Below are 70,160 nucleotides of genomic sequence, written 5' to 3' on the forward strand. Positions count from 1 at the left end.
TTTCAAGGCAGCCAAGTCAGGCTCTGAGGAAACTGAAACAAGAGCAAGTGGGACCTGGCCTTGACTGTGGGACCTGCAAGGGGGGAGGGGAGCGCAGGCAGAGGGGGTGTGGGTGTCCACCCAACAGGAGCTGGAGCCAGACTGAAGGCAGTGAGCTAGCACCTAGCAATCAGAGGGCAAGGCGTGAGCAATACGGCTGTCGAACACACACAATGTGGCCCGTTTGTAGGATGTCCAGGAGGGGTCCTTTCTTGCAGCAGCAGAATTCTACACACCAACTCCAGAGTGTGCTGAAGATGTTGGAGAGGGTGGAGGTGGCGGAAGAAAAGAAAGCCCTGTGGATAGAGGAGAATTGGAAATGGAATGGAAACAGCACATTCTCCTTCAACCAGAGTTCCCTGCAGGGTATTCAGCTCCCATGGGTAAACAGCTGAGTCCCCTGGAGAGGGGACTATGGAAGGTGGATGGGAAATGTCACTCTCTGAGGAGAACTGCCTGACAGCGATGGAGCTCTGCTGCTGCAGAGTGGCCCACTGCCTGGTTCAATTCTGTAAGAGAGAAGACACCTCTCTTGGTAGAGATGATGCACTTTCACACAGCAGATCTCTGGAAGGTGCCCTTGTGTATGTGCATGAACACGCTTGGACCCTATGTGAATGTACATTTGGGCATACATAATGGATGGAAATGCACATGTGCGTGTGTGCAGAGTATAGTCGCGTGCAGCAGTGTGTGTATTTGGGTGTAGGCTTCTCCGGGCCAGAGGCTGCATTTAAGTATTTATGTACATGGGGGAAGAAGACAGGGCATTTGCCTCTTCATATGTTCTCTCTCACTTTTACCTCTTTTGGTACCTACTCCCATTACACCCACACGTTCCAGCTCCCGGGAAGTGTATCTTCCCTTTTAAGAGTTATGGTTCAGGGGACAGAACTCAGGACTTGAAGTCCAGAGGCCTGGTATGTGGCCCCATCTCTGCTACTAGTTAGCCTTATAACTTTGAGCCAACCATTCCTGTTCTCTGAGCCTCATTTGCTTCCTCTGTGAAATGGGGTGCTTAGATAGTCAAGTCTGCACTTAGAATTTAGGATTCCAGATCCCTGTCCCCCTGGTCCGTTCCCCCTGCTCTGACAGTCCTCCCCTTGCTCATCCGTATCCACTGCCATGCCCTGTGGGGGACGGAACACAGAGGACTTGGGATTCCTCAGCTCTGAGGAGCTCCCAGGAAGCTCTGAAGACAGGAAGACAGGTCTCCCTTCCTTCTGTACTCCAGGTTTCTGGTGAGGCAGCTTCAAGTATTCTAGAGCTTCTGGAATACAGTTTGAAAACCATGGATCTAAATAGCCTGATGTTCATTGCCTTGGTTTCTTAGAAAATCCCAAGGGTATTTGGGGTAGCTAAAAAGGCTCTTGAGGGTATTGTTATATCTGACGAGGATGCTGCCTCCTGGGGCAGAGGGCAAGGGCCTACTTCTGGAATGGTGCTCGCCCAGGGGAGCCCAGGCCCTGCTACCTGGAATGTCCCTGCAGCCTGCATATCTGCGGGAGAGGAGACCTTTATGAGGCAATGGGCCTGGCCTATGCACCTTCGTGGGGCTGAGCCTTCCAAGGCCTCCCTGCTGCTCACCCTGTTGTGTTCCTGGGCCTGCCAGTGGGCATTCCCTGATGCACCTGGGCCTTCTCAGAGGCTGCCTGGCTGTCTGACTCCAGCACAGATGCAGGAGGTGACCAGAGGGCCTTCAGAATCAAGCTTTCCCCAGAGTTGCACAATCTAGAACTCTGGCTCCCACTGGCTTGGGGGAGAAGTGACCCAGGGTCAGCATTTTGCTCCTCCATAGAAAGAAACCCATACTCCATAGACTGCCATTCAGTGAATGCCCAGGACATACCCCAAATATGAATTAAATGGGCAAATGCCCATAAGGCAGCAATTTCGCATCCTTTTCATGTCTGGAGCACATAGAAAACAAAAACGTGTGTACAGCTCCCAGAGGAAGTAGAAGAGGATGCTTATGGTTACCAAGGGCTCTGAGGGACAGCACCTCGGCACGCCTCTCATGGCTTCTGGACATATGAGCATGCCCCCTTGGGACGTGCACAGGTAAAGTGTTTAGCAGAGGGCCTAAAGCAGTAGTTCTGAGCCTTGGCTACACACTACAATCCACCGGGGGGCTTTTAAAAAAATACTTTTGGCCAGGCCTCACCACAGACCAACTGTCTACTGATCTTGGTGGTGAGGCCCAGGCATGGGTACATTTTTTTTTAAAAATAAATTTATTTATTTATTTATTTATATTTGGCTGCGTTGGGTCTTCTTTGCTGTGCGCGGGCTTTCTCTAGTTGCGGCGAGCGGGGGCTACTCTTCGTTGTGGTGTGCAGGCTTCTCACTGCGGTGGCTTCTCTTGTTGCAGAGAACGGGCTTCAGGGCACACGGGCTTAGTTGCTCCGTGGCACATAGGATCTTCCCGGACCAGGGCTCAAACCCGTGTCTCCTGAATTGGCAGGTGGATTCTTAACCACTGCGCCACCAGGGGAGCCCCCATGGGTACATTTTTAAAGCTCCCCAGGGATTCTGTAGCACAGGAGGGTTGAGAAGCACTGGCTCAAGACAAGGTGAACATTCAGCAAATGTCAGCTATTCACAATAAAAACTCCTCGGTGTCCTCGAATGTGCTGTTCTCCCTGCCTGCGCAGCTGGGCTGGTGTGGCTGGAGCGGGGTGGGGGCCAGGAGTCACGGAGGGAAGTGCTGCTCAGGAGAGATGAATGCTGGGTAGGGCAGCCTGGCATCCATCTCCCTCAGCCACATCTCAGAAAACTGAATTAAAATCCATCTTTTTCGGCAGCTGCCTGCTTGGCTGGCTGCCTTGTGGAAGCGAGCTGAGGCAGTGAGCACCTCCGGGTAGGGAAAAGCTGTTGAGGAGATGCCCCAGCCTCCCACCCTACGGGAAAGAAGGCAACTCAAGGGGTCCTCTGGAAGGAGACCATTCCCGGGGTGGTCCCTCGGCCCCCCGTCTCCCTCAAGCCAGGCAGGCAGGGTGAGGAGGGGCTGGCTATCTTGGAAGAAGAAGGAAACTCTGGTCCTGTCCTTGGGGAGGCCCAGTCTGGGGGACCGGACCTGGCATAGCTCCTGCTCAGGGAGAACCAAGATTGTATGGAGAGACCAAAGCCATACGCCTGGATGGGCAGAGAACGGTCCGGGGCATGAGAGCCCAGCCTGCTCCAGCATGACGGGGGTAGCCCATTAGGTAGAACTACACTAAATTGGGCACATGGACACAAGCTTTAGTCTCCAGTCTGAAAAGTGTGTCCTTGGGCTAGTCCTGTGGCCCCTCCGGGCTTGGGCACTTCATGCATAGAGAAGGGGACTAGCCAGCCTTCCTGGATCCCAGCTCTGATGATGTTCATTTCTGTGCCTCATCCAGACTGATGCCACTAGGTACGGCTGGGATTAGAAGCCATCTGCAAGGACTGCAACACCTTGGAGAAAATTAGAGAGGTGCCCTGTCCAGGACCAGCTAGAAAAAGCACCCCTTTTGGTGGACTCTGCATGCCTGGCTTGGTGGGAAGTGGGCAGAGCAGGAGCTGGATTGCCACCCCTACCTGCCCCATGCAGGGAATGGACTGCACAGTGGGACCTGGAGCCCTGACGGACCCCTAGCTATGGTCAGCTAGGAGCCTACCCTCTGGCTACGGGTCTTGCAGCAAAGGGAGAAGAGATGAAGGGAAGGGGTGTGAGCAGAGGACCGCGGGTTCATTCCTGTCCACTGGCTGCCCAGGCAGAGAGGAAGAGGTGCCCAACCTGCTCACTGTCCATCCGGGACACAGAACAGAGGGTAGGGGATCCAGAGCCCAGAGAGGGACCTGGAGTATGGAAAAGGGAATAAACCTGGAAATGAAGGCTGACTCAGAGCCAAGGGTCCTCATCCGGCGGCCCGACCACTGACATTCCCAGGGACAGCTGGCCTGGGGCAGGTGACTGATTTCCACCCTTCCTTACACTTCATGCCTCCAGCGGCGTCCGTGCTCCCCTCCTGACTCAGAGATTGCCGCAGCCCCTCCTTCCCCCTCACGGCGTTTCACAGTTTACAGAGCACGTTCACACACAGCATCTCATTTGATCTTCAGATACCCGGGTTGGAGACAGATGAAAGTAGGCTCCCAGGGGTCATGGCAACAATCTAGAAAGGGGTGTACCCAGGTCCGGAGGGAAGTCCTGTCCATCTTGTCTGTCTGACTCTAGCAAGGCACCAGGCCCTCTTCTTTCCAGAGGGGTCTCACCCTATACTGATACAGAGAAGAACTAACATTCTCCTCCTCCAGGAAGCTTTTCTGGACTGAAAGAAATGTGATCCGTGAAGACCAACAGTGTGGTATACAGAGGGGGGCAGGGTTCACTGTGCAGTAAAGAAAAATCATCAACTCACTGAGTGGACCCAGGGAACTCCTCGCATCTTTCCAGATACTTCCTTCAAGTTTTCGTTGTGGAGTCCTGCTCCACACTCCAGTCCTCTCCTCCCCAGTTGGACTAGAATTCCCAAGGAAAGGCTTAAGTCCCTTTCTCTTCCCTCCTCCTCCTTGAAGCTTCATCAACAAGGTGGCCACACCCAAACCTCAGGCCCACAGGGAGGCTGAACAATGACTTGAATAAGGAAAGAAAGGCCTGGTTGCAGAACTGTGGATGGGGGTATGGAGGGAGCCTTGGGATGCTGACACCTGGGGTAGAGACCAGAAACCGTAAGCAGGGGCAGGTGGGAGCAATGAGTTGGCTGGTGGGTGTGGGTAACTGTTCTCTGTTGGGCTTTGGCTCGACCACCAACTGGCTACATTGCTTTGACCTGTTTAGTTCCCCGCATTAAGCCTCAACTTATCCATCTGTACTAGGAGGAGGCTGAGTGGTACTACGATAACAGTAGCCATAGTAATTAATTCATTACTGAGGAAATAAAATCAGTGAAAACCTACCTTGGGATGTGTGTACCATTCTTGTTTGATGCTGTTGTTAAGAGGTGGGGGGTAGGTACTATGATTCCCACGTACAGGGAAAAAGTTGAGGTTCAGAGATGCCCAGTCCCCTGCCCCAGCTCACAGAGCCTAGCCCTGGCACAGCAGGGACTGAAGCCAGGCAGTCTGACTCCAGAGCACTGTCATCTTAAGTTGCTGTAGGCCGCCCCGGTAAGGCCCCCACCTCCCTTTTCTGGCCATAGAGGAGTTTTCTAGGGGATCACATTTGAAGACATCCAGGCAGGCATCCTGGAGCTAGTTGACTTTCCCAGGCCAGGGCTGTGTGGGCAAAGAAAATCCCAAGGGGAGTCTGGGACTTGCCCTGTAAGGAAGGCTTCCTGGAGGAGGAAGAGCTGGCTCAGACAGGGAATCAGGAGGACGTGGCAGGGAGAAGGCAGAGGGTTTCTCGCTCTGGGTATCTCGGGAGGGTTGAAAGGAGGGCGGTGAGCCCCGGGGAAGGCCCGACGCTGAGCCCCGGAAGCCGAACTACAGAGGGGAATTGTTGCCTCCGCATCCTTGCCCCCAGGTCTCCGCGCCGAAGCTCCTGTTCCCATGTGCGGCGGGCGGGGTCCTGCTCCCTCCCATCCCTGGCCTAACCCCTCCCCCGGGCGCCCATTGGCCTGTACCCCACCCCCAGCCTGAGAAGTGCGCTGGGGGAAGGCGGTGGTCGCTCGCCTCTCTCCTGCCCTCGGCCTGGCTTCGCGGCGGAGGCGGCGCCTCTCCCGCAGCCCAGACCCAGCTGGGCGGGCGCGCGGCGCAGGGCGGGAGAGGGCAGGCGGGGGGCGCCGCGCTCGGGCCCCAGGCGGCGACTGACGGCGGCAGCGGCGGCTCCAGGCGAGCGCGGTCCCCGCGTGCGCACAAGCTCACTCCGCCGCGCAGGGACCCACGGATACCGGCAGCCGGCGGACACACGGACGCGGAGACCCGGGCTCGGCGCGCGCTGCTGAGCGCACACGCTCCCCGTCCTCGGGCGGCTCGGGGCGCTGACTCGCCGCTGCGCGCCCTCCGTGCGGAGTCTGCCCCGGGCCGACCCGCAGCCCGCGGCCCCGCGGCGAGGCCCCGCAGTGAGCAGGTAAGGGCCGCCCCGCCGCCCCTGCCCCTCTAAGCCCTGTCCGCCCTCCCCCGACTCCAGAACCTTCGCCCCTTGGGGACCGCGGAGCCCCTCCTCCAGCTCGGCTGTCTCCGCAAGCAGCGTCCTTCACCGACGGAGAGCGGGCCAGGGCCAGAGCGGGGCCAACCTCCCGAAACCTAAATGAAGCCGTCTCCCGCCGCTGCTCCCATCCTGCGCGACTGTCTGATACCCTCCCTCTCACCCCCCTCCCCCTCCCTCCCAATATCTGGGATCATGCTCGGGGGCGACCGATCCTTGCAGCTCGCAGGGGGTGGGGTCGGCTAGCTACCTCTCGCCCCTCTCCGTGCCAGAAGGGAGGACGAGGGGCAGGGAAGGCACTGCGGCCGGAGGGACCCACAGGGACCTGTCTCCCTACTCCCAGGGCAGACGGACGCGGCTAGGCGAAGCTGGAGGGTCCCCAGGGGGCTGGATACCGCAGTCCTCACGGGATTTGAGGGGTGGGCAAGCGATGTGCTGTGTACAGGGTGGAGTATGGGCCGGCGGAGAATGTCCCCCTGTAGTGACACCTTCGGGATTGTTCAAAAGAGCGTCGTCTCTCGGTTTCCCGCGGCTCAGAGAGGCGGGGGTCCGGATGCCTGGGCTTCTGCGATCCCGCGAGGAAACGCCCCACGGGGGCCTGTGGGAGAAACCGCGTTGGCCTCCCCTGGCTGAAGTGGGCTCGCCTGAGATGAGACCCCTGCCCGCTGCCTTAAAGGCACAGGCTCGTGCTGCAGTTGCGGGAGGCTGGGGCCCACATCCTGGGCAGGCAGGACCTTTGCAGGTTGGGTGGGGGGTGGTCCGAAGGGGCCACCCTTCGGATAGAGCTAGACGCTCAGGGGAGAGCCCAGCCAGGAGCTGATTGTATTTCACGTGGAGCTGGGAGTGGTAGCTCAGCCCTGGCCCGTGCTCAGACCCCCTTTGAAAGCTGCTGGGGGAAGGATGGAGGACCCCTGCTAAATTCTCCAGATGATTTCTATGCTTTTAGTGCAGGTGCATGTCTCCCTTATCCGCTCCCCCCTCCCCGCCTTCCCACACACACCAAAAGAAAATACACAGCATTTGGCTCTTTTAGTGAGCAGCGCTGCATGGGGGACAGCTGGGGGATGGGAAGGGGCTACACAGTCTGTGGAGGGCAACCTGTCTTGGGACCCTCTTGGGCAGAGGCAGACAAGCATTGTGAAGGTCAGGCTAGAGGCTTTGAGTGGCTGTGGGCTTCTGAAGGGGATACAAAACTATGTATGGGCCTTGGTTGGGGGGCAGCAGCGCTCAGATTTTCTCAGGGGGCCAGTCTGAGTTGGTGCTGGGTGCAGGTCGGATTGGCAGAACCCCCAGTCCCCAGATGAATCTGGGGCTCCTGCTCTCCACGGACTTTGGGGAGGGCAAGCAGAGGTGCCAGTCCGGACACCAGTCAAAATTTGAGTATATGAATTAGAGATAGAACACACTGGGGCAGGCCCTGTCCAGATCTTCCAAACAATTCATCAACAAGTGTGTGTGGGGTGACCAGGGAGGCAAACCCGGTGCCTTCCCTCCCCTGTGGTGGGTAGTTCATCCATGATTCTGTTTCTGGAACGAGACCGTATGATTCTATTTGCCCCTATGTGCAGTGAGAGGGGTTATCTCTGGGGAGCCTCTTGAAGGACTCTTTCCTACATTCTAAGAACTAATCAGGCTAAAAGTTTCATTAAGGTCCTGTTTTGTGTAAGGTTAAGGCTGGCAGGGCGTTGATTGGAGAAACACTTCGGAATACATCCTTTTTCGTGAGGCTACCCCTCTTTGCCATGCTCCTGCTTTGGGACACTTCCTCAATTTGTGTTGAATAAACAAAACAAAACAAAATGGGTGTTTAGAGATCAGTATCTACACCTAAGAGGCTAGGAAAGGCAAGAGCTTAAGGCCACAAGGTGGCTTTCTTCCTGGGGATGTGGCCTCAGGTTCAGTGTCCAAGGTCTCTGGCCTCTTAGGGGTGAAGATTTCATTGACCCAGGGCTGGCACTGTGAAGCAGAGGACACCTTGTGCTGTCTGCCAGAGGGCAGAACCAAGGTGTGCCAAGCACAGAGCACGAGCTCAGCTCAGTGCCAGGAAGGCCTTGCTTCCCCGAGAGCTACCCGGTGTGGAGCTGACACTTGGGGGTGATGGTGGGTTTCCTGTCTGGGGAGGTATGTGAGCAGAGGTCCCATGCCCCAGACAGGTGGGACTAGAGGCCCTGGAAGCCTCGGCCACCTCTGAATGGAGGAATCTACAAGTCCAGGGTCTGACTGGTCTGGGCCTAGTGGTCCAGCTGCCTGGCAACATGCAGGCTGGAAACTCTTCAGCTGTGGCGTGTTTGTACTGAGCCCTGGATGCCGTCAGAGGCACATGGTGACAGCCACCTCCACAGTGACACACAGAGAGGGAGTGACACACTGCCGGGGCGGCATAAAGGTTTCCCATGACACCTGCTAGAGAGCTGGGGCAAACATACAACAGCAGAGCACGACGTACATACGGACAATGGGACGTCTGCCCAACGAAGATCACAAAGTCTTCCTGAATGAGCGTCCAGATGCACGTTGCATTGAGTGGAGAAAGCGTGTGTGTGTTGTTGCGCGAGGGTGGAATGAGGGTGGGTAGGCTTTTTCTGTAAAGGGCCAGATAGTAAATATTTTAGGCTTTGCTGGCCATACGCTAACTTGCAACTGCTTCATCCTGCTGTCATAACGTAAAAACAGCCATAGATGATACTTACGCAAATGAGCAGGGCTATGTTCTGATCAACTTTATTTATGGACACAAATTTGAATTTCGTACAGTTTTCCTGTGTCATGAAGTATGAGCCTTTTAATTTTTTCCTGACCATTTGAAAATTAAAAAACATTTTTGGCTCACTGGCTGTACAAAAATGGGTGACAGGCCGGATCTGGCCTGCTGGAAGGGTTTGTGAACCCCTGGGCTGTAGGTTAGCAAAGAGAAGTGGTTTAAGAGGTGGAAGAAGGGAGGGGCTTAGTCCTGGGGGCCCAAGCCGCCCTCGGGGGGGCCTTGGATGGGTCCCTTCACCCTGCCTGGAGCTCAGGGTGCCCATCTATTGAATGCCTGGCCTCAGCATCCTACCTTAGACAGGCCTCTGCTGTGTTCATGTGATAAATCTCCTGCACTAAGGACACCTGGGGACAACATTCATGCCTGAAAATGAAAGGACATCGCGTCGCTGAGCTCACCAAACAGGTCCTGAGCCCCCATTCCCATTCACCCTCTTTGGCCAGGGGCATGCCCATCTCCACCAGGAGGAAAACCTCAGGGAAACCGGGACGTGCCCCTTGTTCCCGGACAGGCTTCAAACTCACGAAGAGAAGGACGAGACCTGAAACAGCCGAGGCAGGAGTAAGGGGCTCCTCGTCTAGGGCTGGTAGTTCTCAGAGGAGAGTGAGGCCAGTGGAGGTGGGTGCAGCCGGGGTGGGCTTCCTGGAGGTGGTGGTAGGAGGTTGGATTGGCCTTGTGGAATATCTGGACGTTCTCATCCCAGCTCCAGGCATTGCCTTAGCTGTCACCTTTCCCCCGTGAAAAATGGGCATCAGAGAAGGGTGGCTGAGACAAAAAAATAAACATACAGTTCCTTTGCGGGCACTTCCGATGTCCCAGTTTCTGATTTAAGGTCGTGGTGAATCGGGTCCTGCCTCTGGTTTCTTCCTATCCCTCCTGTCTGTCCCCTTCTGACATTTCTTTCCTGCCGTTTCCCCAGAGGGGTGGGCCAGGGAGATTTTCTTTGTCCACTTGCCCAAGCCTCTGGATTCCGTCCCCCACTTTACATTCCAGGCGCCCTTCTCTGCCCAGGCTCCCATCACCTCTACCCTGAATCCAGGATAGGTTTTCTGCCTGCGCTCTTCTCCTTCCACTCAGCTCACCGGCCTTCTGAGGAATACTCCCTAAATGGGCAGCTTAGCACGTCACTGCCCTGCTTAACACTCTTCAGTGCCCCCAGCCCTCTCCCGTGGAACTAGGCTGCGGTGTCCCTGGCATCCGCAGACTAGCACCAGCCTTCCACCCTCTCGTCCACCCCCAACTCCTGGTATCTTGCTGGGTCCCTCGACACCCCGCATTCACCTTCCTAAACCCGTCCACCCGGCACTCCTCAGGGTTTGAGGGTCCCCACCGCATGCTCTACCTGTGCCAGGTGCCAGGGCACCTGCCAGTCAGAGCTGGCCCACCCTTCCGGGGACTCACAGCTGCTCTGGAGGGACCGCTGGCTAGCAGGGGTCAGCGCAGGTGGCAGTGCTCTCCATCCCACCTTGCCCCAGCCTCACCCCCCGCCTGGGAGGTGCTAAGTAAACTGTCCACAAACCAGAGCCTGCTTCCCGTGCCCTCCCTCCCGCCCTCTCCCCACGCACCTCCGACTGCCTTCCATCACTTCCCGTCCCTCCTTTCCTCCTTCTGGTATCTTCTGTTTCCTCCTTCCCATTCTTCTCCCCTCATCCTCTTTCAGGCCCTGGGGGGCTGTCCCAGGCAGAGGACTCCCAGAACCCCTCCAGGACAGGAGATGTGCCTGAACTAGCCAGTGTGGAAGGGCTTTGCAACGGGACCTTGGGAAAGGCTCTGGGTCTCTTTGGGCCTCAAACCCTCGCCTGTGAAATGGGATATTACTACCCGTGTGCATGTGTGCCCAGCATTTCCCTACCCTGAGCCTAGGTTCCCTGTGTGTAAAATGCAGGGCCTGGGTGGAATCATCGTAGGCCTTCCAGGGACCTGGCTTCTGTCACCTGCTGTGCACAGGACTCTGGGGACCAGGCTTTGAAAGGGGAACGTTTGAACATCAAAGAGGAACGTCACCGTTAATGATTAATCCATCGATTGCCAGAACACCCCTCACTCCGGCATTGGACACTGACCTTTATCAGCTCTGACCTTATTGAGGAGGAAAGAGGTTCTTGTCTCCCAGAAAGAAGTTAAGTTCCCTCCCTTTGAGGGGTGAGTTGGAGAGGCAGTGCTTCGTCTTTCAGGCTTCCCTCTCGGGTCCTCTGTACTAGGAGGGCGAGGAGGAAGTGGGAGGTGAGTGCTGCTCAGGTTTCGTTAATAAAGGGAGCATATGTAGGGCAAGGGAGGTGAATGATCCTCCTTCCCTGGGTCATCTTTGGTGTGGTGTCCAGGCCTGGCACCGCCCCACGATGGAGAGGGATGCTGAGCGGCCAGAGGAGTCCAATAGGAGATACCTCAGCTCCATAAGGGCAGAAGAGGGACCCAGGGCTGTGTGGCCCCATGGAGAGGAGGATGAGATGCTGCCCTCCCACTGTGGGGGGCTCCCAGGAGGCAAAGGAGCCTGTGCTGCTCACGGCTGGCCTGGAAGTGTGCAGTGGGGAGACCTCAAAGCTTCCCCGAGGGCCCTGGACTAGCTGCTGGAGAGGGGTGAGCGCCCCAGCCCAGGAGCTGGACCACTCTCAGCTGGGGGAGCTGCAGAAAGGGTCCTGCAGGGTGTGGGGGCAGTGTAGGGGGGTGGCTGCAGGGTCTCCGAGTCCCCTCCCACTGCACGCGGAAAGTCAGAGCCCGGTGAGTCACCGCTGGCTGCGGTGTGCTGACTGATGACGCCGTCCTCCTGCGTGCCTGGCGCAGTGGCTCGCCGGAGGACACAGCTGTTCTTTCTGTTCCCGCCCCAGGCCTGTCGCTGGGCTTATGGGGCCTGAGGAGGGCAGGTCCTCCCAAGTCTGTAAGGGGGACACGTGCGTTCCCGCCAGGCAGGACTCCAGGACTCTCTCCTGTGTGACCTTGGGAAGTGTCTCCCCCGCCTCTGGCCTCAGTTTCCCCACAGGAAACTCAGTACTGTGGGGGAGGTGACCTTTAGAGTCCATTTCAGGTCTGAAATGCTGTGTCTGTAATTCACTGTTCTTAGGGAGGGTGCTTCAGATATAGAAGTGTGGGCAGAGGGGTAGCAGAGGGCCTGGCCGGTCCCCAGGGGTGTGAGAGGGTACTAATAGGGTACCAATGGACTCTGAGCTGGTCTTCCTTTTACCAGTAACAGAGAGTGGCAGGAGCATAGGGATGGAGTGCACAAGCTTTGGAGCCAGGCTGCTTTGGTTCACTTCCCAGCTCTACCGCATGCTTGCTGTGTGTTCTTGGGGAAGTTGCTTAGCCTTTCTGTGCCTCAGTCGCCTCAGCTATAGAATGAGGATAAGGCTAGGAACGACTGCATGGTTTGGGGCAGGTGAAATGAGTTAATGCATATTGATTGTTTGGAAGAGTGCCTGGCATGTACCAAGTGGTTAATAAATGTTAGCCATTAGCAAATAAAAGTGCAGCAGGCCTGATGTTCCTATTTTGAATATGACAGAGGGCTTATGGTGGTGGAGGTGGCAGCAGGAAGGTGAAAAAACCTGAACACAAAGTGGTAAGATAATAATAATAGTTAACACATGTATAGCCCTTATTGGGAGCCAGGCTATACTCCGCTCTCCATAGTTTACTTATATCAATTGGTTGATGCCTCCCAGTAACATCTATGAAGTAGGTATTACTGTTAGTCCATTTTCACATATAATTGAATTGAGGCACAGAAAAGTTAAGTGGCTTCCCTGAGGTCTTTAAGCTTAAAACCCTAGCAAAATGGTTCACGAGTCTCCACCACACTAAATGCCAGGAGGTAGTTTAATTGTCCTCAGATTAGTTGCAAAAGCCAGTTTATCCCAGCAGAGCCTGGACCCAAGAGAGAGCACCTGGGAATATCAGTGACCAGGTCATCCAGAGCCACATGCGTGGCTGGGCTGAAAGAGCCCAGCATCCATCCTCAGGGAGGGGAGAGTCCAACCCCAGGCTGCAGTGGCCAGGCCTGGCCCTTAGGAGGGTCACTGGCAGCTTGGGGGAGTCCAGAGGAGAGAGGCAGCTGGGACAGGGTGCAGGGGACAGGGCTGGGAGTGGCTGACCCAGGGGACACATCTCAAAGTGCTTTCCTGGGACAGAGGAGCCAGGCATGTGGACCAGAGGAGGATGAGGTTTGGGACAGGTGGCCTCAGACCGTAAACTCTGAGCATTGTCCCACAGGGGCTGTGCCCAGTGGCCTCGGGGTGGGGGTCAGGGGAGAAGAGGTGGGGGCTGAGATCACCATCCTGGAGAGGCTGCAGGAGGTCGTCCCTGAGGTTTCCAGCTGAGGTCGGGAGTGGGAAGGTCAAGGCCTGGGAGCTCCCAGCTTCCCTCTTTCCACCTCTTGGCTAGTGAGTGTCTGTGTCCTGTTGGGCAGAGGGTGGACTGTAGTTGGGGAAGGTGAACAAGAGGGGGCAAAAGTGGGAATCAGGAACCCGGGTCTAGTGCCAGAGGAGGCCTCGTGTTGGGAGTACCCCAGCCCCTCCACCCTGCAGCACTGGGCTGGGGGCACGCCGCTCTCCTGGTTCACCGCGTTGTCTGAGCAGCCTGGTGACAAAGCAGAGAGCGGGGGGATGGTTAGGCGGGGGCCTGTGCTTGCTCCAGCTTGTTTTTAATCCACTGCAGGGATACGCATGCCGCAGGTGTGTGTGTGTGTGTGTGTGTGTGTGTGTGTGTGTGTGTGTGTGTGTGTGTGTGTGTGTGTGTGTGTGTGTGTGTGTGTGTGTGTGTGTGTGTGTGTGTGTGTGTGTGTGTGTGTGTGTGTGTGTGTGTGTACCTGCAGCCACATCTGAATCCAAATAAATCTAACTGCCGCTGAACATCTGAATGCCTTTGCAGAACGAGTGTGTGTATGATTATATGCATCAATATTCTGATAAACATATGTGAAGATCTAAATCGCTGTGTGATGCATCTGCACATACCTTTGTGCTGTGCTCTGAGTGTGCCTCTGCATTTCTGTGAAGGTGTGTGGAGTTGTCTCTCCGTCCCTGAAGGAATCTCCACCTTTGTGTATTCCACACATCGGTGTTTGTATTGATGCCTTCAGGTGCGTGCCCTGGGGATAGATGTCTCTCTCTGTGGAGTTGACGTGTCTTTATGCTCTTCTCTGTAGACCTGTTTCTCTGTGTGTGTGTGTGTGTGTGTGTGTGTGTGTGTGTGTGTGTCAGAGAGAGAGAGAGAGAGAGAGAGAGAGAGAGAGAGAGAGAGAGAGACCGCCAGTCCTCAAAACACAAACTCCTTCTCTGCTTGCCCTCCAGAGCACCCCCAGCTGGGCAAGCCACTAGCTCTCCCAGGCCAGCTCTCTTGGTTCTAATAAGTTAAGGTTAAAATGGAGGCTTTATAATCGTATCTATCCATGAGAATCACCTGAAGAGCTTAAACAACACTGATACCCAGGCCCCAGCCCAAGGCATTCCGACTTAGTTGGGCAGGGGTATTTTTTTTTTTTTTTTTTTTTTTGTGGTACGCGGGCCTCTCACTGTTGTGGCCTCTCCCGTTGCAGAGCACAGGCTCCGGACACGCAGGCCCAGCGGCCATGGCTCACGGGCCCAGCTGCTCCGCGGCATGTGGGATCTTCCCGGACCGGGGCACGAACCCGTGTCCCCTGAATCGGCAGGCGGACTCTCAACCACTGCGCCACCAGGGAAGCCCCATGGGCAGGGGTATTTTTAACACACTCCTCAGTGGTTGTGCTGAGCAGCCCATGTTGAGGACTGTGTTAAGAGGTCAGAGCTCGTCTTGCGTCCCGGGTCAGGGCTCAGGGGAGGAGGCCGTGAGTCTCCATTTGTGGGCACCCAGTCCTGAAGGAAGGGGGTAGTGCTGTTGCCATCTCAGGGGGCCCTGAGCACTCTTCCCTCTTCCCAGGCCTCTTCCTCCAGGAAGCTTGCTTTGTGTCCCAGGGCAGAGGTCTCTCCCAAGAGATGTGTTTCCGGTGGCACGTTGCTGGGAGTACAAGGGCGACGGCCTCCAGGAAGGAGCACCGTGTGTCCACTTAGAGACACAGGCCATGCACCCATTTCCCTCCTCTGGCTTTGTCTGGGCCCGGCTGGCTGTGAGGCAGGCCAAGGAGGAAGCTGAGGTGGTGAGTCACCTTCCTCTCGGCTAAAAAGGCTGAGACCCGCAGAAGCAAAGGTCTTGACTGTGGCCAAGTGCTGAGGCCAGAACCCAGGCCCAGGCCACAGTCTGTGGCTGCTTTCGCCCCTGCCAGGAGGGTCGAGGGAGGTGCTGGGGGCACCCAGGATTGTCCTGGGTGGAAGCCTCCCTGACCCCAGACCCCACCAGGCCTTGGTTTGACATTGTCCTATGTGCAGGAGAGTCAGTCCAGGTCTCGGAGGCCTTCTGCCTTAGTAGCTTCTCTAGGCCCTCAGTCTTTAGCATCTGCTGAGAAGCTGTGGGCCCGGCCTTCCTCTCTTCCAGCCGGGTGGGTAGGGAGCACCAGCTCTCTGCAGACAGGGCCTTGGCCTCCCCAGGGATAGTGGAGATGACTGAACCCCCGGTGGACCACTGGTGTCACATGATGCCAGAGGCAGCCTGTGGCCACCAGGTGTATGGAGGGTCCTGGGAGTGGGTACAGAGGCTGAAGCCTGTGCTTGGGGTGCCCAGGGGTGCTGAGACCAGTGCCTCCCCAGCCTGCCCAGTCCTTCCTGACCCCTGGGGGAGAGGCTGGGCCAGCATCCCCGTGGCCCCCCTGGGCTTCTCAGAGCATCCCTTGGGGATACCAAAGCCTCCCTCAGTATTTCCAAGTGGGCGCCAAAAAGGCAGAACAGTGGGTAGATAAAACGGACCCCCTTTTCCTTGAACCTTCCTGCGGCTGGTTTTCTTTCGCCTTTTCGGGTGCTCGTTTGTCACCAGATTGAGCTTGGAGAGGCCAAGGGGAGCTTGCTGAGGCAAGGAGAGAGGGAGGGAGGCGTGGGAGGCAGCCACTGGGGGCACAAAGGGCCCCAGGGTACTGGCTGCTCTGCCCGTTGATGGGGGGTATGTAAGGACTCATGGTTGGGATGCAGCCCCCATGGGCCTCTTAAACCAGGCACCTGTGGGTTAGTGGTGGCCCTGACATGGGCCTACTCAATCTTTTTAATAGTAATTGTAACAAAATATTTTAATTACTGTATAGTATTTCATTGTATGGCTATGCAGGGGCCTATTAACAGTGCCTGCCTGATGGATGGTTGGCTGCCGCGTTTTTTGCTGTTGATGCTATTTTAAATGATGTTGCAGTGAATATCCTTGCCTATGCTTCTTTCTGTATAAGCACAAATATCTCTCTAGGATAGATACCCAGATGCAGAATTGCTGGCTTGCAGGGAATATGTGTTAATGATCAGTTTTAGAAGCCGACCGGACTCTTCCTCTGGGCGTGTGCTGGGGCTCCCTCAGGCTCCCCACTCGACTGCTTGTGCCCTTTCTGGTCCTTAGTAACGACTCGGGCCTCAGAGCCACAGGAGCTCTGGGGGGAAGGTCCTCGAGGTCCAGGCACCTCCCCCTCGGTAGTCACCCTTTTTGTCTGTTGCATTGGTAAAGGCTTTATCCTGGAGGCCAAGTGGGCTGAGGCAGGGTGAAAGGAGGCTATGTCTGTTGGGCACCGGGCTTGGCTGCTGGAACAAAGCGGCCCTGTATGAGTGAGTGAGCTAGAGAGGAGGGCACGTAGCAGCCTGAAGCTAGGTAGGCCATCAGGCTGGCAGGGTGGCTCAGCGCCGCGGGTACACTCAGTCATCCTGGCTCCTCTCGGTGTGTCGCTCCCCGCCTCTCGGTGTTGTCCTGGCCGCTCTGTCCAGCAGGGGTCTGGCATCGGGGAGGGGGAAGAAGCGGCAGGGGTGAGCACGTGATGCCTTAGGGACAGGTGGTGCATGGGTGGCACGTGTCACTGTCACCCACCTTCCATAGGTGGGAAATTCATCACATGCCCGCACCTGAGAGCAAGAGGGACCTGGAAATGTCCTCCCCAGGTGGGCACGCATGTGCCAGCTAAAACTCTATTCCTGTGGAGGGAGATTTGGGGACACGGTCACCTGCTGCAGAGGAGAAAGCCGTTCAGACCATTCTTGTAGTCCGACGGCGCCCGAGCCAGCGTGTTCCCTGCTGTATCACCAGTGCCTGGTAGTGAGTAGGCACTCGGCAGATGCTTGTGGGATAGAAGAATAAAGAACAGCACAAAGGCATGGAGGGGGGTTACCCTTGGAGGCTTTGCTGCAGGTAGGGGTGGGGGGCTGTCGCCGCCCCTCTTATGCCGCTGGACCCGCAGGATTCATGCCTTTCCTTTCTTTCTAGCCTGTAGATACCTGGGGCTGAACAGCAGCTGCTGTGAGTGAGAGGTGGGCAGCACTGGCCTGAGCCTCCTTCTGGGCTGAGAAGCATCATGGCCAGCGTCATACAGGCCTCCCTGGCTGCCCTCCTTCTGCTGCCTATGGTAAGGGCCCAGGACCCTCCCCTCCATCACCAGCTGGAGTCCCAGGCTCACCTGAGCTCCCACCCCAGATAACCTGTGTCTTTTGTGTGCTATCAGCCAAGCTCAATTCACATGGCTGGTATCTCTGCCAGCAACCCCCTGGACCATCTGGCACTTCTGTGTGAACTAAAAAGGGTGCCCCTTCCTCAAGACCCTGTACCGATTTGACCAGAAATTGTTACATAATTTACAAATCTATTATGATAGTAACATATGCAGCAGCCTTTAGAGTTGTGCAGTCCGCAACCTGCTCAACTGTATGCAGGGGCCCTCGTCAAGGCTGCAGAAGGCACTTGTGATCCTGGTCCCCAGCTCACTAGTCTCTGGCAGGTTAGAGCTCAGTAGGCTGCTCCCTGCTCACGTCTCAGAGCAAGAGGGATGGGGGCAGGGTTCCCAGGCATTGGCCCTTACCCCTCAACCTGGGAATTCTGACCAGCATGGATGCAGCTGTCTTCAGAGCCCTGGATGCCAGTCCTGCCGCTGCCCTGCCTTACTGTGTGACCACAGACAAGCTCATCCCTTTCCGTGCACATCTGTGAACAGTCTGAGCTAGACTGGATCCCTGAGCACTGCTCTTGGCAGCTTGGGATGCCTCGTGCCTGCCTCCACACTTGCCAGCATCCCCTTACGGAACCATCCCTGCCCTGGAGTTCTGAGTTGAAGTGACAACTTTAGGATGCAGCCGTCGTGATAGCATCCGTGGGCTTTGAAGTTACTTGGTCCTACACTTAAATCCAGGATCTGCCACTAACCAGCCGCGTGACCTTGGGCAGGAGTTTCTAAACTTCTCTGAGCCTCAGTTCCCTCCTTTGTCACGTGGGGCAGGAGTAGATGAGAGTGGCTACTAAGCCCCACGGAATGCTACCACTGTCCTTCGCCTGCAGCTCCCAGGCCCCCAGAGGAGAGAGGATGAGCTCTCTCACCCCCTGCTTGCTCCCCTAAAGTGCACTTGTAGCCTCGTGGTCTCTGGAGCTGGACTGCATGGGTTTGAATCCTGGCTGTACAGTCTGCTACACTGTGTGACCCTGAGCAAGTTTCGTAACGTCTCTGTGCTTAAGTTTCACGTCTGTAGCATGGGAAATGGTAAAAATAGTGCCTGCTTTGTAGTACTCTTGATATATATATGCGTGCATATGACAGAGTAACGCACTCAGTTAGTACAGTGCCCTGTGTGTGCTTGCTAATGATATTATAAGACACGGACACTGAGACCCAGGAAGCGGGTGGGATCTGCCCAGGTCCCACACTGAGTTGGTGGAGGGGAAGAGTCCTCATGGCATCTGTGACGAAGTGGAGGCCGGGTCCCCGCTGGCTCTGAAATCTCTCTGTCACTGTCGTCTTCCTGCTTCTGTCGCTCCCCTTCCCCCACTGCCCCGGAGGCTTAGGTAGCAGGGCTTGTCGGTGAACCTCGCTGTCCCTTCTCACCATCTATCCCCTGTGCCTCCTGCAGGCCAGCGCCATGCACTCTGACTGCATCTTCAAGAAGGAGCAAGCCATGTGCCTGGAGAAGATCCAGAGGGCCAACGAGCTGATGGGCTTGAATGACTCCTCCCCAGGTGAGGAGGGTGGCGGGGAGGGCCACCATCCCTGGCACATCCAGGCCGGCCTTAGAAGTGATGTCCCAGCCTCTGGCCAACTTATAGAAAGTAGTGGAGGGTACAGGTCCCTGGGTCCTTCAGAAAACCCTTTGGGGTGATGGAGCCCTGGATCTGCTCTAGGCAGTGACACTGGGGTTGCCCTCCTTGGGGATGGCCTGCCCCGGATGCCTCCCTCTGGAAGGGGCTATTCCGGGGGACTGGACGTGGCCACCTTCACTCCCATGGGAGCTGGGTTAGAGCTGGTGTCTGGGCTGAGCAGTGGCTGTCAGAGAGCTCGTTAGCAGGCCGCCTGGGCCTGGTGGTGGAAGGGACACAGCTGTTGCTGGTGGCCGAGCTAGAGAGCACCTGGTCTCCCCAGAGCGTGAGGTGTGGGATCATTCCCATCTCCTCGGCTCACTCCATCAGAAGGCAGAGAACAAGCCAGCAGGAACCCCAGTCCTGGGCGTGTCTGGTGCTGCTATTCTCCCGGGGCTGCTACCAGCATGGGGGGCCGGATGCCGCTTCCTTGTGCTGGATGGTACCACGCACTGCAGGACATGTAGTGGCCTTGGCTCTCCCATTAGATACCTCTAACAGCCCCTGATCGCAATGACAGTCCCAAAAGCCTCACTTTTCTAGATGTCCCAAGGGAGTGGCATGGCCCCGGCTGAGAACCAGTGGTCCTGTGTAACCCCTTTCCTCCTAACTCCCCTGCTGTGCAGGTGGGACGCCGAGGCCCATAGAACAAGGGCACCCTCAGCTTCCTGACTCCAGCAGGGCCAGGGAGAGGGTCTGTGTGGCAAGTTGGGGATTTGGGGGTAGGGGGCATCACTGGAGGACTCGCCAGACTCTCTCATGGCTCAGTCACTGGAGAGGGGGGTTCTCCGCCCACCCTAGAGGGATCCACTTTCCCCCCCGATCCTCCCCATTTACAGGGAGCTCTTCTGAGCACCATCTGTTTAAATGCTTGATTAGTCTGCAGCCCAGTTAAATGCAATGGCCCCGCTGGGCTGGGCTCCCTAGCCAGTCAGCTCAGCAGGCATTAACTGTTCATGGAGTCACTCCCAGCCATGCTGGCCTTTCCCTCCAGGTGAGCTCTTGCTCAGCTCTAACTGAGGCCAAAAGTGGATTTGAGGCCTCACCAGCCAGGGAAACTGAGGCAGGGGACCTAGATGGGCGCACAGTTGCAGGAGACTGAAAGAATATCTTGTCCAGGCCTCTTGTCTAGGGGATGGGAATGTGGAGCCTGGAGGGCAGTGACTCTTTAGAACCATGGGAAGGGGGAGTGTCAGGCTCGGGTGGGCCTGGAACCCAGGTGCCCTCCCTCCCAACCCCGGGCCCATTGTTCCTGCTTCGCAGGTCTCAGATATACTTGGGATCAAGTAGTAGTAGGAAGCGTCTCTACAGATGGGTCGAGGTGGGATGTGGGGCTGGGACTGGGTCAGCAGGCATGCGGGTGAATAGCACCTGCGGAGTCCCGGGCAGGGAGAGGACAAGACCCACCCCCACCGCCGCGCCTTCCCCCCAGGGGCATCTAGGCAGAGGTGTGAGCATGAGTGAGGCAGATGGAAGGATGGATACCAGCCCAGGAGGGGCAGACCAGTGCTGCCGGGAGGGGCTCTGACCCCCAGGCATGCTCAGGAGAGGACGATGAAAGGAATTCTCTGTGGGGAAGCATTCATGGAGAAGGTGGTGTTTACATCAGGTCCTCGATCCTTAGACCTGGCTGTACGTCGGAGTCACCAGGGAGCTTTGAGGAAAATGTACCCAGGACACAATCCAAAGCAGTTAGACCAGAACCTCACTCCATTGGAGTCACTGTGATTTTTTAGAGGCTCCCCAGGCGATTCTGACGAGAAACTAGGCTAAGAACCCCTGAGTTAGGCCCTAGGGAGGAGTAGGCACTTGATGGCAGGTGAGAGCTGAGGGATGGATGACTGGGGAGAACGTTCTGGGCTGAGGGAACCACAGCAGCAAGAGGCGGGTCGGGGAGGGGAGTGAGTCCGCCCCTTGGTCTGGAACCCTGAATTGGAGTTGGTGAGGCTGGGCTAGAGGGACGTGTGGCTGAGGGCCCGGGAGCAGGTGTCTGTGTGTTGCACGTCTGTCGCCACTGGAGTCGGAGGTCGGAGGGGACGGCAGTGGTGGCTTCCCCTGAGCTGCCATGCCTCCTGCTTTCCCCAGGACCCCGCCTGGACCTCCCTCTTCTAGCCCTTCCTCGGGGCCCCTGTGAGTCAGGTCACCCCCAAACCTGAACCTGGTCAAAGGACCCCAAGCCTGTGGAAGAATTTCACTGACCCATCCACCTGCTCATTCATTCGCTCACTTATCCCCTCACGCTCTCGTGCACTCATTCAGCTCACATGACGAGCTGGGATCTTAGGTGTCCAGCCCGGGCGGAGTGAGGGCAAAGCCAGGGGTGGGGCCTGCCGAGCTTCTGGGAGAATTTAAAGATGCTGATGGCCAGGCCCTCCCCACACCAGCGTGACTGGCATTTGGACAGGGGGACTTGTTGAGAGTACGTGCTAAAAGCCCCCCGACGATTCTAAAGTGTATCCAAGTTTGAGAGCCACTGGGTTGGCCAGAGAATAGCCTCTACCAGGGTGCTTATGTCAACTTGGGCCAGAGAGCAGCCCCCAGCATCCAGGCAAACCCGGGTGGGAGCCAAGAGTCCAATCTGACTATAAGCAAGAATCAGCATTATGGTATTAATATCTGTGCTTGGGGTTAAATGAGAGAGGCCAGCCCTCCTGCTGTACCCCTTCCCTGCACCTCCCCTGCCCCTTCTGTCCCGAGCACATGCACCATGCACAGAACGCTGGCCAGGGGTCAGCCGATGTCCCGGAAACACACTTGAAAAAGAAAATCTGTCAGCTTGTTCCAGTGCCTGTGAGTGTGTATTCACAGCAATGCTTGTATATATATTTTTATGTATTTTTATATATATATATATATATATCTTACTTGTATGTCCCCATGATCTTTTAAATCCCATAAAGTGAGTGCATTGGAATGAAGACACTGATCTGTTAGAGGGGAGGTGTGTCTGTGGCATGTACGTGTGGTTGGGGGGATGGTGAGGGGTTCCCAGGACGGCACCTGCATCCCCTCAAATCCATATCCCTCACTGATCCTGGGACCTCCACCGCAAAGAGAACGTGGGACCATAATGCATATAGGGGCCTTCAGAATGGAAGCCGAGGGACAGAGATACGCTAGGGAGGGGCACCGGAGCTCAGCAGGCAGCTGAAGGGGGTAGAAAATATAGGTAAGATAGCGGAGAGTGAAAGCAAGCTTTCTGACTGGGTGGTTTTGTCCACAGCGTCCCTGGCGGGTTTTAAAGATGTTTATTGGGACCGTTGTTGAGGTGATATATTTAGTGGTTTTGTCCCTCGTTCCAAACTCCTGAATGCTAAACAGAACTTGAGACGGCACCAAGTCCGGCTGTATCATGGGATGCACAGAGAGGCTTAGGCCAGAGTTGGGCATCGCTGGCCAAGTCACACCGAGGGCCAGAGCCAGCTCTGGGACAGGACCCAGGTCTGCTCTCCCAGCCAGGGAGGGCCCTCTGTGCTGCAGTGCTCTTGTGCCTAGAGAGAAGCAGAAAGGACTCCTGTGCGTGGGAACCAGCGCCTCCTCTCTGGAGCGTCCCCAGACCCACACAGGGCACAGGCACTGCCTGCTGGGCTGGCCGCTTTTGTTCTCTCGGCTCAGCCCGGCCAGCCTGCCTGTCCAGGGTGAGTCCTGCCAGCACGTCCTCTTTGTGGGACTGCGGGCTTGCATCAGTCTGGAGGCCTTCCCTGCGTCTAAGTGGGCTGGTCAGGTGTGGTCCTCCTGGGGGGTCCCACGCCCCATACTCTGGAGAAGATGGAAGAGGGAGGCCTGAAGCGGCCTTGGCAGGGGCAGGACGGAAGTGGCTTGGAGGAGAGACAAGAAAGCCTGGTCATTGCTATTCTGACCCAGCGTCTGAGGCCTGTCCAGGGTGCAGAGTGTGTACCCTAGCCCCCAGCTCCACCCTCACCAGAAGAGAGGCCTGGAGGAGGGCGGGGGAACCACTGCAAGGCTGGGCCCAGGCTCCCCATCCTCGGAGCAAGATCAGCTTCTTGTCTGTGCCTCCCAGCTGCTCTGAGAACGAACAGGCCCCCAGCGTGGGGAGGGGGCGGGGTCTGTAGGGACCCTTCCTCTGTGGAACTCGCTCCCCAAATCTGACAAAGGGTTCTGTTTCTGTCCAAACCTGTTTTTTTTTTTTTTACATCTTTATTGGAGTATAATAGCTTTACAATGGTGTGTTAGTTTCTGCTTTATAACAAAGTGAATCAGTTATACATATACATATGTTCCCATATCTCTTCCCTCTTGCATCTCCCTCCCTCCCACCCTCCCTATCCCACCCCTCTAGGTGGTCACAGAGCACCTAGCTGATCTCCCTGTGCTATGCGGCTGCTTCCCACTAGCTAGCTATTTTACGCCAAACCTGTTTTTCTTTGGTCCGTAGTTCTCAGACTTAAGCCTGTATCAGAACCTCCTGGAAGGCTTGTTAAAACCCAGATTACTGGGCCCAGCCCCAGCTTCTGACTCAGTGGATTTGATGGAGCCTGAGTGTCTGTATCTCCGGCAAGCTCCCAGTGGCGCTCCTGCTCTGGGGTCTGCACTTTGAGAACCACTGACTTCCGGAGGGGAGGGCTGCATCTTTAGTCCTTCCTCCACTCCCCCAGCACGGAATTCACAGCTGGTCCTCAGTTTATGGATCAGTAACATTGGCTGTGAAGTAAATTTCAGTAAATTGAATCATTTTTTACCCGTGAATCGCATGCCGAAATGAGGGGCTTGTTCTAACAATACGCAGGCATCCTCAGGCAGCTTCTCAAAGAGAGGACTGTGCCTTTGTTTGAGTCCCCTTGGCGCCCCTGGTCTCACGAGTTTTGAACACTGTGTGGAACTGGGCAGAATCATCACCATGACAACCCGAGATTAGCTCCTTATTTTGTTCCAGTCGGGGCTAATGGCTCTTGCGTTCTCTCTCCATTCAACCTGCCCAAGTGGTCTTTTCCCCTCCTGCTGTCACAAGGCACTGCCTCTCCTTGGCTGCTTCATGTGTCAGCATCTTAGTGGGATCGGCCCCGGAAAGTGTGCCCAGCATTCTCCCTCCGAGCGGGAATCCCCTGGTGCCTGAATTCCTCCCATCGAGTCCCATAGAGGCTTTCGGCGGGACAGACTGAGCCAGGAGGGCACAGGCAGGCTTCGTGTAGAATTGGGGCACAAGGTGGGTAGATCGGAAGGCTTGGGGTGTCAGAGTGGAGAGCTCTCCCAGGGAAGAGGACCGGTTCTGATTTCCTCTGCACGGGGAAGAAGAGGACAGGAACTTTCTCGACCCCGCAGCCGTGTCTGATGCACTTGACCACCTACTCCTTGAAGCAGGCTTTCCTGCTGCTGTGTCGCCAACGTCTTCTGGTTTTCCTTGTATTTCTGGCCACCCCTGCTGAGTCGTCTTTGCCGGCTCCTCTTCTGAGTGGTGGCATCTCTTCTGTTGGGGCCAGGCCCTAGTCTCTTCTCTTTTTTAATTCTCAAATCTACGCCTTCTCACTGGACGTATCATCCGGGTCCACGGCCCTACAGAGCATCCCTGTGCCGACCGCTTCCCGTTCTCTTCCTCCAGTTCCAGCTTCCCCGCTGAATGCCAGAAATTTGTCTAACTGCCTGTTTGAAATCTGGCTTCACTTGGCTCTTCACATCATCTCAAACGAAACATACCCCAGATGACGCTCTTGAGTTCCAGCTTGCCGCTTCCCTCCACCACTTGCTTCTCTTCCGGCCCTCCCCGCTGTGGCGAGTGGCTCAGCTAGGCAGCCATCTGGACACTCAAACCCAGGTGCCATCCTTGGCCCCTCCCACTTAGTGCATCAGTCACGGTAGCCTAGACCATGCTGCGGTAACAAATGAACCTTAGCATCTCAGAGACTTAGCACCATAACATTTCCTGCTTGCACACGTCACCAGCCAGCGTGGTCAGCAGAGGTGGGAGGTGGAGTTCGACTCTGCCTGGTCCTTCAGAGATCCAGGCTCCTTTCATCTCGCAACACTGCCACCCTCGATATGCGGCCTCCAGGGATGCTGCAGAGAGGGGAGAGAGAGAGAAAGGGTATGGAGTCTTTTAGGGATGTTTTTGAGACCTGTTCATCACGTCCCCCCTCTTCCCATGGGTGAGCACTCAGTCACGTGAGATGGATGAGCACCAGCGCTCCCTGGCACACTCACCGGCTCGGTCCAGCCAGCGTGTCACCAAGTCCTGTCAGTCCTGCCTACAGACTCTCCTACGCAGAACTCCTTTCTACCTTGGCTGCCATGGCTCCTAAGCGAGCCCCACCACCCTCCTCTGGACTGCTGCCATATCCTGACAGACATGTCTCCATGTTTGCTTTCCTGCTCTTGAAATATATTACCTTCCCACACAGCTGAATCAGATCATGTGACTCTGTGTCTTCAAACCCATCTGTGGGAGGCAGAATAATGCCCCCACCAAAGATGCCCACGCCCATGGGCTTCCCTGGTGGCGCAGTGGTTGAGAGTCTGCCTGCCGATGCAGGGGACACAGGTTCGTGCCCCGGTCCGGGAAGATCCCACATGCCACGGAGCGGCTGGGCCCGTGAGCTGTGGCCGCTGGACCTGCGCATCCGGAGCCTGTGCTCCACAACGGGAGAGGCCACAGCAGTGAGAGGCCCGTGTACCGCAAAAAAAAAAAAGAAAAAAAAAAAGATGCCCACGTCCTAATCCCCAAAGCCTGTGAATGTGTTGCCTTACATGACAAAAGGTATAATTAAGTTAAGATGGAGCACGTAGCCTGGATTATTCAGGTGGATCCAGTGTAGTCACAAGCGTCCTTATAGGTGACAGGAGACAGCAGGAAGGTCAGAGGAGAGAGCTTTGAGGATGCTCTGCTACTGGCTTGGAAGATGGAGAGAGTGGCCGCAGGTCAAGGGATGTGGGTGGCCTCCTGAATCTGGAAAAGACAAGGAAACAGATTCTCCTCTAGAGCCTCCAGAAGGAATGCTGACAACTTGACTTTGGCCCAGTGAGACTTCTGACCTCCAGAACTGTAAGATAAGAAATTGTGTCATTTTAAGCCACCAAGTTTGCTTTGTTATAGCAGCAACAGGAAAGTAATACACCATCCAAGGTCTTCTCAGCATTTGGTATTAAATCCAAACTCACTCCCATGACCACAGGCTATAAGCCCCGTGTGGGCACAGACCAGGGGGGTTTATTCACCCCAGTTTTGCTCTCCAGTGTCTGACTTATAATAGGCACTTAATATTTCTTGAATAAATGAGTGAAAAAGAGGGAAGGGAAGGGGAAAGAGAAGACACAAAAAAGGTAAAAGGAGAAGGGGGGTGGGGGAGAAATGGCATCTTGAAATCTTCTAGCCTCCACAGAACTAAGCTTTGTTGGGACTGGAGTCTGGAACAGATGGGGAAAGAGAAACTGGATGTGTCTTGTGGGCGTGGAAGGAAAATGAGTTGCTGTCCTTAGTTAGAAAAACCCAAGGCACCCTCCAGGCTTCATACCTGCCCTGGTGCTACAGGAATTGTCCCTAGGATCCTTAGTCTATGGAGGGGACTCAGGCTAGGAACCAGGAGGGCTTCCAGAGTGTGGCAGGCCACAGGACAGGGTGAGGGGACCTTGGCAGATGTCCCTTTGAGGATGTCTGTCCTGGCAGTGGGGCCGGGAAAGGCAGCCCCAGCCTCCCAGCCATCCTTCTGGGCCCTAGCATATCCTGAGTCAGTCTCTTCCTGCTTTGAGTTCTAATCACTCAGAGTTGGGGGTCCCCTCAGAGACACCCAGCCCTTGCTGTGCACAGAGGGAAACTGAATCAGAACAGAGGGGATGGAGACTTACTAGAATCATGCAGTGAGCCCTTGGCAGAAGATCTGGGACTTCCCTGGTGGTCCAGTAGTTGGGACTCTGCGCTTCCAATGCAGAGGGCACGGGTTTGATCCCCATGTGTGCCACGTGGTACGGCCAAAAATAAATAAATAAATAAACTTTAAAAAAAAGAAAACAACTCAAGTCTGTGGCTGCCCTGCAGGTGTGGAGGAGACACCCTGCCATTTCCCTCCCCCTGCCCTCAAATGCAAACTTCTCAAATTTGTTTTTTTTGACCTCTGTAGCCCTGGGCCTGATGGGCCCTGGCACATTGTAGGTGCTCAGTGAATAGTTGTTAAGAGGATGGATCCCTGCCTTGACTCCACACCTCTGACCTCCAACCTGGGAGCCCCTCCCCATTGTGCCATCCCCACCTGAGCCCTGTGTCCCTCCCTGTCCCTCGGCCCTTGTGACTGTGTTCGCTCGCTCTATAACGAGTCCTAGGCCTTAGGAACGTCGGCTGGCAGAAGCAGCTGGCCGTGCCAGGGCCTAATGTTCCACATTTAGGGAACATCTGTTGACTGGGGCTCCCAGGGCATGGGCCAGACACGGCCACGCTCCATGGCCATTTCACGGTCAACACGGGCCATGGCGGCCAAAGATGTACTGTTAGGTCTCTTTCAAAGATATGTTGTCATAATCAGCCACATGCAGGTTGGAGTCCTGCTGTGATGGGTGGACAGGAATCATCAGTAACAGACCTGGGACCCATCTCCCTTCATGTGGCCCCAGCATCCTCATCATCTTGGTTTGTTGTCCTCAGAGCTTTCTATGATGCTTCTGTCTCCCAAACTCAGTCATTCTGGGAGCAGGATACTATAGGCTAATGTGATTGGGTGTGAATTCTAAAGTAGCCAGGTCTGAGTTCTGAGACATTGGGCGACTTCTGGTCCAAACAGGACCTGAAAGTCAGTCATGGACCCCAGCAGAGAGGCTGTGAGCTCACGAGGCCCGTCCCGGGCCCCCATCCCCGCCCAGTGCCTAACCAGCACCTGCCCGGGCTTCCTCTGTGTCTGTCAGTGGCCCTCCACTGGCCTTTCTTACCTGGTAGGGCTGTGTTTCACCTCTCTTAGGGGAATGATCCCCAGGGACACCTAATTGAAATAATGAAATTAATGGTAATAACAATGGTGATCGTGCATTGAGTGAGCCCGCCGTTCTTCTGCGAGCTTTACATGTATGAACTCCTTAGTCCTCCTAGCAGTCCTGTGGGGTGGGACAAGCGCTGGCTGTCCCATACATGGCAGAGAAGCCCTCCAAAGCCCTTATTATAGACCGCTCAGCAGGATGTGGTCCCTTTTCTGAAAGTCTGTACTCTGCCGTCAGACACGCCACACTGCTGCCTCCCTTCTCTGCCTTTGCGCCCCTGTCATGATTACATCTCTGCCCACCTGGAAAACGTGGGGTTCCATGCTTCTCTCACATCACGTCCTTTCCCTGGGTGAGCTCTCATCCCAGGGCCTCACCCACGCCCCACGTGCCAGAGTGAGAAGCAGGGGCCAGGCCTTAGGAACCACGTTAAAGCTGAGGTGATAGGACCGCTGGACGGTGCTCACTGGGGCTGGCGGCTGTGTGACCCAGCCAGATCTTCCTTTGGAAGAGCTCACGGTCACAGCTCTGTGCAGTTGAGTGAGGAGACCACTGGGGAGGCTGTCACCATGGTCCCAGTGAAAGGTGGTCAGCCCTTAGCTAGGTGGGAGTGCAAGGATGGAGAGTAGGGCATGGATTCCACAAACATTCGGAGGTCACACCAGCAGGACTTGGTGACCAGTCGGCTGTGGAGCACGAAGGAGAAGGAGACAAAGCAAGAGTGACTCCAGGGCTCTAGCTGGGGCTGAGACAGGAAATCGGAGTCTGTAGGAGATGCTGAGTTGAGTCTTGGACACGCTGTGTGTGGATTGTCTTGGGCCTTTCAAGGTGGGGATATCCAGCAGGCCCCTGGCCATGGAAGGCAGCCCCCATGTTGTGCAGGAGTCAGGGTTGGCAGTTGTCTGTGTAAATTCTATCCTGAAGTCCTTGGGGCTGGTGGTCTCGTTTAAGGGCAGTGGGGCAAGGGGCTGAGGGCAGGGCAGACACAAGCCCCTGCATGCAGTCGGGGTGGGCAGGGTGGGGCCCACTCAGTAAGGGCGGAGAGGTCAGTAAGGGCAAGAGGCCTCTCTGTGGAGAGGAGGGGCGGAGTCAGACGAGGGGCGGAGTCAGACGAGGGGTGAAGCGTGAGTGGGGGGTGAGGAGGTGACGATGGGAATACAGAGGACTCCACAGAGAGGCTGGCAAGGGCTGGAAGGAGAGCAGGCACAGGGGTCGGAGGGTCCACTGAGCCCCCCAAATATGAAAATCTGGTCGTCAAGCTCAACCTCTTCCTCCTTCTCACGAGCTCATGTCCAGCGAGTCGCGCGTCTCGGCGATTCCTAAGTAGCTCTCAGTTTGTCCCTGCTCTTCTCCAGCCCTCGGTGCTCACCTGATCCGGGCGTGCCTCGCCACCACAGTGGCCTCCGAGGTGCTCCCTGCTCCCTGGCTGTGCTCCGAGCCCTTTCCTAGTTCGGGGCCTTGGCTTTGCAGGCCTCTGCCCTCCTCCCCAGCCCCCATCTGGCCAATTTGTGCTCCTCTTCAGGTCCCAGCTCCGTGTCATCTTCCTGCTGCAGGCCTGCCCTGAAAGGCGGTGGGCGACTGGGTGGGGGAGGGCATGGAGCGCCATCCTCGGGCCAGACGGTTCCTGCCCCTCCCCTGAGGGGGAGGGAGGGCCCACCGAGGAGGTCGATCTGAAGTGTGACCCCACCGCGATGTGGAGCCTGGGGACGTGGAAGAGCTCATGCAGGGGGATGTGTGCGTGTGATGTGTGTGTGTGTATGTGGGCGTCTGGATGCCCTCTCACCATGGTTCCCTTCCTCACAGGCTGCCCTGGGATGTGGGACAATATCACATGTTGGAAGCCTGCCCACGTGGGTGAGATGGTCCTCGTCAGTTGCCCCGAGCTCTTCCGAATCTTCAACCCAGACCAAGGTGGGTGCCCCCCCGGGGGCCTCTTCAGGCCACTCTGGGTCCAGCCTGCTCCGCCTATTCGGACCTCAGGCTTTTCTGAGAGACAAGCACCAGAGACATAGGGCACCCTGCAGGCAGATATTTCCCATTCCAGAGCTCATGTGCTGGTGGGGAGATGAAATCACAGACCCTCGTGCACACAGGGACACAGAGGCACCCCTCAGACGTGGCAGGTACACGTGGAGGTGCATCGTTGTGGCTGGGCTCTCGAACTTGGACTCCATCACTTAACCCGGCTGGGGACCTTGAGCAGGGCATTCACCCCTCTGTCCCCCATTTCCTAGTCTGTAGTCTGTCAAATGGGAATGTGGCATGGTGACTGTGGGGAAACAGGTGGAAGCTGCAGATGGAAGCCCCTTAGCGAGACTGGGCATGTCTTAATGGTCAGTGGGAAGTGTTAGCTGATGTTATCGCCATCATCACTCGCACAGAGAGGCCTGGGTGACCGCCTCTCCATGGGGCGGGGTCTGAGGGGAAGGGGTTCTGGGGAGTCTGTCCTTTGAATGTGAGTCTGGTGGTCTCTCCAGGCCTGTTCCTGTCTTTGGTGGAGGCTTCGTGGACTCCTAAAGAAGGTTGGTGGCTGATGAGTCCACGTGGACCCTGGGAGGGGCCTGGAGCCAGACTGGCCCTCTACCCCAACCCTGGGGGTGTCACGGGAAGCAGGGTGGCAGGCTGAGGGGTGCTGAGTTGGGCTGGGCAGGGAGAGGTGGCAGGGCTGGGCTCCAGGCCGGTGATGTACTGAGAACCACCCGTGGACCGCTGAGCCCTGGGTTGGGGCCTTGGTTTGAGGAGGAGAGTGGGGCTCCTGAGGAGATTAGAGAGTCTGAGACACGTGTGGGCGGCCATGCTCGGGCCCCTTGAGACCTGGGTCTCAGCTTCGTCCTTCACCTGCCTAAGGCTTCAGCCAGTGTCCTTCCAGAAGCGGAGAGTCTCCAAGCTCCACTTCACTACAGAATCCTGCCTGCCGCTGTCCCTAATGTGTGTGTGAGAGGCAGCGGCAAAGTCTTTCACACCTGGAAGTCCAGCAACCTAGACTGTGCCTGGAGGGGAAGGAGCTTTTGCAAGAGGCGGTGGAGGGAGGTAGCGGCATTGTATCGGGGTGCCAGGGCCCCTTCTCTGCCTCCCCGCCCAGGACCAGAGGAAGCAGGGTCTAGCTGCACCGCACCCCTGCCTCGCATCCCCACAACTTCCCCTCCGGGGCGGGGCCTGTTAGCCACACCTCCCACCTCCAGAATCTCCAGCCAGCCCAGCAGGAGGGTGGCAGTTGAACTCTTCCATCCTGACAGCGTGGGGACTGGGTGTGACCCAGGGCAGGATGGGAAGTGCTGAAGCAAGGGGCACAGTATGAATGGTGGGACGTCAGGCGAGGTGGCAGCCTGCTGATTCAGCCCAGTTTCTAATTCATTCCTATAGAAACCAACTTAATCACTTCCTCCACTCACATACTCCTTTCATTCAGTCGTTTATTTAAAGTTGACGGAACAGCTACTCTGGGTCAGATACCATGGCAGGATTACTTCTTTTCAACCACAAAAAAAGGTAAAATGAATCAGCAGTAAAATAAAATTTTCTTAAGATAAACTTTCCTTCAGACTCTATGCCTCTCTCTGGCAGTTGCACAATGAATGTGTTATTTACCCCTGCTTCTTAATGATTCATTAAGGCAGGCCTTTTTAGCATCTCCATTCACAAAGCTGGATTAGTGAGGCTTGCCTTAAATACTTAGAAAGCTGAAGGTGGCGTTTTTTCATTTTATTTCTTGGTTCTCAGGGCTGAATCTCATGCTCATTGTAATAATTGTTGCTCTGCAGGCTATTGGAGAGACAGGAACGTTGATCGCTCTCCTCCTTACACACGCCTCTGATATTTCTCTTTAACTGTGTCCTGTTCTCGAGGGAATCGTAGAAGTCTCCAGTGTCTGGTCCAGCCCCAGCTTGTAGTTCTCATGCCTCTGGCGCCCCCAGCAGAGCCTCTCTCCAGAGTCCGGGAGTGGGAAAGAGGAGGAAATCATCCGCAGGGCCCAGAGAGAGCAGACCTGACTTTAGCCCCCTTGCTCACCTCTGTGTTCTCTCTCTCTCTCTGTCTTTCTGTCTGTCTGTCTGTCTCTCTCTGTTTCAGTCTGGGAGACGGAAACCATCGGTAAGAGGAACCTTGGAGAGGACAGACTGCTGATCATCTGTCCATCCGGCAGGAGCCTGCCTCTGACTGCTGGGAGTGGGTGGGGGGTGGAATGAGAGGCTCATCAGGGGCTGGGTTCATCCCACCTCCCCCCCCACCCCCTCCCTCCTTGGCCATCTGGAGGTGGGGGAGACACAGGAAGATGGAAGATGGAGCTCCCGGTCTCAGGGTGCTCGTGAGCTTGTTTGGGAAGTTGACACTCACTCGCCTGTGGAGGGGTTAGCAAACAAGGCCACCCGTGTGCATAGGCACGTGCATATGTACACATACAGGCCTGATTGTGTGAGTGAGCCCACATGTGGAGTTGGAATGTATGGCAAGCTCCAGAGTAGAAGAGACCTAACCAGGTGGCATTCAGGCAGAATGACGATGATGTCAGGGGAGGCTTCCTGGAGGAGGTGGTATGTCAGCTGAACCTTGAAAACAGAATTTTGAGAAGTAGAGGGGAAATTGGGGTTCACTGCTAACAGGAGATTCAGCCTAAAGAAAGGGTGGAGGTGGGAATAAAGAGTCAGGAGAGAAAGAGAAAAAATGTCTGAGGAGGAAGTCTTTGGAGTTCTAGGTTCCCTTTGATGGGAGTGGTTTGTGGGCTGAGATCGAGGGTTGAGCACCAAAGAAAAAAATGCAAGCCCAGGACCCATATTGCTATTCTTTGCCCTTTTCTTGAAAAGACCCAGTTAATTAACTTATTTACAAAACAGAAATAGACTCACAGACATAGAAAACAAACTTATGGTTACCAAAGGGGATGGTGGAGGCGGGGGCGGAGATAAATTAGGAGTTTGGCATTAACATATACACACTACTTTATATAAAATAGATAAACAACAAGCGCCTACAAAAAAGAGGAAAGGCCCAGTTACCCTCCTCCAGTCCTCTCCCACTCCAGAGACCCTCCCATCCTCCCGACAATGTCCCATTTCCACTCCCTGTGGTCCAGTGCAGAGAACTGAGTCATGGGCCACGATTAGCATCATAGAAATACAAAGCAAATGAGATGGCATTGGAAGGTGCAGTGTGTCAGACAGGTGTGTGTGGCTGCTCTGTGTGATGCAGCCTCTTGGCCAAGATCCCACCTCCCCCCCAGCCCCCATCCTTCAGGCCAGGGGCAGCCTTGGCCTTCCACGGTGCAGAGTAAGCAGTGGATAGCTCTGGCAAGCTGATGGCCAGGTATCCCAACTCATGCTCATGCCTGTTTTGCAGGAGAGTTTGGTTTTGCTGACAGTAACTCCTTGGATCTCTCAGGTAAGGGATGAGCTGGGGTTTACCGTGGGCTGGCTGGAGGGAGGGCATCTGCTAACCCGTGAACTTGGGGAACCCCTCCTTCCAGGCCGGTCTACGCCTCTCTCTGGCTGTGTGATCTTTGGCAGCTCGCTTTCCTTCTCTGCTAAAGCTGTGGATTTTCCCCATGGAAATTTGCACACAAGTGCTCAGACAGAACACTGTGCATACAAATTCAGGGAAGCACAGATCTCAGTAAAGAGCTCCTTGGTTAAGTGGTCTCCGATAGCGTTGAACTCCCATATGTAGAACAGTGGTTCTCATACTTTAAAAGTCACCTAGTGGGCTTGTTAAAGCAGATTCCTGGACCTCACTCCCAGAGTCTGATTTAGCAGGCCTGGGTGGGGCCTGAGAATGTGCATTTCTAGCCAGTCTCCCAGGTGATGCTGATGGGCTGGTCTGGGGAGGGCACCCACTTTGAGAACTCCTGCCCTAAGATTCTGTGCTCCTACAAAGTTGCTGGGGCAAAACAGCCTAGTGAAGTAGGTGCAGCCACTGCAGGGTGTTGACAGTCTGGAGAGTACTACATCTTCTGGAGATTTCTATCAGAACAGTAGAGTGGCAGATTCATGGAATGGTTCTGAACAAAAAGGTTTATACTTTTCTGAGCCCACGCTGTATTATAAAAAGAGAAAGAAGGGAAATAAAAGAAAGGAAATGGCTTGTATCTCCAGGATACTGTTTTAAAAAAATGTTTTTCAAAGCGACTTCCCTTTCCTCTTCCCACCACCCTGATGTGGGCAAAGCAGAGAGGAGACCCAGGGAAGGGGAGGGCTTGGCCAAGGCCGTGGTCCCCTAGGACGTGCAGACTTTCTGAAAGAAACGTTCAGAGGGACTTGGAAAGAGGTTGCCAGTAGCAGCCTGAAACAGATTTGCTGGAAGAAGGAACAATTTGGCATCAAACTGTGGGACAGAAGTGAGCCCTTCTCTCCCTGGGCCTGCCAGATGTCCTTTTTGTCCTGGGTCATAAGACTCAGAATCTGAGCAGCGATGGAGACAGTCTCCCCGCTCTGGGCAGAGCTCTCTTTATGGCAGGAGAGCCCACTCTCCGCTGCTTCCCAGAGTCCCAGGAAGTGCGTTTCTGACTCCTGGCTAAAAAGAACTGGCCTTAGATCTTCCCACTCAACCAGCAGGACACGAGGTTGGAAAAGTGTAGGGGTCCCCTTTCTTGGCCTCTGCCCTTGCCCCCTTCCTGAGTGCCCCAGAGGTGGCCTTGGCCACAGAGGGGGGATTCTTCCAACAACGTGGGTGTTGGAGCCTCTTTTATGCAGATGTCTCTTGCATACGATTTTCTGGCCCCTGAATCCTGAAAGGAAGAGCCAACCCCAGGTGTCCTAACACACCAGGTAAATTCCCAGGAAGCCAGTCTGGGAAGGGGGGTCAGTCTGGGGCCACACTCAGGGGCTGGGCTGGAGGCAGGGGATGGCTGCTGCCTTCTCCCCTACCCCAGACATCCGTGGTTCACCTTTAGACAGTCAGGAGCGGGGAAGGTGAAATGAGCAATCATTAAAGGCCAGAAGGCACCCAGGCGGGGTGAAAACCAGACTGGACTCCACTCTGCAGCCAGCAGATGACTCCTGCCCGCTCTGGTGTCCTGCAAAATTGCCTTTAAAGTTGAGCAACAGAAAATTAAAGTATATTAGTGACAGGAAACAGACCTCTAAACCTGAAAAGGCAAAGTCTCTTTTTTTCTAAACCTAAATATGTATCTTAATAAGATCTGATGCTAGGTTAATGGAGGTCTGGTCCTTGTTAATTAAGCAAGCCACGTGTCCCCTTGACATGGGATATTGCAGCTGCTGGACGAGAACTCCTGCTGCACCGCCACCTGAGGTGATTTCTGGGCCAGAATCTTTGGGCCTAGAATCTGCATTTGTGATCCCAGGTCATTCTTCTGCTCACTGAAGTTTGGCAAGTGCCAACCCAGGACCTAGGGCAGGGGCTCAGGCCTTTCCCTAGGGGCGAGGAGGCTGGATTCGTTCTGGCTCAGTCCCCTCACCCCTTGTTTAGAGATCAGCTTGCACCTTGTCCTCCTAACCCTCCTCATCCTTTGTATAAGGGTAAAAGCAATTACTGCTTTCCCTTGGACAGTGGAGGATCTCACGAACCTTCAGCTGCCATGCTTCTCAGATGGGCATGTGGATTTCCAGGAATTCCCGCTTAAGAAGTAATTTTCGATTAAGACTTTTGGAGCCCTATTAAATCATTTCTGTGGCTCGCTGCGTTTTTGTTCTGCTGCAGACATGAGGGTGGTGAGCCGGAACTGCACAGAGGATGGATGGTCGGAGCCGTTCCCTCATTATTTCGATGCTTGTGGGTTTGATGAGTACGAGTCTGAGACCGGGGACCAGGTGAGTGTCTGCTCCTCCCCTGGAGGTGGAGGGATGAGGCTGAGGAGGTGGGTGGAAGGGTGTGTCTGCCAGAGGCCTTGGCTTCTGATGGACGTGCAGAAGCTCCGGTCCCCAGGCAGCATTCATGAGCACCTGCTGCGTATAGCCTTCTGCATGAGAGGGCAGGACTTTCATTTGCTCATTCTGGGCTGAGAAACAACTGGTTTGCTGTTTGAGCTCCTCCGGCCCCCAGCCCGCGTCCTCCACCTCCGTAGCTACTCTTTTAGGATACACAGCCTTTCTGTGGCCCGGCCATTGAAGGGTTAATGTGGGGCCCAGCAGGGGGGGCTCCCGGCTCCTCCCCCAGGATGAGGCTGGGCCCGCTTCTGGCTAGTCTGTGCTCGCTTCTGGCTAGTCTGTGCTCCTGCACTCTGCCAGCACTCAGCTTTTGCACAGTGTGGACCCTGCAGAGGGAGGAGGTGGCTGGCGGGGGTGGTCCTGGGGGCTGGGGGTGGAGGAACTGAGGGGGGCATGGAGGAGAGGCCATCGACAAGAGAAGAGAGGAGGGAGGAGCTGGGCAGCAGGCCCTGGCCTGGGAGATGGGATGCAGTTCCGGGGGGGCCGGGGGCCGGGGGCAGGCCCCACGTGGAGCCCTGCGTGTCCTGTGCTCCGCTCCAGGATTATTACTACCTGTCGGTGAAGGCCCTGTACACAGTTGGCTACAGCACGTCCCTCGTCACCCTCACCACTGCCATGGTCATCCTGTGTCGTTTCCGGTGAGACCCTGGGCAGCATTCGAGCGAACACAGCCCACCCCAGCTCAGAGCCCTTGCTCCATCCCTCCCACCTCCCACTCCTTCCCTGGATGTCAGCTCTGGAAGTCCCATGGAAGGCATTTCCCCCACCCCTAGGATAAGAGATGGGAAACTGGATCCCAGAGAGGGCAACTGACTTGTCCAGGGCCACACGGCAAGGAAGACCCTGGACAGGAGACCTACGTTCCTCACTTTATCTTCCTGGTCTAGATGAAAAGAGGTCACAGGAGGGAGTAGGTCACGGAGTAGTGGGGCCAGGGGGCAGGGGCCTGGGAGTGAGCGAGGGTTTAGAGTCTAGGTGGGAAGAAGGGGCTGGTCTAGGTGGGGGACCCCCTTGAGACAAAGCCGTGGAGTCGGCCCAAAGCAGACCCCGAGATGGAGGGTGGAAGGCTGTGGAATTTCTTACTTCAAAGCCTTTTGCTTCCCTGGCCGCTGGTGTAGGAAGCTGCACTGCACCCGAAACTTCATCCATATGAACCTCTTTGTGTCGTTCATGCTGAGGGCCATCTCCGTCTTCATCAAAGACTGGATCCTCTACGCTGAGCAGGACGGCAACCACTGCTTCATCTCCACTGTGAGTGCGCGGAGCCCTGCCAGGACTGGCCCTCCCTGCGACGCCCTGCCGTCCAGGTGTTTCCCTGCAGGTTAAGGCATCGACCCCAGTGAGCACGGAAACCCAGGAATGACCATGCGGTTACTAGCAGCCAGTGAGGCCCCAGCATGACTTCACTTCCTGTCCCTTGGCCTCTGTGTGTCCTCGGCAGAGCAGTTGAGGAGGGTTGGGTGGAAATGTCAAGTCCCGCTTGACTAGGCTCAGAGAGAGGGCTGGCTTGGCCGCGGGTTGTTTAACCCAAGATGGAGCCAAGGGGCTGATTGCCTGGGGTTCCCTCCAGACCACCTCCCCGGTTCTGATACGTTTGGAGATAAGCAGAAAAGATAGGCTTTGTTGGGGCAGGATGGAAAGAACAGCCCAGAGCACAAGACCTTGACCTGAAAGGGCTCACTTGGAGGAGGATCTATGAGATTTCCGGGGGACCAGGGGTGTTCCCCTAACCTATGTGATGCCTGAAACCTTTATTTTACCAAGGAGGCTCCTGCAGGGTCCTCCTTATTCGCCTCTCCCGTGGGGACTGGGGACAGGACGGGAAAGTCGGGGAGAATGAGCCTGGGGAGAAAAGGGGGTTCCATGTTTCCTGACCTGTGCAGAGCTGCCTGCGTGGCAACTTCAACTCAGACTCATAGGATGCTGCAGTTTTAAACTCTGAATCCAGGAATGTTGAGTCTTTCAGACCCACGGGGTGTTTAAGCGCGAGCATGCTTCAGCTGAAGGTCCTCAGGATCCTCTCTGGTCCTGCTGGGCTGGATTTTCAGGGTTCGGTGGGGACCCGTGCCACCCTCCCCCTCCTCACTCTCCCTGCAGGTGGAATGCAAGGCTGTGATGGTTTTCTTCCACTACTGTGTCGTATCCAACTACTTCTGGCTGTTCATTGAGGGCCTGTACCTCTTCACCCTGCTGGTGGAGACCTTCTTCCCCGAGAGGAGATACTTCTACTGGTACATCATCATTGGCTGGGGTAGGTCACTGGCTGTCACCCAGACAGGTTCAGGCCTCATGGCCAGGGATATCCTTGGTCCTGCCATCCGGGAATGTCAGGTCAGAGGAGCGAGGCACTGCCCTGCCTCGCAGCTGACGGCACACTCCCGGTTCTTGGATCCTTTCTTGCTCTTCTCATAGAAAGCCCACTGTCTGATGGAGGGGATATGCTCAAGAGTCCTCCTGAGAGGCGAGGTAGCCCAGGGTTTGGGAGAGACATGGACCCCCAGGAGGCCTGGGTGTGAGGGACAGTTAGGGTCCCCAGGACTCCAGGTCTGAGACGGAGACATGCCCCATGGGTCAGGACCCCACCTCTGAGGGGTTCATTGGCCCCCAGAAGCCCCAAGTCTGAGGGGGACACCGGGCCTATTGGTTTTCCAGTTATCACGGGGCTCCTTTTCTTGCACTCCAGGGACCCCAACTGTGTGTGTGTCCGTGTGGGCTGTGCTGAGGCTCTACTTCGATGACACAGGGTGAGTACATGCCCGAGAGCCAGGGCCGGAGCCCCAAGGGGGCTCTTACAGATGGTTGTCAGCGGCTGTCCTGATTTCCCATTAACTGTCTCAGGCAAACCGTCCAATGCCGGGCATGGCTTCACCCCCAGCCCTGGGCAGTGACTGTGCCCTGACCCCACTGCGGGTGGACCCACCCAGCCACATCTCAGCCAGGACTCAGTGAGGGAATGTGCAAGGTTTCAAGAGTCCTGCTCTGCTTCTGGGCCCAACACTGGGTGGCTGGTCTCCTTTTAGGGAGGGGAGGAGGAATATCGAGGGTGAGGTCGCATCCCCCAGAGCCCTAGGTCTGAAGGGGGAACATGGCCCTTGCCCAGGAGCCCACTGGTGCCCTCACTCCTGGGCTCCAGACCCTGCCTTGACAGGGGAGCAGAGGGAAGGACCAAGGCACTTGAACCAGGGCTGGGCTTGGGTGTACAGCCCGCCTGAGAGCTCTCCTTCCAGCCAGCCCCTCTTCAGAGCTGCAGGAGGGGCTGGCTGGAAGGAGATGATGATGCCCTTCCATCCCTTCCAGCCAGTCAGGAGAGATGATGCCCCCAAGCATCATCTCTCTTCTTTCTGTCTGTCTTGCAGCTGCTGGGATATGAATGACAACACGGCTCTGTGGTGGGTGATCAAAGCCCCTGTGATTGGCTCCATAATGGTGAGTGTCCTTGGGACAAGAAGCAGGGAAGAAACAGAGGCCTGGGCTGAAAGGCAGGGGAGGAGGAGAAATAAAGAGGTCACCACACAAACCAACCTCCCGTGGCTGTGTTATATTCTGCAAAAAGGACGCACAAGTTATTTAGCTTTTCCGCTAGTGTTGGACATCTATCTTTATCCCATTTTCCCTCATTATGAAAGATGCTACTAGGAACGGTTGTGTGCATAGTTTTGAAAACGTGTGAATATTTCTTTAGAATTAACCCCTAGAAGTAGAATTGCCGGGTCACAAAGGGTATTCCCATATCATTGTCTGCACTTGTAATTTCAGTCATTTAAATTTTTGCACAGCCTTGTGGAAGATAATGGTAACTTATTGTTTTAATGTGCATTTCTCCATATTGCTAGCGCAGCAGAGCATTTTTCCAAATATTTATTGGCAATTTGTTTTTATTCTGACAATTTGTTTTTATTCTGGTTATTATCTATTCTTTGCTCATTTTTCTAGTCCAGTTGTTATCTTTCTTACTGTTCAATAGATAGTAATGCTTCATCTGTTATACATGTTGTAAGTATACTGCTAAGATTGCATAATTTTATATAGTCAAGCCGTCAGGCTTTCTCATCATGAATTCTGAGCCTTATTTCTTGTTTATGGAAGTCTTTCCCAACCTTAAGATATAAAAGTATTCTTAATTGTTTTATAACAGTTTTGTAGATTGCATCATTACAAGTATGCCTTTACTCCATCTGAAATGTTATTTCTCTGTCTGATCTGAAATGATATCTAACCTTATTTTTTTTCCAGTGGGTGGACATCCACCCTCTCAGTTCTTTTTATTGAATAGGTCCTTCTTTCTCCATTATGTAGAAATGCCACTTTATCGTTAACAATCAGTGTAGTCTTCTTGTATTTAGTTCCAGACTTCCTACTCCATGTTACTAATCTATTTGGCTGTTCCTGTGGCAAGTTACTGGAAACTGGCAGCATGTTTTGATATCTGGTGTGCTTATATCCCCTTCCTTACTTTTTTCCCCTTCCAAATTTTCTCGCACATTTACTTTTTCAGATGGACTTTCAAATTTGTCAAGTTGCAAAAAAAAGGCTGGTTGAGATTTTTATAGGAACACCATTGAATTTATAAACAAATTTGGAGAAGTGGTTTTCTTAAAATATTGAGTCTTCCTTTCCAAGAATATGGCATGATTCTCCATTTTTTCAGTCTTTCTCATAGAGTCATTTTTGATAGTTTTTTTTAGTTGTCTTGTTAGGTTTCCCTTTATGGTGTCTTTCCGTTTGTGCTTGTCTTGTGTCTAGGAATCATTCTTTCGTTATATTTTCTAGTGGGTGTATTGGTGCTGGGACTTAGGGAAGCTATTAGTTTTTGTGTATTTTTTTCTTTTCTTGGTTACCTTTTGAAGCTCTTTTATTGGTTCTTATCCATTTTCAGTTGGTTCTCATGGAAAATTACTTGATCTATAAATGGAAATACTTTTTACTTTTCATTTCCAACATTTATACTGTTTATTCCTTGGTTTCTTTGAGGATGGTGTTTGCTATAGTTTTGGGCAGTTACCTTCACTGAATTAGGAAAGTTTCTATTCCTGGCTTGTTTTAGTGTTTATTTTTTATTTTATTTATTTATTTTTTTGCGGTATGCGGGCCTCTCACTGTTGTGGCCTCTCCCGTTGCGGAGCACAGGCTCCGGATGCGCAGGCTCAATGGCCATGGCTCACGGGTCCAGCTGCTCCACGGCATGTGGGATCCTCCCGGACCAGGGCACGAACCCGTGTCCCCTGCATCGGCAGGCGGACTCTCAACCACTGCACCACCAGGGAAGCCCTAGTGTTTATTTTTTAAAATAGGTGTTGAATTTTATCAAATGTGTTTTGGAGACATTAATTGATCATTCCCTTAGTGATGGACATTTATAATATTCCAGTTTATCTTCATGATGAGCAACGTTGTGGTGGATATATTTGTGCATACTCTTGAGTTATGTGTGAATATGCTTTAGAGTAAATCCCAGGAGTGGAATTTCTGGGACAAAGGATGTATACATTTAACATTTTCATGGATATCAAATTGCCCTCCACAGGCAGAGTACGAAAGTGCTCATTTCTTACGTTTTTGTTGATGTTTCCATTACTGAACTATTCACCAGTCTTATGTGGGATAAAGGTAGTTCGTTGTTTTAATCTGTTAATGTAACAAATATAAATATTAGTAGATCTTTTTTGCATTCCTGACATAAAACCCTTATGGCCGTGATCTGTTTGTTCTTTCAATGCACTGCTAAATTCTATTTGTTAATATTTTGTTTATAGTTTTTACGTTGTTCTTTGTAAGTTCTCTGGTTTTAGGTGTGTGTGTGCACGTGCATCTGTGCACGCGCACACACTTTCTATCCTTGTCTAGGTTTTGTACTAGGGTTTTGTTAGCCTCATAGGTAATTTGGGAGGTTTTCTTTTTATTTGCTTTTAAATAATGAAGTAGTATGTAAATTACATCTTCCCTAAAGGTATTATGAAACTGGCCGGTAAAATTATCTGGGCTGGTGCCTTTTAATGCATATGTCTTTGAGTACTTTTAAAATTTCTCCTGAGGTCATTGCTCTGTTCTGATTTTCTACATCTTGATTTGATTTTATTAATTTATATTTTCCCATTTTGTTTGATTATTTTTCCTCGTGATGATTTAAAATATTCTATACATCTGTTGTCCTCTTTCTCATCCCTAAATGTGTTTAATTGCATTTTCTCCTTTTGGACTAACACGTGCAGTTAACAGTATTTACTGTGCTAAATTCTGGGTACTGATTAGACATTGAGCATGCATTAGAAAGCAGGACTGACAGAACCCTGCCCTCTGGAGGATGCTTTACCATTCTACTTGATCTGTGAAAACAAGCAGAGCAAAACCAAAAAATTTTATTTTTATCGATCAAGTCTACTTTTTTCTTTGTATTTCTTTAACGAATTTTTATCTTTAACTTCTTTCTTGTATAACTTAAACTTGTGATACTCTTTCCCTAGATTTTGATTTGAATGGTTAATTATTTTATTTTCAATATTTATTATTTTGTATTAAGTTAGTGTTAGGCTCTACATTTTCTCCTTGAGCGCTGCTTTGCTACAGCCAGATGTTGCTGTGTAGTCGCCTTGTTTCTTTTTATTTGCTCCCCTCCCTCTTCCTTTCTCACCATACACACAGCTTCCCAGTTTGTTTAGAGAGCTTTTGTCTGAAGGTAAACACTATTGCTATTCCCAGGCAGTCCTTTAATTAATGGTGCTTATGGTTGTCCATTCTGGTTTTCCATATTCAGTGACTCTGGACTTGGAGTTTCTCCAGAGGACAGCTCTCACCTCTGCGATAGCCTCTTCTCTGGTTGGCATTGTAGTTTTTCCATCACCCTGGCACTGTTTGCTCTTTCTTTTCCGGAAATTGCTCCCTTTTCTGGCTCACTCATGATAATCTTTGCTATTTTTCAGTACTCTTATGGAATTCTTCTTCATCTCTCTCTTCTGTCATTTCAGTGATATGGAGGGAGGCTGGGGGGTGAATGAGTGTTCTCATGCTGCCATCTTAAGATTATAAGCCTAGATGGGATCTTGACTGGATGGGAGGGAGGGCCCTGTTGGGGGAATAACAGACAGTGCAGAGGCAGGGGTGTGGAAAGTCTTTGCTCAGAATCATTTTCATCTGGTTTTTCTTTGCTTCTCAGGTTAACTTTGTGCTCTTCATCGGCATCATTGTCATCCTCGTGCAGAAACTTCAGTCTCCAGACATGGGAGGCAATGAGTCCAGCATCTACTTGTAAGTACCATTAGGTGAATGCCATGGTCCAGTCCAACAGCTTTATGGGCCCTGCACACAGGACACAGGAGGAGAAGGCCTGGGTGTCGCTGACGGGGTATCCTAGCATGGGCGTTGGCAAGAATTCTTTTGGGTTAAAGTACCTTTAAAATATAGTTGCCCACCTCTCCTTCAGCCATCTTCCATCTCACCCTTCTTGCTTTGTGGTCAGGAGCATGACCAGCTGGGTGTGTGTGCTGTGGAGGCACTTCTGGCCCCGGGGAGGCAGGTTGGTCCCCTGTGATTGGCTGGAGGGGCCAGATAGGCACAGGGAATCTGGGGACAGTCTCTGGCGTGGAAGCCGTATGCGTTGCGTCTTCAGTTTAAGAAGAGAGCAGGTTAGAAGGAACTGAAGTGCTCTCATGGCACCAGAGGGGGCTGGTCCAGCCTCCATCAGAGGCTGCAACCTGGGGCTCAGAACCTTGATGGCTGCCCAGTGGACAAGTGGGACAGCAGAGAGACTCCAGCAGAGGGCTCCTCCACCCTGCCATTCTCCCGGAGAGAGGGGGAGGCAGGAACTGCTCAGGGGCCAGTGCCAGGTCCTTCCCTCAGGCTCCTTGAGGCTTCCGCAGGTCAGTGGAGGTTGCCCTTGGTCTCTGTTCAGCCTGGGTACCTCTCCTGTGATAGCCCTTCCGCTGGGGGCAGGGATTAGCCTAGGGCCTGGCTCCATCAGGCTTGTTTCTTCCCGCGTGTAGGATGATTACATTGACCGCCCCTCCCCTCCTTCTTTTGGCTCTCCATTTATTGCCCTTTATTTTTTCATGTTTTGGCAATTGTTTACCAACCTTTGCTTATATGTGTATGTTATGTAGCTGAAAATTGTTCATCCACATAAGTCATAAACTCTTGGAGGCCCTGCCCTGATGGGCTGGTAGGGCCAGCTCTCTGCAAGTAACTGCCCTGGAGAGATCATTCCTGCCTTCGCCTCCAGGAGCCACAAAACAGGGCCCCGCCGCTCCCCTCCCCTTTTCTGGTCCAGGGTCAGAAACCACGTCCTTACGTCTGGCCTGCTTATCCTGCTTGAGGGTGGCTTGGTTCCCACGCTAGCAGTCATCTCGGACCTCTGAAGCTGGTGGGCAGCAAAGTCGGCCTTGTCTCTCCTTTGAGCTCTAAGCAACCATGGCTCCCCCAGCTCCCGCCCCACCTTGCTTCCTGGTAGGATCTGTTTCTTCTTCTGAGGTCCCTGGGGCCTCTCCTCTGGGGCCTCTCCTAGCTTCCCCTCGCTCTGCCTGTGCAGGGACACACATGGTGGCTCAGCTGCAGTCTGAGTAAGCACACTCTACTGACCCCCGGACATACTTTACCAGCTTGGACATCCCTCCCCGGGCAGCAAGAACCCCAGGGTCTGGAGGGAGGCAAGTGTGGAGCCAGGGTTTTCAAGGTAAATTGTAGACTGGGAGCTGTAGAGTCTTGTCAGGCCTTCCTAATGCATAGATAAGAACCATCTGTAATTAGTACAGGGTTTATACATTTAAGTACAAACGTTTAAAGAACCAGCTGCAGGCATGCCTCGTTTTATCACGCTTCACTTTACTGTGCTTCACAGATATTGCTTTTATTACAGATTAAAGGTTTGTGACAACCCTGTGTTGAACAAGTCTGTCAGCCCCATTTTTCCAATAGCATTTGCTCACTTCGTGTCTCTGCATCACATTTCGGTAATTCTCGCAATGTTTCAAACTTTTTCATTATTATAGTTGTCGTGGCGATCTGTGATCAGTGATCTTTGTTACTACTATGACTCACTGAAGGCTCGGATGATTAGCATTTTTTAGCAATGAAGTGTTTTCAAATTAAGGTGTGTACATTTTTTTTTTAGACATTATGCTATTGCACACTTAACGGACTACAGGATAGTGTAAACATAACCCTTATATGCACTGGGAAACCACAAAATTGATGTGAGTTGCTTTATTGCGATATTCGCTTTATTACGATATTCGCTTTATTGCTGTGGTCTGGAACTGAACCCACAGTATCTCAGGGGTATGGCTGTAGTTGGTTTACTTTTTTTTTTTTTTTGGTTTACTTTTATCATGTAAAAAATCCCCCTCAAATCTCAGCAAATTTTTTTTTAGAGAAATCTAAACTTGTGCTCGTCTCAAGCTCCAAAGATTAAACCTCAGGTGGATGTGGTCCACAAGCCAGGTGGGAGGGCTGACACAGGACAAGGGATCAGCTTGATCCCATTAAATGCAGCAACACGTTTGAGTGTTTCCAGGGTCAAGGAGACCCTACTGGTGAAAGTGAGGGACATTCAAAGTGGCCATGCCGCTAAGAACTGCAGAGCATTTAAAAACACTTGCCATTCAGTACATGCACATTTAATGCCCACACAGCAAATCTGGATTAAATATAATCCCCATTTTACAGCCAAGGGAACTATTTATCAGTGATGTTGGATGAATCCAGCAGCAAAGAGTGAAGCCATAGCCTCAATGCAGGCAGACCCTTGACTTCAAACTTGACTGCACCATCATTTCTACCCTCAAAGACTTTACAGACAAGAAGATAGTGTTAAACAAGGCTTCCTGGAAGAAGAGGCCCCAGCGGGTTCCAGCCTTGTAAAAAACTGCCCCACCTGGAGTGCTTTGAGCTGGGAGGTGTCTGCTGCAGGTGGGGAGGGGCGTAGACAATGCGGGGGATTAAAAAAGGGGCATGACATGGTAGGAGAGGGAGATTTCGGGGCTGCGTCCGAGTCCTTTTGGGTCAACAGAGTTATGTGTTGGGCTGATATCCCTTCATATCTGCCCACAACAGCTTTCCGGTTTTTTCCTCTGTTTCCAGAACAAATTAAAGCCTGGGCATCCGCAAGAAAGCCCGAGAGGATCCCCTGCCTGTGTTCACTCCCCTTCCTGTAGGCTGGTTCCAGCTGCTCAGATGATAAGGGTTTGTCCTCCTCCATAGACCAAGACGGCGCTCCCGACCCAGCCGCAGAGGGACCTGTTGGGGGCTGGGGCTCCTGCAGCGGGACAGTGGCCCTGAGCCACCTCCGTTCTCTCACTGGCTGGTAGAAGGAGTGGCTGGGCTCAGGACTTGGGCAGTGGCCAGGCATGGAGTGTGGGCCTGGGTCGGGGCTAAGCCTGCACTTAGGCTCGACTTGGTTTGGGGCAGAGGGTTTGGGCTCAGCCCCATTCTGGGGTCAGGGTTAGCCTGCCTTGTCTTGGGGACCAGAGTTTACCTCTGTGAGAAGCCAACTGGTTGAGAAAAAGGAAGGCGAGGTTTCAGGGCAGACACTGATTGTGCTGAGAGCATCTCGGGCCTGACCCTACAGGGAGCTGGCTTTATGCCCAGTGCTCTCCCTGCTGCAAGATGGGCATTGGGAGCTGCCTCTTGGGTCTGGGGTCGGGGAGGGAAACCCCATCTGTATTTCCCTCAGGCATCCCATAGAGCAGGTCCCCACGGGGTAAAGGAAGGAGAACAGACACCATGATGTATTGGGTTGGCCAAAAAGTTTGTTCAGGTTTTTCCATAAGATGTTACCCGAACGAACTTTTTGGCCAACCCAATAGCATATAGCTCAGCAGGGCTGTGACCTACCCAGCGTCGGAGGGATGGCATTCGCCTCTGAAGACAGACTGTTCCATGTCTAGGCAGAAGTGCAGCTGGGAGGCTGTCAGTCCAGGAACTCAGCCCACAGCCTAAGGCTCCCAGTTCACATGGGGCTCTGTCTTCTCCTTCCACAGCACTCTCTCCCTTGTCTGGAAGCACCCTATCCTGACAGCTCCTGTTAGGGATTGGCAGTAGGGAATGTTTGCCCCCATTTTGCAGATGGAGAAACTGAAGTCCAGAGAAGGAAAGTGGCAACACCTAAAATCAGCAAGTCAGTGGCCAAACAAAGCTTTGAGCTCAGGTGCCCCGACCCCCCAGGTTAGGCAAGGGGCACTGAGGGCTGGCTGGTCCTCAGTGGTGGGGGAGAAGGAGGGTGGGCAAGGAAACTCCAAGATCTGCTGAACTGGGCTGCTGGCTGGAGTACCAGTGTGGTGGGGAGTGCCTCCCTGGGGACTGGGCCAGGGCTCGGGGGGTACACCAGGAGGGACCCTATGGAGAATGTTTAGCTCAGGTCACAACATTCTGTGGGCCTGCCGAGTGTCCAGTGCTATGCCGACCACTAGGATCAGGGTGAAATAGACAGGGGTGCTGCCCACAAAGGGTTCCCCTGCAGGGGTCTCTGTCTAGCATCCTGGGGCTACAGCCCAGGCAGCCTTGCACACAAAAGACACCACAGCATTTGTGGAGTTTAGCTTGAGACCAAAGCAGGGTCAGAAGAAACCATGTGCTGCATCCCTGGGTTATAGATGGCAGTGTCGAGGCCTGGAAATGGCTTTGACCTTCCTGCAGACACACAGCAAAGCCTTGGCAGAGTCAGGCCTGGGAGCCAGGGCTCCCTGACTTCCAGATGTGGGTGTGAGCCGTGCACCTGCTGTGGGGTTCTCCAAGCAGCCTCCATCCGCTACCCTTGTCTGAGTTTCTTATCTTCCCTTGGATCCAAATGAGAACTGAGCTGATCAGCCAGCCTAGGTTTATTTCTTCCTCTTGATTGAATTTCTTTTCTATTTTTCACTAACAAGTGACTTTTCAGAGATTCTGACATCATTCTTTCTCATGCCTGTCTCTGGCTTTTCTGCCATCCATTTTCCTTTTTGTTTCTTTTCATTGGATCCTTTTGAACAGTCATTAGAGGTTTGGGGAAAGGGAGTCTCAGAGGAGAACAGCTGAAGCTTTAGAGTTTGGGGGTGTAGGAAGTGACATCTGAGGTTTGGGCTCTCGGGCTCCTGGACCCTGATTTCTCTGGCTCACCCAGGCCAAGGGTGAGGGGTCAGGCCACTGGCTGTAGGAGAGAGTAGTCAACCTTTCAATCTGGGCAAGGTAGAGAAAAAATTTGAAGACTAGAATGGATGGCTTCCATTCCTGAATGCCCAATTAAGCTCTTTTAATTATTGAAGAAAACATACTCATATGTGTCCATCTGTCTCTTTGTACATGTACAAAACAGACCTTTGACATTCATTGAGGCATATGAAAAACTTCTCAAATACGTGACTTCCTCACAACAGTGATCCTGGAATTTTGATTTGCAGGTGGAGCACCTAGGGATTTTGTTAAAAATGCAGATTCTAAGGCAGCAGGTCTGAGCCAGCCACTGAAATTCTGCATTTCTGAGAAGCTCTCAGGTGGTACCAATACTGCTGGTCTGGGTAGCAGAGCATCATAGCATCCCTCATCTGTATAATGGTTCACTAGTGCCCATCTCACAGTCTGGTGTGCATTGAAACATGTTGTTAATTAAACGAGAGAACCACAGACAGAACTGAGGCAAGGATGCTGGGTGGACCTTGGCTTGCCCCGTCTTTGAAGTGTGTGATTCACATGTTCGCCTCAGCAAAATGACGTGTCACTACATGTCAGGGACCTTTAGACTGACTCTTAAAAGAGTGGGAGTCACAAATTACGAACCCACGAAGGCCAAAGGTCCGGCCTCTTTGTGCATACCTGTTCTCATTTGCACCCGACCCCCTCAGGTTGATCAGTTCGCCAGCAGCTACTAGGAGCTCGGCCACACGGTGCCTGAGGAGGGGGTGTGAAATGGGCATCTCTTCTGCAGTCTGACGAGGTGACACAGCTCTTACTCCACTTCTTCCATGTGTGTCAGAGATGGAAACAAATGAGTTGTGCCAACCCAAGCACAAGCAGGACCGAGAGGGGCTAGAAGAGGTGGAAATTGAGCCTGGGGCCTCTCTGAGGAGGCCGAGCTCTGTGCCTCGCCCAGTGCCAGGTAGAGCTGGACGGGCATCCTGGGCCCACCTGTGGGTGGCTCCTTAAGGCGACTCGTTTCTGCAGGCAGCGGGGCAGAGCCCGAAAGGTGCCCTCTCAGCCTTCAGCCCCTGCCCTCCGAACTTTTATCGAGAAGTCTAGCCCGCACTGTGCAGTAGAACCCTCAGCAGTGTTGGAAATGCCCCCGATCTGTGCTGTCCAGCCCAGGAACCGCTAGCTACCTGTGGCTGTTGAGCCCTTGTAGTGTGGCTCAGGCAACCCAGGAAGTGGATTTTTCACTTAATTTTAACTTCCATGGTGGATGTGTAGTGTTTCATGGGTCCGCTCCATCCATCCTACCTCTGCTCCCCTTAGGCCCACACTGAGGTACCCGGGGGCTCAGTCAGAGGAAGGTGCAGGAGCGGGGGGGCGAAGACCAGTGGATGCTCCAGCTGGTTTTCACAAGCAAGTGCAGAAATGGCCTGATTCCAGGGCTGGGCCATCGTGAGGTCCATGGCGTGAGTTTCCAGCTGCCTGTCTTGCTGAAGGATCTCCGTCAAGGCCATGCTCTGTGCCTGGAGCTGACTCTGGAGACAGTTGCTGGTCCCCTGCGTGAGCCCCAGTCAGGCCTCACCTTCCAAACACACGTGTTCCCCCCCTCCCGAACCCCACCACCTGTCGGTTTCCCAGTGTGAGGGCTCGCATGTGCCTGTGTGTCCGGGCACACACGTATACATGTAGAGGTGTGTATTTCTGTGTCCAGAGCTGACCACGTCTCGGCCCTTGGCTTCCTCCTTTTCGTCCACGTGACTCCCAGGCCCTGTCTCTCTCTACACCCTGGGCCTCTCTGCCCACCCTGGGAGCCGTGTCACCCTAAGTCCCACCTCAGTTTCTCGTTGCCCAGTGCCCGCAGCTGACAGAAATGCCCATCTTGTCACACCCAGCAGCTGCGTGCAGAAATGCTACTGCAGGCCACAGCGGGCTCAGCAGCACTCTTGCAAGATGTCAGAACTGTCCACCATTACTCTGTAAGTGTGCGTGGCGTGGCTGTAGCTGGGTGTTCTGGACGGGAGGGGGATGCATGCTGCTGCTGCCACCGCCCAGAGCTTGCATCCGCCCAGGCTGGAGGAGAGCAGGGAGCGAGCCTGTGCCTCCAGCCCCAAGCCCTTTCCCAGCTGTTGCATGTTGACATCTGTGTGTCTGAGTTCTCTGCAACCTCATGGCCTGGGGCAGGAGGGGAGGTTGCGGGCATGGGGCTGTGGCCACTGTGGAGCAGCTGGGGCGCGGCTGGTGCTGAGCAGGAAGCATCTTTGAAGCCTCTGCCGCTGCGGCTGTCGTGATGTGTGGTCTTCCGCAAATCCCCACGTCTCTGGGTTTCGATCTTTGCAACTGCCAAATTATTTCTAAGGGCCTTGAGCTTGAGTTCATGTAGACCGTCCTCCTGCAGGGGGCGGGACCCTCACCCCATGCACCTCACTTCCACTGAGCGTGCTGAGTGGCTGACTCCCCACACAAACCTGTTAGGTGGGTACTTGTATTATCCTCATTTTACAGGTGAGGAAACTGAAGCACAGAGAGGTGAAATGACTCGCTCAAGGCCACACAGTTGGCAGGGTGAGGATTTGAACCCAGGGAGTCCTAAGCACTAGTCCCTGGGGCATCTCCTGCTGGAGCCTCAGCTCCAACTTGGACATCCCTTTAAGTGGGGGAGCCCAGTGGAATTTGGGGGGCTCTGACCGTTGGAGCTCTTCTTTGTATTCTTTAGGCCTCTTCTGCCCAGTGATGCCTCCTTGGGGCAGGAAGACAGAGGCTAAGGCCCTGTGCCGCGGTCTCTCTGGGTTAATCAGATCATAGCGTTGAGTCTGTGACTCCCCAACGTGGGGTTACAAGGTTCACACCATATGTTCCCATTCCAAGGCCTCCGAAGGACAGAGGTCCTCGGACTCTGAGACCTAGTGACTTCCTCACCTGCCTCCACTGTCCCATCTACCAAAAGGAGTCATGGGGATGCCCTGGGTCCCTGGCAGAAGTCCCTGATTATTCCTGGGCTGCACTGGGGCCACAGGGGAGGGAGGGCGTTGCCCTTGGACTATACTGTGGGATGCCCTGCTGCATTCGCCACATCTCCCTGGGGCTGGGAAGGGCCTGAAAGGTGTTTCTCACATACCAAACCCGTCCCATCCACCACCACCACGAAAGCTGGAGAAGTCTGGCCTTTGGGTTTCCAGGGCACTTTTCAAACTTCAGGGGCAGATCCCTGGAAACAGATCCATTCTGGGGAGGGGAGGCAAGAAGGCAGGGACCACGGCACATCCCAGGGCTGCCTTCCCTCCTCAGCTTCTTCAGTTAAGCTGCTTTTTTAAAGTAACCCCTTTAGGCAGGGTCACAGAGGCACCTGCAAGATGTCCACATGTCTGCGTTTCCAGGCCACTTTCCTCTTCTTTTTGGACTTTCATTCTCCAGCCCACACTTCCTGCTGCCCTCAGGGTGCCTGGAGATGAGCATGAGCAGGACCTGGGCTCCCAGGTCATGCTCAGTGTCAAGGGCTCCAAGGTGTTCATCCCGGGCCCGTGTGGTTATCCCTTCATGGACGCGCGCTTTCCGAGTGTGAGCCCTGTGCATGGCATGTGCTGGCCAGGGCAGATGACAGTTAAGTGAGGTACCATGCCTGCCTTCAAAGAGCCACATCCGAGAGCGGACAGACAGATGAGAGGCTAGACCACTCCCAAACTCAGCTGGGCTCTGAGTGGGAGCCCATCAGATCCTGTTGGTGCCCGCTTTGGTCCAGGCACCCCCAGGTCCTGTAGAATGGGCAGTCTGTGAGCACGGGGAGGATTGGTGGGCACTGGGCACTCGAGGGGCTTTTTCCTTCCGGGACTGAGCCTTGGTCCACCTGAAGGTCTCCCCAGGCTATTCCTTCCCCTTCCGCTGTGTCCCCTCCCCTGCTTTTCTTTCTTTCCCTTCCCCATCCTTTCCTTCTCAGTAGATGCTGGTAAGCCAAGGGCATCACTCAGACTCCATGGATTCTACTTCTGAAATCCGGAGGCCCCGCATTCAGTAGAACATTCTCTCCCAGAAAGGCTGGGATGGGAAAGAGGGAGGGAGGGGCACATGGTGTGACTGCCCCAAGTCAAATGGCCACCACCGTACCTGGGCCGAGCTCTGCTAGGAGGGCCCAGGGGGCGGACTGCACCTGTAGGGCGGGGCTGGCTCTTCCAGGAGATCCAAAGGGAGCCAGTCTGCTGGGGTGGGCAGAGACAGGGTGCCCCCTCTTGGAGACCCTCTGGGAGCCGCCCTGCCCCCGGAGCAGGACGCACAAGAGCACATGTCGCCATGCTTACTCTTGATGTTTTCCCGTGGCTTCTGTACCCCACCCTCTCAGACAAGAGCCCCACCCCACTGGGCCTAGGAGCCAGTTGCAGTCATGAACCTCAGAAGAGCTGGCCTCAGGGAGTACTGAGGTCCCTTGGGCCGTTTCTCCCTTGCCCGTTCTACTCCCACCTGAGCAGACAGCCTTCGCTCCCCCGACTCAGTTTCCCAGGTGGCACGTTCCTCCTGCTAGATGGTGATTGTTTATGCTCGGAGTCAGTAAATCCTTCCTAGGACCCCTCCCAAGTCTCTCCTTCTGTGGTGTACCCAGTGTTCCCCACCTGCCTCCCTGTCATCAGCGCCTCTCCATCACTCTCCACGAGCATGCCTGGCCCGCCCCAGACTCAGGAAAGCTGACTGTCTCTGTGGTCCCCTAGGGGCTGCTCTTTCCAGGCACAGGGAGCGTCTTTGCAGAGCAGGAGAATGCTTGTTTTGCTTGAGGACACACCTCACGTTGTCCTTCCAAATCCCACCCCAGGGTTTTGCCCTGACTTCACTTTTCCCAAAGGTTTCGCACCTCCCAAAAAGGGTCTGTGTAAATCACATACTCACATGTGCACGTTTAGTGGTTCTACAGGATACCGGCATGGCCTAGAGGGATGGGTGCCCTGCAGACAGGGGGATGTCTCCCCAGCACTTCCCAGGGAGCTCTGGAGGCCTGGGCTCTGTTGGCTGCCATCTCCCCCAGGCCCCACGCACCGGGAGAGAATCCTGAGGGAGCCCATGGATAGGGGCCCCAGCTCCGGGGGAGAGTAGGGGCTGGGCCTGGGCTTCTCTGCCCTCCGTGGCTCTGGCCCCAAGCCCTGGCAGCCCCCGGAGCAGTTGTTTTGCTCTTTCCCCACAGACGGCTCGCCCGGTCCACCCTGCTGCTCATCCCACTATTTGGAATCCACTACACGGTCTTTGCTTTCTCCCCCGAGGACGTCAGCAAGAGGGAGAGACTTGTGTTTGAGCTGGGGCTGGGCTCCTTCCAGGTAGGCGCGGTGTGTGTGGAGGGCAGAACTCATGGGGAGCCAGGGCCCTGGCCTCTACCTTGTTGGTGGTTCTATGTCTTTAACCTATTCTAGGTTCCACCTCTGGAATAATAGTACTAGACTAGAAGGGAGCTGGGGGAGCCCTTTCTACTGTCCACCCTCTAGGCTCCCACGAGAAGACATGCTGATATTTTCATGTTGCTGCTGCGTCTGGGTGTCCTGAGCCAGGCCTCCCTTGGGCAATCAAAGGCGGCAGCTCCCCAGCCCTCACCATCGGCCCTGGGGGTGGGCAGAGAGGCCTCAAGAGACCTCTCTGTCCACTTCTGGCTTCAGCCTGTAGACCATGCACCCCGTGAGTGCTGGAGCTTTGTCTTACCCGAGTAAGACAGATCCCCAGCACAGGATCCGGTCACAGGGAGCTGAATGAGCTGGACAGGGGGATGAGCAAACAGATATGTAAATAAGTGATCCAGGGAATGAGAGAGCCAGAGACTAGGAAGTCCGTGCATGAAGGAATCAGTAAACGGGGCTGTAAATGAGTGAGTGAAGGGGTGAGTGAGTCAGTGCGAGGATGCATAGTGAGTAAAGGAACAGGTGGGCGCATGAGTGGGGCAGTGAAGGCGGTGGGTGGCTCCCTTGAAAGTCCCTAGGATAGAGCGCCTCTCCCTAGCCCAGCTGTTCAGAGGAGTATTTGACCCTTGACGGTCGCAAAGTTATTCTGTGTATCTGACCGGACTCTCTCCCTTGCCCCATTTTAATTCAAAGCCATTTTACCTGTTTGGGTTCTTAGCCTGGGAAGGCTGGGAGGTTTGTTGACAAAGCCCCAGCCTGGGAGTCAGAGCCTGGGGTCCCTGTCTCAGCACAAGAATTCTAAACACACAGAATATAAGTCAAGAATGTGTGTAGAAGAGCCGAGCACCTACTCTGCCCCAGGCACTTCCGTGCTGTTCTGTGTGTTCTGCGTACAAGGGTGTCTGGCCGAGGGAGGGTGGAGTGGGGAGGTGGTGGTGGGTACAGACAGGTCTGCTCTGTCCTGTAGGACTGCTGGCCTCAGGGGGCCTGCGGGCTGGCTGGGGAGCCCAGAGGACACTCTGGGGCGTGCAGGGAAGGCCTCCTCTAGAACGTGGGTTAGAGCTGGCCCTTGGGAATGGGAAGGATTTGACCAAGGGAACGTGAGATCCAAAACCAGGGTTGTCGGTGGGAGGGAATGCCCCCACCAGCCACTTGGCTTCATGGGTGTGGCCATCTTGGTGGAACAGAACTTTTTCCATCTTACCGCAGATTCCCAGGCAGGTGCCTGCATTCAGATCATCTTATTTTTCTGCTTCCTGGTGTCCCTCCCTGCTCCTGCGGCCTCCCACACACCCCGGGTGGAGGGCTCCTTGCTGGCATTCTCAGGTTTTGTTTGTCTTCTCTCCCTAGGGCTTTGTGGTGGCTGTTCTCTACTGTTTTCTGAATGGGGAGGTAAGATCCTGGCCTTCTTAGCAGTGGAGGTACAGCTTGCTGGGGAGCAGACAGGGCTGTGGCCTGCTGGGCACACAGGGCTGATCCTCCCGACCTGGACTCTGCCAGACTCCCAGCACCTACAGGAGGGGGACGGCAGCCGTGCTGGCGTCTCCCGATGGCCTCCACCCTGTGCCAGATTCTCTCCCGCTTTGCCTGCTGTGCATCTGAGGCCCAGCCTCCGGAGCTGAGCTCCCTCCATAAAGGCACCAACTGTTGAGTGCAGACCCACCCGGGAGGGCTCTCACCACAAGACACACCTTAGTCAGGGTGAACTGAAAGTGAGGAAGGACAAGGCGCAGGAAATGGTACATCCAGTTTCTGAGGCTGTTGATGGGCAGGGGTGCTGAGTGGGGAACTATCCAAAGTTCAGCCCTGCCCCCAGCAGGCCAGCCTGCCTGCCCAAACCCATCCCCTGTAAGAGTGGGACTTGAGGGACCCTGAGGAGCGGCTTGGAACCTTCTAGTAATGCTCCATTTCCAGGCCTGTTAGGGTGAGGCTTTTGAGCAGAGTGCAGAACAGAGATGCTGAGATGGGGATGGGGACTGAACGGGTGGATGGCTTTGGAGAGCGGGCAGAAGTCATTGCACCAAGTGCTTGGGCCTTGGCTGGGCGACCATGGCAGGCTTCCTCCTCTTTTTGCATCTGAGAAATAAGAAGATTAGCTCAGACCACCTACAGAAGGGTCAGATAAGGGTAGATATGGAGAGGCAGACAGGGCCCTGCAGGGAGTGGCTGGGAGACACAAGAAGTCGGAGTACAAGTAGCTTGTCAGGACCGACGGTGGAAGTGGGAGCTGGAACTGGAGGTGGAGGGTGGCCTGCACCGCACAAAAGTGCTGGCGAAGGGGGTGGGTATGTGGACGCTGAAACTGGGCATGCCCTGTGCGCACCATGCTAAGAGCAACACGGTGGGGGGGGGTCTCCGCCCAGAAGGGTGCTTTATTTAATGATCCTCAACCCTAATGGCATATTGGAATCCCCTGGGAAGCTTGAAAACATATGGGTGCCCTATCCCAGAGATTTGGATGTCATTGTTCCGGGGTATGGTCTCGGCATCTGGGTTGTTAAAGCTCTCCAGGCAATCCTCATCTGCAGCCACTGTTAATGGGAGTGCCCTCCTGGGAGGGGCCCCAGGGCCAGCAGGTGGGCAGGTGAGGTGTGAGAAGGTGTCCGGCCAGAAGTGACCGCCCGAGTTGCCCCCCGCAGGTGCAGGCGGAGATCAAGCGGAAGTGGAGGAGCTGGAAGGTGAACCGCTACTTCACCATGGACTTCAAGCACCGGCACCCGTCCCTGGCCAGCAGCGGGGTGAACGGGGGCACCCAGCTCTCCATCCTGAGCAAGAGCAGCTCCCAGATCCGCATGTCTGGCCTCCCAGCCGACAACCTGGCCACCTGAGCCCACCCCGCCCCCTCCTCTCCTCGGAACAGCGGCTGGGGCTCGGGTGGGTGGGCGCCGGCCCACGCGTGCTGTGCCTCTTGTCTCCCTTCGGGCCGGCCCTGGGCTGGGAGCCCAGCTCCCCGAGGTGGGAGGAGGATGCAGGGCGCAGACGGGTATTTCCCCTCCGCGTTTTGGCGCTGGCCCTGCCCACCGTGGGCCCCTGGGCGTTGACCCCAGACATGTAAATACTCCTTAATTTTGGGAAAGTCGGCCCATCCCTCCCCCTCTACCTTGTGTCCCTGCTCACCTCAGGCAGGTCCCCAGCTCCACCCGACCCCGTCCCACCAGCCTCGGTGATCGCCTGACCCTGTGTGGGAGGCCTTGTGAGCTGAGGCTGGGAACCTTGCTTTGGCGGATTCGGGGCGGGCCCTGCCTGACAGCCCCTCCTGCAGTGTCTGACTCTCGGTATGGACTCTTTGAGGCTACTCGCCACCCCGCGGCCCTTTTCAGGCCTGGCCCAGTCCCCAAGGCTGCCAGAGGTCCAGCTTGGAGTGCTTTTCGGTGCAGGCGAGACCCATGCTCACCCAACATCTTGGTATCCAGGTGCCCAGTTCCTGGGTATCAGACAGTGGGAAAGCTCCAGGGCTCTTCCAGTCAGAGACTTCCGTTTGGATGTGGGGCTAAGGCCAGAGAAAGTTCTGGTGCTTTTCATTTGGCCCAAGAAAAATTGCCAGGAGCCAGAAAAGTGGATGTGATTGGAATGGAGATGGAAGGAGTTTGGAGGGACCCATGGAAGACCTTCACCACCTCCATTATTTTACCCCTGACTCAAGGTAGGCGGGGTTCATCTGGTAGCCTCCCTTCTGTCCCTGCTGTCCCCAGGCATCAGTTGCAGAACATTCAGAGATGGATGCCTCAGAGAAACTCTTTCCCAACTACACTCACCCTATAGAGCCCCTAAGCCTTCCCCCTTTCCAGTTCCCCTTGAAGTCAAAGCCATGACTGGGATGAACCAGCCACCTTCCTGTGATATCAGTGAATCGCGAAGCACCTTACACCTCCATGTGCCCAGGGCCCAGGGCTCCCCTTCATCCCCCCACCCCTGGACCACAAGGAGCCCCAGTCACCAGCTTTCTCTGGCTTGGGCTCAGCTACTGAAATTGGAGACCTCTGCAAAGACTCCCCGCTGTGCTTTAGACATTGAGTCAGCACGGATGCCAGGGTGTCCTAGGGTTTGGGAGGGGAAGCCGCCACACCTGCCATGCTTGTTAGCAGGGACTGCTGATGGGAGGAGCGGCTGCACCCAAACTCCTGTCCTGGCTGCCCAGCCACAAGTTACCAGACCACACCCTAAGAATTTAAACTGGGGCAGAACCAGGTTCAGGGCATGTGGAGGAAAGTGCTAGAATGCTGTGGCCCATGTGCGGGGCCCACCTCATTTGTGTCAGCTTGTGGTGTTTCTGTCCACGTGTGTTTGTGGGCTTATTTCACGGGCACGTTCTGGAACACTTGGAGAGTTTGGGAGGATGGGGAATGTTGCTTTGCTTGGTTTTATAAAGAGGAAGAGGCCCAGGGGACTTAGGGACATGTTCCCGGAGAGGCCTTCGAAGTGGCTGGAGGAGGGCCTAGTGCTTGGTTTAGAGATAAGCCCCATGTCCATTGAAGCACTGTGGACCCTGGGTCTTGGCTAAGCCGGAGGAGGACAGGGCCTGCTCTCCCTGCTCCAGGCACACACGGCAACTCAGGCTGGCCATGGAGTGTGTGGCGGCCTTCCCACCCTACACCTACCTGCCTCATGATCGCCTTCCCTCTGTCTGGGAGCCACGTGTGTCACCTGAGGGGGTGTCCACCCCCTCAGGTAACACACGTGACTTGCATTTGAGGTCCTTGCACTTGAGGTCCTGTTGGGAGACCTGAGTTGCTTGGAAGGGCTCACAGGCTTGGATTCAGAGGCACACAGTCTGCCCCAGTGGGGCTCACACTGCTGAGATAGTGGACACAGTACTCCCTGTTCTGGGCCTCAGTTTCCCCATTTGTGACATGAGGCAACTTCTAGTGCTTCTCCAGGCTCTGTGCTTCAGTAATTCTCCAGTTCAAAGCCAAGGCGGCTAAAAGGGCATGCATCACTGTTACGTGTATCATCTACGGTTCTGAAATGTCTGTGTTTGTGTATGAGTGGAGGGAGGTTGGATGCTGTGTATTCTCCCTTTCTTAGAAATGGGACATCTGTCTCTTCCATTTGGACACCACAGTGAGAGGGAAGGCTCAGGCCAGGGACAGTTGGACAGGGCATGATGTGCAGACCCAGCTGTGTCCCGGCTGGGGCAGGGTGCCACGTCTGGGTGGGCAATGGCTACCCCCAGATCCTAGGGGCGGTACCCTGCGTTTGGACCCTGTTTCTTCATCCTCGCCCCCACCAGCAGGTCTGCTTCACTGTGGAAGAAGAGGGTTTGACCTTATACATATATCATCACAAAATAGCAAAAGCAAAATCGACCCTGAATCCCCATGCCACGCTGCCCCCTGAGCTGTGAGCCTGCATCCTCGTAGAGGTTCCAGGTTCCTGTTGGTTGCTTTTTGTCTCTGAACAAATTATTGCCAGCCTTGTGAGCAGATGCACCCTATGTATTTTGAACGCTCCAGGAGGTTAGGCAGCTGTCCTTCAGGGTCACAGGCAGTGGGGGGACAGTATAAGGTGTGGGTACCACCCTTCCCTCTCTGACCTGGTTTTTCAAATCTGTAAAATGGGCAATAAGACTGGCTAGCTTTTATAGCCCACTGTATCTCTGAGATTCTCGTCTAAACATCAGCCATCTATTGGGAATGGGCTCCAGGCAAGGATTGCAGTATTCACCTGGACCAGGAACAGGTAGGAAATCATGCTGAGTAAGGAGGGGCCGAAGGGCCTTGGGAACGGTTGGGCTGGAGAGGCGTAGAGTTATCTGACTCCATGTCTCTAGAAAGGGGTTGTTTTTGTTCTGAGCAACCCTAAGGGACAGAACTCACCCACGGGAGGCCGAGTGTTCCTTGGGATGAAGAAATCTCTCATCCTCTGTCATGACTGTCCTGTCAAGCAGTATCAAGAGAGAGACTCTAGCCCTGGGGGAAATGGGACTCCCAAGTCAAAGATGCTGAGCCTGTCAGGGAAACTGTGAGGGGTCAGAGTGTGGGAATTGGGGTTCAGGGGCTCTCTGGCAGTCCCCAGCACAACAGACTTCATGACTTCATGACTTTCATGCCTGAGGCCAGGCCACATTCTCTGTCTCAGTGGGCAGCTCCGTGACCCTCCTTGACATATCCAGGGGCCTGCAGTGATTCCTTCTCTAACCCACACCCCTCCCTGAACCAGCTTCTCTAGGGCATAGGGCCAGAGAGCTGGAGCTGGGGCCCAAGCCTTGAAGTACCCTCAAGTCCATTATCACCCACCTCCTTCATCTGACCCTCTCCCTTCCCGGAAGGAAAGCTACAAGAGGCTTCTTTGTAATTCTGTGAGTACCCTTGATCCACTCAAGGCCACTTCAGAGTGAAAGCAGGGAGTGCTTTGTCATCGTAAGTTCCTACTTGGGCCCAGTGACCATGGATGCCTCTGGAAGAGCCCTGAGCAGGCAGCAGGGGACCTGGGCATCTTCCAGCTTTGCCACTGATCTGTTGTTTGGCCTGGACTCCTTCATGTATCTTTGGGGAAACTCACAAAGTACTAGAGCTGGGAGGAAACTTGGAGATCTGCAGGTCAAACCTCCCCATAGGGCTGATGAGAAAACACAGACAGGTGGGCTTAGCACAGTGCCTGCACCATCTGGGGACCCAGTATGCTTTACAAACCTGAATGGGGAAATGGACCTGCCAATATGTGCCCCCCTGCACGTGAGCCAGAACAAGACACCCAATAAAGCTTCCGACCAGAAAACATTCAGCCTTGCGCAGGAGAAGGGCTCTGGTTACGGAGGTTGTCAGGACTCCGGACTGCAGGAGGAACAGTGGAGTCGGTGTGGTGAGGGCAGACCTGCGTTCTAGCCTGACTTGACCACCTGCTCTGTGCTCCAAGGCACAGAACCTCTCTGGGCCTCTGCTTCCTAATCTGAGAAATGGGTGGACGTGATTTTCAGTCTGCCCCACAGGTCAGGGGCAAGGTTGAGGTGAGATGCCCTTGCATGTGGAAGGGCTTTGGAAACTACACGGGTGTGAGCTGTTTACTGGTGTGAAGACCTCTGAAAGGGGGACCCCCATGCTGTTTGTCAACTGCTTTGAGCCCTCCTGGGTTAACCTTTGCCCCATTTGTAAAACCACCAGCACTGGGGGGTGGAGGGGGAGGCCAGTGGGCTCTGATGGACACAGAATTCCAGGTTTATTCCCATTAGTTGGGCGTTCGTTCTTGGGATAGAATGAGGAGACTTGCATGTGGGTGATGTTAGTGTTTCCATGCCACCCCCATGGGAATCCTTCAAGAATCTGGGACATCCCTCAAGTGGGCAGTGTGCCCATCTTTCTCCTTTTCCTGAACTCAATGTCCTGGGATTTGTCTGTGCTTGGCCATGTGTGTCTTGTCTTACGTCTGTCTTCTGTAGCTTTGCCCCTGTGAGGGCTGGAGTGGGGACGCGCCGGCATCCCAGACGTGGTCCAGGCTCGCTGTGGGAGCCAGGCCCACCTGGGTCTCATCTCCCACAATAAAGATTAAGCCCCACAGACCTCACTGCTACCGCTGTGCTCACAACCTTGTCCGGGATTTTAAGAATGTCAAACTGCTATAGATGATTCAATAAATGTCTTATCATTTTTTCCTGGTGGCTGTAACTTGGCAGAAGTGGAGGGCAGGGAGGAGAGGAGGTGGAAGGGGAGGAAATCTGATCCCCCAGAGTAATCCAGTCTATAAGGTCCTGTAGCCTTTTCGAGTCCAAGGGAAAGGTATGAGAATGGGCCTGAGTGAGCTTAGAATGGACTTGGAAGAGTAAAGTCCTGGCCTCAAAAGGACCTGCAAGGATCATGCAACCTGAATGGAATCGAGGTCACTTGGATGTTTTGGGTTCCTAGAAATGGAAGCAGCTCACCTCATAGTCTTTGTTGCTTCATGGCCTTTATATTGTTTTTTGAGAGTGGCCACCGGCTATGCCCAAAGCTTGCCTGCAGTGAGCATTTCATTCCACAGGTAACCACAGGCTGCCAGAGTCCCATCCCCTAATTCTTCTGGACATTCCGAGTCATCAGCCCCCGCCAGACCAGATAACCAATTCCAGGTAACCCCCATTTCCTTGAGGTTCTATCGATTTTTCACAACTTCCAATGCCCATATTTATATTAGAATTTTTAGTTGCTAGCTGCAGAAGAACATTTTGGCTGATGAATCAGAAAATAAGTTTAGAAAAGAGAATATTGGGCAGCTCATAGAATTCTTTTGAGGCTGGAGAAACCAGAAAAGGTGTCTCAAGCCTTATCACATCATGGAACCGATGCAAAGCTGTTGACTGCTGCTGCCAGTCCAGGGATGTCTCCTCTGTGCCAGGGACCCAACCTCACAATTACCACTTTTGAAAGCCAATAGCTTTGCTGTCTTTGTCACCAGCAAGCCCAATTCCACATGTAGCCCCTTTCTTCCACTTGCTCACTTCTGAATCAAAGTCTCACATGAGTCCATCAGATTGACTGTGTTCTAGCTGCAATGAGGCTGGAAATGTAACTTTTCTGGAAATTTAACCTTGGGGAGGTCAGGCTCATACATCTGGAGAATTTCTAGATTTAACATGAGTGTTAAAAAGTCCTGAAATAAATGCCTACCACCGCAGGCCTAAGGTCTACAGCAGTTGCAGAGCCAGCTCCCTTCAGTGTTCAGGTGGGCCCCTCTGAGGAAGTCAAGTCAATGGAAAGATGAATCCCAGCCCAACTGCATGTGATTCCTACAAGCAGCTAGACCACTTGCCGAAAGCTCCTAGGTATATGGCGCGGGTGTTCCCCAGCTGGGAGGCTGCCTGAGATCACCCCTGCTCTTCCCTCTCCAGGTCCACCTCTTCTTCCACTCCTAAGGGAAATTATCAGGCTATGTCCTATGACTTATGGCAGATATCTTGAGCTGCTTCCAAAATGGAACCTACCCTTGAAGGGTGAACATGAGTCTCCTTGTGTGCCAGACTATGCTGACCGCTCACAAAGATGACTTCCCTAGTGCTTAGAAAAATACTCTTACTGGTGTGACCATGATATATTGAGGTTCTATATGTTTCATTCACAGAGAGAGGTCACACTCAACAAGCAAACATAAAGAACCAAAAGTAAGTGGAAAGCCTTGAATTCCATCTCAGTCGTGAATTTCTTGGCAACTGTGAAGATCAACCAAAGACTTAGTCCAGATGAGCACTTATTAAATCCTGTTTCCTCTATCCATTCCTCCCAATTAATCAACTCTCTTTTGTCCCAAACCCCATAAAAGGATGCCTTCAACCCTGGTTATTTCTGATGATGCTCTTTTCTCTGGGTGGTGTGAGCAATTCCTCTTGGGTACCCAGTGGTTCTCAGGCTTTAGCATGCATCCGAATCATCCAAGGGCTGGATAAAATACAGATTGCTGGGCCCACCCCCAGAACTTCTGATGCAAGTCTGAGGTAGGGCATGATAATTTGCAATTCTAAGAAGTTTCTAGGTGCTGCTGCTCCTGACCTGCAGACAATGCTTTAGGAACCATTGTTCTAAACGTTCTACCCAAGGACACTGGCTGGGCATCACAGTCCCTTTTTGGGAACCTTGAGGCTTGACAGTGATTAACTTCCCAGCATAGGGATGACAAGCAGGGACATCAGCAACATGAACTTTAATTGACTTTTCTTCCCAGGCCACTGTTTAGGGACAGGAAGCAGAAAGTTCCAAGAGAAAATCAGCCCATGGATGTCATTTATTTTCAATCAAAGTAAGTATAAGACCATCTCTGAATCAACTAGGATCAAGTTCAGTGGGTTATAAAAGGAAAACCCCAATGAAGAGTGACTTAAAGAAGACAGAAGTTAATTTTTCTCACATTGAAGAAGTCCAGAGGTAGGCACTCCAGAATTGGGATGGTGGCTGTATGGTCTCTCTAAGGACTCAAGCTTCTCCGTTTCTGCTCCTCCATCCTTACCATGTGACTTCCTCTCTCAGGGTCACCTCATGGTCCAAGAACGGCTCCCAGAGTTCTGGATGTCACCAGACTCAGGGGAAAGTGAGAGAAGGCAAAAGCTCCCTCCTAGTTTTTTAATTTTCTTTTTAGAAGAAGCCTCAGATCTGCTTACATCTCACTGGCCAACAGTTAATCACAAGGCTACACTTCAAGGCAGGTGATTTTATGCACCCCTGGTAAAAATAGAAGAGAGAATGGATACTGGCTGGCAAACCGTAGTTGGGGTCATAGTCTCAAAACCCCAAATCTTTCAGGGTTTAGCTGATGGTCACTGAGCTCATCCACACTTGTGAAAACCCAGAGGCTAACTGATCCTACTGATGTCCCACTCTACAACTGGAAACAAACTGGGGGATGCAGTCTCCAACCTGGACCAAAGAATAACTCGAGATGGTCCCCAGTCAGAATTGAGGGAGCTGCTTATGTCCACCCACAGGAACCTACTCTGGTGTGAGGTATGAGGTGTTGAGGGCATGTTTGCCTCACTTCCGGTTTCCTACATCTTTCTTGCTCTCTCATGACTGCATTTCCTGAGTGGATTCTGCTCCCTCGCAGCTGCTACATTATTTAATCTCTTTTTAATTTGGGGGATCATCAGAGTGGTGATGTAGTTCACTTTTTTTTTTTTTTTTGGTCTTTCAATTTTTGTCAGTTGTCCTCAAGTGAGCCCAACTTAGATGCTTCTGAGCCTCCCAACTATCTTAGGCTGCCCCCTGGTGGATGCCTGTCACAGCCGTTCTTCTGATCTGATCTTAGAGATGGTTTTTTTCCCTGTCCTGGATGCAAGATTAAGGATTCCACATGTGAAACTCAGCCACCAGGAACTCTTCTAACTTTTAAGATGTGGTATTGTATATGTTCACATGGAGATAGTTTTTCTTGGCCCCTTGAAATGGTCATTTCCTCGATTTCTATAAAGGACTGGCTTGGGGTGTAAATCCTTTTAGAAGGAGGATGGTGGCAATAGGGTTTGCACCTTTCATTTATTTATTCAACAAATACTTGTTGAGCATCTGACTCTTCATTTCATAATTATTTCTTGAGTGCCTACTATGTGCCAGAAACTGTTCTGTCACTGGTGAGCCCCGCTGATAAGGGCCCTGCTCTCAGGAGCTTACATTCCAAGTACAGAAGAAAAGAAATGAGCTGGTTTCAGATAGAGGAAAATGTTACGAAGAAAATAAAGCAGTTAGGACCCACCCGAATCCAGTATGACCTCATGTGAGCTTATTACATCTTCAAAACCCCTGTTTCCAAATAAGGTCACATTGATAGGTACCTAGAGTTAGGACTTCAGTGTGTCTTTTTGGGGGTGGGGGCACAATTCAATGCACAACAAAGGGAAAGTAAGTCTGAAGCTTCACTGGCTGAGCTGGCACACTGCTTTGACTTAGATAATTTGGAAGAGATGGGGGTCAATGATGGATATGTGGGGCAAGAGAGGGTGACAGCCTGCTCTCACCCACGGTCACCTCCTGGCACCACCAATGTGTTTTGGTAAGAAAGCAAACACACCTCACCCTGGCCCTGGTTTGGTCCTTTTTTGAGCATTTCTCACAGAAATTAACTGGCTCCTAATATTCCATTGCCTGCTAGATCATAAGCTGCACAGCAGAATCCAAATCCTTAGAGGGCTCAGTCTTAGCCAGTGAAGCTGGATGAAATTCATTCAAGCAGGCTGAACACTGACCTCCTCTCACTCTGCAAACAGCCCCAACTTTCAAAGAAACTGAGTGCCCATTTCAAAGCAGAAACAAAAGCAAACCCAAACCATCTTCCGGTAGCCATCTACACCCGTGAATGCCAGAAGACTTGCATAAAACCATCATTTACATCTATTCCAACTCACATAGACTCTCATGGGGTCTGGGAGTGAAGCCTCAGCTTTAGTTGGCTTATCCCCAGCCAGCTCAACGGGAAGCATCTTTGTTCTGGCGCTCAGGGCTTTCTCCCAGGCCACCCTGCTCAGTCACTCTCCTCTCTCTTTGCCTTCCAGATAGCCCCTACCCCAGTCAATTATATTTTCACTGCCTTTCCTCCCTCACCCCAGGTCCCTCCTCTCTGCCCTTGATCTAGACTTGGGCATGGCTTGGCAGTCAGTGTTTTCCTTGAGTTGATATTCTTTTGGAGCTCACATCTTTTGAATCTCCCTGATACTTGGGAATTGTCTGTGGTTTTCTCCTCAACCCCCTTTTCTTTAGACACTCCTCCATGAGCAGAAGCATCTATTCCTATGCATTAAACATGATCTCAGTTGGTAATCCTGACTCTTCATCTCCAGGGACAATCTCCTGGCCCAGGCAGGGGCCGGTGCAGTAAGTACCATGAAGAGAGCTGAGTGAACTTGGCTCCAGCACCACAGACAGTTTCAAGACCCTGTAGCTATTTGAGAGCAGATTGTGGCCAATTTATCTCATGTGAACAAAGGCAGATCTAGGTTTTATGGGGCCTGAAACATAAAATTTTGGGGGAGGTGCTCTTTAATAAAAAATGAAAAATTTTAAATTCAAAATTAGGTGTAAAAATGAATTTTTTGAGACTGAAAAAAGTTGATAACTATCAAATATTACAAAATCCAGAAAAATAACATAACATTTGTATTACGATAGTTTTAACCTACTTTTTGGCGGTATTTTTTTTTTTTTTTTTGCGGTACGCGGGCCTCTCACTGCTGTGGCCTCTCCCATTGCGGAGCACAGGCTCCGGACGCGCAGGCTCAGTGGCCATGGCTCATGGGCCCAGCCACTCCGTGGCATGTGGGATCTTCCCGGACCAGGGCACGAATCCGTGTCCCCTGCATCGGCAGGCGGACTCTCAACCACTGCGCCACCAGGGAAGCCTGGCAGTATATTTTTTGATTATTTATTGGGCAACAATTTTTATATCATTTTCTAGACAGATAATGGAAATGGAACTCAGTCACATGATCAAAATATGTGTTTTATTATTGATACTTTGGACTCAGCACCAATGAGAATTCTCCACTTAATATTTTACATATTTGATGACTGGAAGATTTTTTTCACAGCTTACTGCCTCGTTCCATACATGCCAAACTTTGTTTCTCCACCATTACTCACAGTGCTGGACACTGTAGGACATTTCATGTTATGATATGATCTCTGGCCCTCTGCCTTTGTATGTCATGCTGAGTAGAATATAGGGTAGTGATAATCTAACTATATACTGAAGCAATAGTACACTACTTAATCATAACCCATACTAAATGTATCTCCAACATAACTTCCTCTTAGCTGGATCTCCAAAATGCTCATGGTCTGTTCAACAGTACCACGCATGTGAGATGGTGTTCAGTTTTCAGTCTCTTGTAGCATATTGTGTCTTGACTGTTAGAGCTGTCTGCTCTAGCTGGGGGAGAGGTTTGGCAAGTAAACTTTTCCATGAGAATTTGCTCTTAAGCTTGAGTATGAATGAGGGGGAAAAAACCACAAGAAGAGAGAAAAGAAAAAAAAAACCATTAGAAGCAGAGAAATTATAGTGAAGACTTCTTCACTTTCTTCTGAAAAGCTTTCCAAGAGCCCAGATCTGATTAAATGCCTCTTAGATATTTTCTCATAAAATTCTGTACTGAAGGCACGCTGAGTTTTAAGCATTTATACAAGAAATATTAATGGCACCTCTGTTAGGTTTTACGTTCTTTAGATACCTGGCAGTAAAACTATGAGTTAAGGATAAGATTTTTTTTTTTTTTCTTACAGGGAATACATTCTAATCAAGAAAGCAGAAAATACATAGGCAAACACATATGTCCCGAAACTGTTCCTGACTTATGCAGTTTAGGACAGAAACCAGCGGCCAGCTGGGAGGAGTGGCGTCTGTTAAGGGGCACCCCTCACCCCAGGCTCCACAGGGCAGGCAGCAGTGCTTGAAGGGCCTCCCCACAGTGGCCTCCCCACAGGAGAGCCCAGGGCTCATCCAGACCTCCCAGGGGTTTGAGACCTAAAAGTCACCTGGTGGTGGCAGGATGGGCAGCTGGCACGAAAGAGGGTTTGTCACTTTGCAGTCCTTACTAACCCTGGTTATTAGGGGCAGGTCCTAGCACCATTAGGAGCCACGAGCCTCTCTCACCAAAATCCAGGCCTCGTCCCAGCCTGCCCCAGGGTTCCAGAGCTGAGTCCAGGCCGCAAAAAGGGCTGGGCGGGAAGAACTGGCAGCTGGCTCAGGGGAGCCAGGGGCTCAGCTGGCTCAGGGGCTCAGCTGGGAGTCTTTTCTCCCTCCAGGATGGGTTGGGTCAGGCCCAGTGTTGGTAGAAACCATGGAGAGTTCTCTCATGAGAGTCCAGTCTGCATCCCTGCCTCTTGAAGGAAGGAGAGGGCCCTGCCAGGTGTGAGAACCAGGCCCTGGAAACAGTGGGGATGGTGGTGGAAAGGCCCTACTGGAAAAGGAACCCATCCCTTTTCAGTCCTTGTTTGCCCCCAGGAAGGAACTTTGCCAGAAAGCAGTCCTTTCGCTGGAGTGAAAGGGATGCAGGGGAAGGGATGAGTTGAAGATGGAATGGGTTTTATCTTTAGGCACGTTTAAGGGAATGCTGCCTAATTTGGCCCACTCAAGCAATCAAAATGTCAGACCCAGCCCTGGCCCCAGAATGTCTGCATCCATTGCTTTGACTGGAACCCCAGGACTGGCCAAAGCCGCATTCCTGAATGGAACCACACACTGAGGTTTAAGGAGAGGTCTAACTGGTCTGTGGACCTGCATGATGTCCAGGCTGCACCAAGCGTCCCAGTGACCCAAGGCCTGAGGCTGGGCCCTGGCCTGCAGGGCAGACAACAGGGAAGCGCACAGAGGGCAGAAGACAGGCCTCGTGGGCTCTGCAGATGGCCTGCTGAGTGGTCCTGCCTCGTTATTCATTTGCATCACCAGCGGAGAAAAACTGAGAACAGGTCCTGACACAACCAGTCACTTAACCTGAAGCAGGTGAGGCAGCAGCAGATATAAAAAGCCTGGGAACCAAGAACCAATTCTTCCCTCCAACCAAAATGTCTATGGGCAAGGTCTCCCATCTTGATTTGTCTTGGCAAAAAAATCGGTGCCTGGGTCTGTACTGCCCTCTGTCGGTCACTTGGTTATCAACACCGACAGCCCGGCATTAACCTGGAAATCGCAGGAGCTCTCCCTAGAATGGAGTGTTCTGCTAACCGGGCTTGTTTCCATACAGTGACTCATAAATGAGATAATGAGGGATAAGAGCAAGTTAAAATATTTAATATAATTAACATCGGGTGGAAAAACTTATATCTTAAATCCCCTGTGGAAAGAATGTGGCCTAGAGAAGATTTTGCCGTGGGTTTAATCCTCCGCATTTCCTGTTGATGAAGCATGCGCTTACACTGTTTTCCTGATCATACAGAAAATTTATTTCTGAAGGTCACATAAATATAAGAAACATATGTTTGGTGTCATTTAGGAAGTGAATATGTGTCTAAGAATATTGACACTTAATTGTAAACATGAGTGTTCGTATTTATCCGTTCATTCCTTCCTCAGTTTTTCAATGAGATGTTTGCCATGTCATCTCTCCCATGCTTTGGGGGACATGAAGGTGAAAGAGATAAGGATGCTGGTCTCAAGGAGCCTGTTTTTTGTAGGGAAGTTGATAAATACGCTGAAAGAAGGCAAACAGAGAGATGTGCCCAGATGCTGTTGGTGGCTGCCCAGGGCTCCCTCGCCAGTCCAGTTGCTGCAGGTGTGGGCTGCTAACAGCATACACCCGCCCCTTCTCCAGGCGCTTGCTGAGGGATGCCTGAGGGGTAACACTACCCCCTCTCCACACTTCCCACCCGGGGTTGCCTGTGGCCGGAGACTGACTGATGTGGGCCCCGCCCCCTGCCCTCCGGGTGGGACCACCTCTGTGGTGCCCTGTACACTCCAGAGCCCCCTGCAGGGTCGGGAGGAGGCTGATTCTGCTGAAACGACATTTTTGCCTACTCCTTCCCCTGCCCCTCCCTGCTTTCCTCCCGCCTCTACAGTTTCTTCCAAAGGCAGCCCCTCCATAAGTTCCTTGCTCAAGAATCTCCATTTCAGGCTCTACTTCTTGGGAATCCAGACAAAAACATGTGCTATCAAAGAGGCCCAGGAAAGATGATGTCTAGTTTCAGGATCAGGGAAAATATGCCTTGAAGGTTAGTTTAGATTTGAGCACATTAGAAAATATCCATTCATTCTACAGACACCTATTGACAAGTGCCTTCTATGATCCTGGCACTCTTCCAGGCCTCAGGGACACAGCAGCAAATATGACAGTCTTGTTTTCACGGGCACTTACATTCTGGTGGAGAAGGAAAGAAATAAGAAAACAAATAATGGACGATTAGATGAATTCAGATAAGTTTTATTGTGAAAATAAAGCATGGTAACTGGTTAATGTCACCAGTTCTCTTTCCTACCATTCTACAAACACCCACCCATGGGAACAGGTAGTTCAGTCCAACCTTTCTCCCAATGGGTATAATTCTTTACGTCCAATGGTTCAGATTTCAGTCAGTGTCAATTCCCACTGAGTTCCTGTTGTGGATGGTTATTTTAAAACAGAGCATTGACCCCAAACATGTTTCAAACACTTCCAAAGCCTGAATTTGGGATCTTGGAACATTCTTTGGGCTTTCCACAGTTCAAGCATTGAAGAATTTCATTTAGTCTGGATTCAGAGCAGAGTCCCTCTGGAGGACTGGGAATGCTGTAAACTGGTAGAATGCAAGTCCCTGCCATTGCTGGCAATGAGTACTTGTGGCTGCCTGACAGATGGTTCTGGGGACAAGGAGAAGTTGGCTTTCCTGGGAGTTCAGGCTTGACTTGTCCTGCACAGCTATATAAGTCCCGTTCTCCATGCCGGTATCCCGGAACCACACTGTCCTTTGATCCAATGTGCCTTCCCAAGGTAACCCCTCTTCTTTCTGGTC

The 70,160-nt window shown here is 53.4% G+C and overlaps 1 protein-coding gene across 4 annotated transcripts; it reads left to right on the forward strand.

Annotated features, from left to right (window-relative positions):
* Window positions 1-17,262: 17,262 nt before the first annotated feature.
* Window positions 17,263-56,120, forward strand: ADCYAP1R1 (ADCYAP receptor type I; the record flags this gene model as incomplete). Of its 4 annotated transcripts, none has more annotated exons than XM_079711428.1 (16): window positions 17,263-17,343; window positions 18,833-18,938; window positions 29,769-29,876; window positions 32,034-32,054; window positions 33,297-33,338; window positions 35,616-35,725; window positions 36,383-36,480; window positions 36,961-37,093; window positions 37,940-38,093; window positions 38,526-38,586; window positions 39,199-39,268; window positions 42,993-43,084; window positions 49,822-49,905; window positions 53,091-53,220; window positions 54,643-54,684; window positions 55,932-56,120. In XM_079711428.1, the coding sequence occupies 16 exons, from the start codon at window positions 17,293-17,295 to the stop codon at window positions 56,118-56,120; spliced, it is 1,491 nt and encodes a 496-aa protein (XP_079567554.1). The 4 variants fall into 4 exon arrangements, with proteins under 4 accessions (XP_079567554.1, XP_079567551.1, XP_079567552.1 ...); XM_079711425.1 differs by having other exon boundaries at window positions 17,293-17,343; window positions 49,825-49,905; XM_079711426.1 differs by lacking the exon at window positions 49,822-49,905 and having other exon boundaries at window positions 17,293-17,343.
* Between the last annotated feature and the right edge of the window lie 14,040 nt (window positions 56,121-70,160).

The sequence above is a fragment of the Hyperoodon ampullatus genome, assembly GCF_949752795.1.
Source record: "Hyperoodon ampullatus genome assembly, chromosome: 9".
NCBI classification, from domain to species: domain Eukaryota; kingdom Metazoa; phylum Chordata; class Mammalia; order Artiodactyla; family Ziphiidae; genus Hyperoodon; species Hyperoodon ampullatus.